This window comes from Ipomoea nil, unplaced genomic scaffold (assembly GCF_001879475.1).
Source record: "Ipomoea nil cultivar Tokyo-kokei standard unplaced genomic scaffold, Asagao_1.1 scaffold2144, whole genome shotgun sequence".
NCBI lineage: Eukaryota > Viridiplantae > Streptophyta > Magnoliopsida > Solanales > Convolvulaceae > Ipomoea > Ipomoea nil.
In genome coordinates, this window is record NW_017618572.1 from 6,256,478 (window position 1) to 6,328,566 (window position 72,089).

Sequence of the window (72,089 nt, forward strand, 5' to 3'; positions counted from 1 at the left end):
CCGAAGCTGTTGAAACAACTACAAAATGAGAAAGAATTGCAAATATCAAAAATAGGAACGGATCGCGGAACCGAGTTCGTGAATGGAGTTATACAAGCTTTTTGCAATTCACATTGAATTTCTCATCAATTATCTGCCGCAAGAACACCGCAACAAAACAGTGTTGCCGAAAGAAGAAACCGGACGCTCAAAGAAGCCGCACGAGTGATGATTAGTGCTGCCGGTCTCCCGAAACGATATTGGGCGGAAGCTATCAACACTGCTTGTTACACGCAAAATCGAAGCATGATCCATAAGCAGTACAAGAAGATGCCATATGAGCTATATAAAGGGAGAAAACCAAATATTGGTTATTTTCATATTTTTGGATGCAAATGTTTTATTCATATTAATGATAAATTGCATCTAAAAGCTTTTGATGAGCGTGCAGATGAAGGAATTTTTCTAGGATATTCAGCTACCAGCAAGGCGTTCAGAATTTTGAATAAAAGATCAATGGTGGTTGAAGAATCCATACACGTGGTATTTGATGAAAAATCACAGATCAAAAATGATGCACTGGACGAAGAAATTGCTCAAAATGGTAACAAGTGTCATATTGATTTTTGTGATACTAATGATACGTGTGAAGATGATGTTTAGCAGGGAATGGATGAGTTGGAAATTAATTCTCTAGAAAATCCCATCCCTCATCTAGAAGAAGTTGGAAATTCTTTTAATAATAATTTTGGGAGTGATGCCTCACGTGGGAATGAGGATGCAGTACGGGTTCCAATGTGTGATCAAGTTACTGGTGAAGTTGGTGGTCAATTACAAAATGAATTAAATGTGGAAATTCGAACCAACTCTCCCAGTACACAACAAATGGATCCACCCAGTACCATGCACCCATTTGAACCAGATTTAAGATGGCTCAAAAATCATCCTCCAGAATTAATTATTGGGAATATTCATGAAGGTGTGAAAACAAGATCATCTACCATGGAAGCATTGTTCAAGTGTTATCTATCTCAGATTGAACCAAAAGAAATTGACGAAGCTCTCAATGATCCGGATTGATAAATGCTATGCAAGAGGAGCTCGATCAATTTAAAAGAAATGATGTTTGGGAACTTGTTCCAAGACCGGCGAACCACAATGTTGTAGGAACCAAATGGGTCTTTCGGAACAAAGCAAACGAAGAAGGCGTGATTGTTAGGAATAAAGCAAGGCTCGTTGCAAAAGGATACTCTCAAGAAGAAGGAATTGATTTTGATGAAACTTTTGCACCGGTGGCTCGACTTGAAGCAATCAGAATTTTCCTAGCCTACGCCGCACACAAAAATTTCACTGTTTATCAAATGGACGTGAAAAGCGCATTCTTGAATGGTCTACTTGAAGAAGAAGTTTATGTCGAACAACCCCCAGGTTTTGAGGTAAAAGGCGAAGGTGATAAAGTCTACAAACTTAAAAAGGCATTGTATGGGTTGAAACAAGCACCTAGAGCTTGGTATGATACTTTGTCAATGTTCTTAATAAGTTGTGGATTCACCAAAGGCCTTGTTGACAAAACTCTATTTAGAATTCAAGATGGTGATCATATTTTATTAGTGCAAATATATGTTGATGATATTATTTTTGGAAGCACTAACAATTCTTTGCGTGAGAAATTTTCGAAGCTTATGCAGAATAAATTCGAAATGAGCATGATGGGTGAATTGAATTACTTCTTGGGCTTACAAGTCAAACAACTGAAAGAAGGAGTATTCATCAATCAAGCAAAGTACACCCGTGACTTGATAAAGAAGTTTGGCCTTGATGGAAAATCATCGATCAAAATTCCAATGAGCACATCAATAAGGCTAGACAAAGATGAAGATGGAAAGGATGTCGATCAAACAAAATATAGAGGAATGATTGGTTCACTTCTATATCTTACTGCAAGCAGGCCGGACATTTCTTATGCTGTGGGAGTGTGTGCAAGATTCCAAGCAAATCCAAAAGAAAGCCACCTCACCGCAACAAAGAAGATCATACGATATCTGAAAGGCACAATCAATGTTGGAATGTGGTATCCAAAAGGTACAGATTTTACTCTAACAGGTTTTTCAGATGCGGATTTTGCAGGTTGCAAAATAGACAGAAAAAGCACTTCCGGGACATGCCAGTTCTTGGGGGGAAGGCTTGTTTCTTGGTTCAGCAAAAAGCAAAATTCCATCGCAACTAGTACCGCCGAGGCCGAATATATTGCTGCAGGAAGTTTTTGTGCGCAAATTTTGTGGATGAAGCAACAATTGAAGGATTACGGAGTTAATTGTGATGACGTTAGTATTTATTGTGATAATACTAGTGCAATCGCTATCACTCACAATCTGGTGCTTCACTCAAGAACCAAACATATCGACATTCGACATCATTTTATAAGGGATCACGTTGAAAAGAAAAATCTGAAGATCGAATATATCCCTACGGAAAATCAAGTTGCTGATATTCTCACAAAGCCTTTATGCGAAACGAGATTTTCTACCTTAAGGCACGAGTTGGGAATGATCGAAATGAGCTAAGTATCACTGGACTTAATCTCTCTATTTAAATTGATACTTGTGCTCAAAATAAATTGTTTTATATGAATAAATTGTTTTACGTATTTGCATGTATGTTTTTACTCGAAATTTTTATAAGATAAAATTGCAATATGTGTTAGGAATTTATTTGTGTATTTGCATGTGTTATTTAACGTGAAATCATATGCCATGCAAATTAATTTGATAAAATGTGCAAATAGTGATTTTTTTTTTTGAATGTGTGCAAATAGTGATTTATTTGACAATTTGTTTAAAATTACATGTTTTAATGTGTTAATCAGTTTTTGAGTATGTGTTCATGTTTCTGTAAATTAACTAACTTGTTTGCATGAACAATTTGCTCTAAAAATGATTTACCATGTTTGTTTAATAATATATATGTGTTATGTGCAAAATGTGATTTAATGTGTTAATTGTATGTGTGTTTGGTATATATGCAGTATATGTGATATAATTTGCAATAAAATGTTTTAGAAATCTATAAGTTAATATTTTTGTTAGTTTCTAAAATATTTTTGGAATCTGATTAATATGCTTCTTATATAAAGTTGTTTCTAATTATAATTTAGGAATATGTGTGTTAATTTTGTTAGTTTCCAAAATATGTTTAATTTTTGATTGGAAATTACCGTGTATGAGTTTAATATAATTGGTATGTGTGATTAATTATTTGTGGAATAATTTTTGCTACTAACGAGATGTTTGAGTGTTATTATGTTTGTGGTACACGAATTTGAGAAGGAAATCAGGAGATAAAGGAGGAAAATTAGAGTTTAATTAGACATCAAACCTCCACCCATAAACTCCTACCCTTTCTAAACCTCCACCCAACCTAAACCTCCCCCCATAATCCTCTCCTAGATCAAATCTTTCCAAACTGATATTCTCTCTCTCTCAAATCGGCACCCCATACCTTCTCTCAGCTTAATAATATCAATCGTCTCCCACAGAGCAATTAAAACCTAACCCCTCATTAAACTCTCCCCTCTAAACCATTGCCCATCAAATCTCTTCCGATCCACCGCCATCTTAGCCAATGAGAAGTCTTGCCACTATCCATCACATCCGTAAACTCTAAACGACGGCAAGAAGAATTAACTCTCCATCGGCAAGTGAACCGATTACACTCCTGACCGCCCTATATATTGGGAGACAGCCGAGACATACCTGTTGTGGAAGATTTTGTTGTTTGAATTTTTGCAGGTGCAAGATGGTGTCCAGCGAGTCTCAAGAAAACGAGATAAGGAAGCAAAGTCAGAGAACCTGGGAGAAAGTTCTCAAACAACCCCGAAGGGCAACACGCACGGACGGACGAAAAATGGCAGGAGAAACACCAAGCAACCCTCTGGTGTTAATATCTGATGAAAGGGAGCAAGAAAAGGAGTCACCACAATTTCAAGCAGTTGCAGAATCACCACCACGTGAACTGGGCTTTATCTATGAAGAAGATGATGGTGCCAAGAAACCATTGGCAGAACAAGACCGAGTGGAAGGGTCTGAGCCTCCATTCATGAAGTTCTCTCCGGTTGTTCAACTTGACATATATGCTGAAATTCTGAATATGAGCAATTCAGAATATCTCCAGTATTTAAAACAACTGACTTTTGGACCGGTTCTACCTCCTCCCGGTTTCGGTTTTGATGGGCTCTATCAACCTCCACCTCCACCAGAGCCTCTCCCGAAGTTTCCACCAAGTCTGCCAGTTCTTGCACCTCTGCCACAAGAAATCCCTGCTCCTCCACCGCCTCCTCAGCAGATGCCACTCAACCCGTTCATCCGTCCTCGAGTGGACTTTACTAGGTTTTTTAATCAAACCTATTCATCTTCAAGCTCAAACGGGTCGATGTTCGAGGAAAGTGAGTCCAGTGGTGACTCAGGACCGGGATATGCTCATTCACCACCAGGAGGCTATGACTCAGAAGACTGCATGAGTACTGGCTTCTCTGCTTGTTGAAGAAATGATATCCTTTTTCTCTCTCTCTCTCTCTCTCCTTCTCTGTACGAAGGAGATAAATAAAATTATGGTTATTTCGTGCTTCTGGTTATCTCTATTTTCTCTCTGTCTCTTTCTCCTACAAAATGAAAATCCCTACGGTATATAAAAAGAACAAGTTTCGTAGCCAAAAAGATACACAAAAATATATAAATAAAATAAAAAGGAATTAAAAAAAAATTATACATTATGGCTACAAAAGGGATAAAAGAAGAAAAGATTAAGAGGAGAAGTGTCAGTACGAGAAGAAATAAGAGAACAAGTGTCAGAAGAAAGAAGAAGAGATATACCAGTTGAAGTTGCAGTAGAAGTTGCTACTGAGAGTAGACTGCAAATCACAGAGGATTTATCCAGTGTATTGCCGGTACACCATACCGAGTCTACCATGCCTACCATGGACCCTATTCTAGAAAATGAAGAACTATTTGCATACAACTACACAAGAACAGAAGTCTTAGAAGAACAAGCTGGTGATCTCAATCAAGAAGCCGAATCACCTGAAGAAGAAGGGATGCAACTTATTGATACAGTTGTTCTCACAGATCCGAATAGAAGTCCATTCGGATCCCCTCAAAACTTTGTGCAGATGAATGATCAAGATGATGGCATATTTTCATCCTTCTTTGCCAAAGTAGCCGAATCCAGTGATGTTGTTTGTCAAACAGTTGGAGAAAAGTTGGTTGAACAAAATCAAAAGATGGATCAACAACACACGGATGTACGAGTCAATCTGAAGGAATTAATGGAGCATCAAAATATTTTGAAGACCCAGATTGACAAAGCAGAAAGAATTCTGAAAGGAGAATTGACAAAAGGCTTACTTGAAGTGATTCAGCTCATGAAGAAGGAACGTGAAGCAGCTGAAAAGATTAACAACGAACGTCACTTGAGACAAATCAAAGCGATTCAAGATCAAGAAAGCCGAATCAACAAACTTGAAGCTGAACTCGCAGTTACAACAAACAAGCTTGACAACGTGCAAACCGTTTCCATTGAAACACACAATAGTGTTGAAACTGTGAAGGCAAACCAAGACCGAGATTTTAAGACCCTTGCATTTTTGGTTGATAACGCCAAAAGGGGGGAAGAAATCCTCAGTCACATGGCTTTGCAACAACAAGAATTTATTCTTGGAAGTCAACAACAGCCAGTAGTGTCTACTCAAGGTAGAGGCCGAAGCCGCGGACAATCCTCACATGGACCATCTCAGATTGGTTTTACTCAGTTCGCGAATCCTAGTCTTGGTACGAGTACATCAAAGGTTGCTGAACATCGTGGTTGGTTTGAATGCTCTAAGGGTACCGCCACTCAGACAACAATATGGACCAAGGAAAATTTACCAAGCATGATCAAGAAATGGCCTGCAGCCGATCAAGCCCAATGGATCTCGGAAAAGAATAAAGAAGAAGAAGGCAAAAGGAAAAGAACCGAGATGTGGTATGAACTAAGAGATTTCACCGGAAATATGGGCATGAATCTTGGAGAAGAAAGAAGCTTCGAAGAATGTGTCTTATGGTGGGAAAACGGAGTTCTTCCGGGCAACAATATGAAAGAAGCTTAAGGACACTATATGGCCGGACAGCTTACAAAGAAATTTCAGAATGCAAAGTTCAAAGATGATTTCTTCAAGCTCAGAAAACATGTCAAGGAAATTTTGAAGAAAGACTCTGGTGTGACGAAACCCAGAAGGTAATCTGAAAATTCTCTTAAGCTGATATTTTCTCTATTTTCGAACCTCTGTTGCGTTTTTCTCTATAAATTCGAAATATATCAATAAATATTTCACATGGTCTATTTTGAGTCTTTAATTTTTATTTGTTTAATGTAATTAGACTTTCGTGAATTAAAATACAAGAAATATGTCAAACGCACGACAAAATTAAAAATTGATGATGATCAAAATAAAAATAATTCAAGATGCGTTTAGGAGCTTGTCTAAATATTTAATTCACAAGTTTTTCTTTTGATTGTGTCTAGAAAACCTTTGTTAAACTCATCTTGGCTTTGTCAAATAAAATTGAGCAAAAAGATTATTTTTCAAAGACTTAAAGCCAATGACTGAGTATAGGTTTTGGCATTATCAAAAGGGGGGAAATTGTTAGGAATCAAGTGTAATGGTTTTGATATGCCAAATTTGTATTTGTAGATCCCCCAATTAATATTGGAAGAATGCATGAAATTGACTTGGAGATCAAGCATCTATGGAAAGAAAGGAATACATTAAAAGTGATTGGAGATTTAATCAAAAGTTGTACGGACGAAGTGGATGATGCTTGATATATTATGTGAAATGGCTCAGGTTCGAAACTCACCATCAATAATTTTACAAGGTAAAATTTGAGAAGTCAAATTAAATTAAATCTGATGGAGTTGGGCGCTAGATGGGAGCTAATGTAGAATTGAAATTGGGAGCCAATTTTTCCCGAAGCAATTGAAAGCACAAGTCTGGGAGCCAATTGCAAGTCAAAATCAATTGGGAGCCATTCAAATTGGGAGCCAATTACAAGCCAATTGAAATATACCAGGAGAAGTCTGGGAGCCAATTTCGAAGTCGAAGTCAAAGTCAAAGTCAACAATTCAAATTGGGAAGCAATTGAAAGCACAATTGCAAGTCAAAATCAATTGGAGAAATTCAAATTGGGAGCCAATTACAAGCCAATTGAAATTGGGTGTTAATTACAAAGGAGAAATTCAAATATGGAGAAATTCAAATTGGGAGCCAATTACAAGCCAATTGAAATTGGGTGTCAATTACAAAGGAGAAATTCAAATTGGGAGGAAGTTCAAACTGAGAATGAAGAAGATGAAGATGAACTTACAGTGAAAATATTCTCACAAGGAAAAATACTAGTTTAACTAGTATGGGATTAAATTAAAGAATATTTTTAAATCCCAAAGATACAAGGAATACTTCAGAGCTAATCATAGAAGTCGTTCTACACCCAGATATTCCCACTCAACGTAAAACCAGAGGAAATATCAGATGAAGTTTAAGAACCCATTTACATGGAGATGAAGCTCTAACAATGGCTAGCTTATCCTTTCTGACATCTTTGCAGAAGATAAGATAAGATCTCTGACAAAAAGATACAAGATTTCAAAAATGAGAGCGTCTCTTTCCAACGGACAGATTCTCATTACCAGCTATAAAATGATGAAGATATGAAGACTTGAAGACAACGAACTCACGAACAAGAGAGCAGAAAATTCGAATCCATCAAGGAGATCGAATAGAGCAATTAAGCTTGAAAGAGCATAGAGCAAAAATCTCATTTGGTACAGAGCATACCAAAAATCTTCAAGTGGGAAGTGAGAAAAGAAAAAGAACTCAGAGAGCTTCAAAAGAGAACTATTCTGAGAGTTCTTAAACAGAGCAAAGCAGAGCAAAAATATCAAGTGTTTTACTTGATATATTCAAAGAGAGAAAACACTCAGAGCTATCAAGAGAAATCATTCCAGAGTGTTTATCTTCATCAAAGAGACCTGCGCATCATTGAAGATCATCTACAGAGTCTCAGAAGTTGGAAGCAAGACAAGGGAGGAAAGTAGCACGGAGCTGTGAAATCCCGGATTGTCACACGGAGCTGTGAAATCCCGGATTGTCACACGGAGCTGTGAGATCCGAAGCAGCAGTGTCAGAGGCACTGGCGTGATTGGTGTGGGCTTGGTGATCAAAGCACCAGATCACGGGATACGTTTCTACCGGAGTGTGGAACACGGGGGGAAAGTAACGCGGAGTCGTGAAATCCTGGGATAGTAGCGCGGCGACGTGAAACCCGAAGCAGTAGTGTGGTGTCACTGGGCGTGATTAGTGCGGGCTTTGTGATCAAAGCACTAGATCACGGAAATTCATTGTATCTTGGAACCAAGAAGTGGTAGATATAGTGAATTGCTCTTGGAGATAAGAGCAAGTGGAGTAGGAGGACTACACCACCTCGCGAACCACTATAATTGTCTTGTGTTCTTTACTGCTTTCTTTACTTACCGCTTTTTACATATTCGCTCTACACGAGATATACTTCTCACACAATCTCACACACACTTTATGTTTATTTATTTCCGCTGTGCACCATACTCTAACAATCTAGTTAAGAGTTTTGGTTTATCTCTGGCTTAGCAATTGTTGTGCTGTGCGAAAAAGTTTGAAAGTCTATTCACCCCCCCCCCCCCCCCCCCCCTCTAGACTTTCACCTTACCTCTTTTGGGACCAAAAAACCTTAGCCAAAATGTTTCCCTCCACCCTTGAGAGAATAGGGCACTTGTTCTTTTTCATGGAAGTGATTCTTTTTCATTTTGGAGCTTTTTTTTGTTAGCAACACTCTCTATAATGTTATCTAAGTTTGGTGGTCTTGATTTATTGAAAATTTTTGTTTGTTGATTTGAAAAAAAAAAATGATGAGAAAATCGAAAAAAAATTTCATGAAAATGTTGAAAAAAGAGATGAAGAAATGAAAAAGAAGAAGTTCAATAAAAGTTGGATAGTTTGCTTTGAAAATTGTTCTCAACCTCCACTATTTAAGAGTGTTGTTTTGTGTTTAGTTGTAAGTTGCTCCTTAGTTCTTTGATGTCATATCTCTTCCAATCTCAATTGTGAATAAGTGTGAAGTTCTCTCTTTTGCTTGATTTCCTTACCCCTTATTTGTCAACCATTCACCCTTAGCCCCATTACAAGCCTAATAAAAGTCCTACTTGATCTTAGCATGCAATCTTAGAGTTGAACTAGTGGGAGTATGAAGGGCATGCCTATGGAATCTCATTCAAAAAGCCATGTTTTGCATAATCTCAACTTAGTATTTATGCACACTTGATCCTCACGTTCCATAATAATTTTGGTGCTTGGTTATTGGCTTGAGAATGGAACTTGTGTGGAATGCTAAGATGATTCTTGAAACAAATTGTGTTGTGTCGAGTTGGATTGTGGGATGTTAAGTTGTGCAAAGTGGGAGTATGATCAACTTCAGTGCTATATTGGTGATTTAGTTCTAATTTTTGCTTGAGGACAAGCAAAGATTTAAGTGTGGGGAGTTGATAAGAGTCTAAATGTTAATGTTTTCACCTTGCATATAAGCTTATTTTCCTTGCTATTTGTTATAAGTTTGCCCAAAGTACCCCCATTTGATTCATTTGTGTGTTTATGAGTAATTCTTGATGATTTAGATGAATTGAATGATTTCTGAAGCAATTCGGATGCATTTAGAGTCAATGGGAATCAATAAGAAGTTATGAAGATGGAGGAAACACCTCTTAGAGAGCCAAATTGTGGAGTGTTTAGTAGTCTTGGTCATTTGGACAAACAAAGGCAAAAGTGGAGCAAAAGAGCAAGAAATTGAAATTCCCACACAATCATCCACTTCTCGGTATTTTGGCCATATCTCTGCGTAGGAGTGTCCAAATTAAGTGTTTTTATGTAATTGGAAATCTAACTTGAAGGGCTACAACTTTGATGAAGACCACAAAGGCTAATTCAAACGTTTCGAGGGTGAAAATATGCCTAGAAGATGGACACAGTGCACAGAAACTCTGCCTTATGGCCACGGGTGTGGCCAACGGCGTGGCCAGACCCGTGGCCACTGGGCAATGAGCCTTCATTTCTGGCCACAGGTGTGGCCAAGGGCGTGGCCACACCCGTGGCTAGCCTCTGCACTTTTTGACAGCGCGTTTTTGACCCTTTTAAGCGGATTTTTCCACCCCAAAACACATCTTTCATTTTATCTTTCATTTCCTTTTCCTTCCTTAGTTAGGTTTAGCTCTAGTATAGCTTAGATTAGTGTAGATTTCTTGTTCCTTTCCATTTTCAAGCTCAAGAACACTGCAAATCTTGGATTTCAAAGCTTCAACAGAGAAGTTTTCTTATTATCTCTTCTATTTACTTTTCATCTATGTTTTCTTATTATCTCTTCTATTTATTCTTCAAAAATAACGATTACCACTACTAGATAGTTCAGGGGAAGGACCCCAAATATCGGTAAAAATTAAATCAAGTACATTGTCACTTGAATAAGGAACACTATCTAGCTTAAAACGGGACGATTTGCCCAGGTGACACGATGCACATTGTTCGGGAGTGATGTTTTTATTTATTGTGACGGGACAGCTTTGCAAGACTTTATTTAAAACTTGACTGTGCGGGTGACCATGCCGGTTATGCCAGACGGTGGGAGTGGCACGAGAACTGACGAACGCATATTGTGACCGTAACCTTGGAACCTTGTACAACCCGCCAAAAGTGGACCCTTTAAGTAGAAACGCCTTGGTTGTGGTATCCTTCACAAAAAAAGAATCGTTATGAAATTCAAAAAACACTTTGTTGTCATTAGTAAATTTATGAACTGACAACAAAGGAACAGACAAACGCGGGACATGTAACACATCATTTAAGTGGAGAATTTTAGATTTGGACGGGCTAGACGTGTGACCGACTCTTGAGATAGCCAAACCTGCCCCATTGCCGACCCGAAGCACATCCGGCCCACCATATTCCTTGGAGTTACCCATCATTGACGCATCGGGAGTTGCGTGCGCGGTGGCCTCGGTGTCGGGATACCATCCATCCGAAGCATGCGTTACGGAGGTCGATGGTGCCTCTCCGGACACGGCCACGTGAGCTTGAGCGGGTGGTTGCGTGGAATATCTTTTAAAACAATATACGGTCGTGTGACCATGGGAGCGGCAAATTTGACACCGCTGATTCCCACGGCCTCCACGACCGCCACCATGATTTACCATTGCCGCTGGAGCTCCGTCCACCGCCCCTGTTCTGATTCTGTCCACCGCCCGAACTGCTCGAACCACGCCCCTGATCGGCGTACAAAGCAGTGTGAGCCACGCCACTGTCCAGAGAAGGGTAGTCATCTACCAATATGAATTCATGTGCCTGCAAATAATCAGACAAGTGGGATAGGGAGACCGGATTCCCGGTGGCCTTAAGCGCGGTGGCGAGAGGTTTGAGCTCCGGACGAAGCCCACGGATGATGTACAGATTCTGTTCCATCAACGTCAATGGTCTGCCGGCCTCAAGCAACGCCTCCACGAGAACGCCGGCACGCCCGAGGTAATCTGCTGTGGTCGCGTTCCCCTGCCGGAGCATCTGAAACTGCGACAGTAAATTGAGGCATCTCGCCTGGCTTGAAGATCCAAGCGTGCCGGTGATGGAGGACCATATCTCAGCCGCTGTATTCCGCCCAAGCGCAAGGTGCAACGTCTCATCCGCCATAGACGAGACCAAGAGAGAGATGATGGTCTGGTCTTGTTTCACCCAGGCCTTGAAGGCCGGATTAGGAGTCTCGGACGGAACAGCACGACTAGACGCGGCGTCGTCGGATGCCGGTGTGCCGGCGATCAGCTCCGGTGGGCAGGGAAGGGTGCCGTCGACGAAGCCCAGAAGCTCCTGGCCTCGGAGGAAAGAAACAATCTGCATACACCAAAATAGATAGTTCTTTAGCGTAAGCTTCATCGTAACATAATGATGAGCCCCGGCGAGGGAACTGCCGGAGCTCCACCGTCGGAGGCTGTGCGATCGGAGGCGGACGACATAGCTGTTTGGAGTGCGGGAAGGGAGGGGGAGATATGTGGTGGAGGTTTTGAGAGATCGAAAAATCCTAGTCTGATACCAGATTAGAAAAGGAATTTCGTTAATGATCGTAACAACAGGATTACAGAGTATATCTAACTCTAACTGATCCTATTCAATAGCTAAACTAAGTCAAGCTATCTAAGCCACATAATATAAAATATATACAGGAAATAATAACAATAATAATAACTTATACTAACACAGACAAGCAGACCACTCTATTTTGGATAGTTTTCACTCCGACTTTGCCTTTTCTCACCATGCATTGGCCATTCAACAAGAGCACCAAATGGTACGTGATGGAGCTAATTGACCTAGAGTATGTCTAGATCAACTAAGTTCACATAAATTATAAGGGTAAAATTGTCAAAGGGGTGGATTGTAGTAATATTGAGTGAATTAATGTAAGAACACTACAAGGATTTTGTAAGAATAAGATATGATCCTCTAGGCTATGACATAGCAATATTTATACAAATATACAATAAAAAAGTTCATTGAACTTCCTAAAATGGTGGCGGGCAGTGAGTCCAAGTCAATGCCTACGTGGTGGACCGCATGACTATGTCAAGGCCCACCCTTTCAGGCCCGGAGACGGGCTCTAGGTAGAAATGGCTAGCGGCCTCGGGTTGCCTATCTTTGTTCAGGTTGCCTTTTTGGTCCGAGTTGTCTTTTTGTGCCACCCGAGTCATCATATTGAGCCCTAGGCTATGGGCTCTTAGACCCCTGGACCTCGGATTTCTATTCTTTGACCACTTTCAATATCTCTATAAGCCTAGTCATTGTTGTCTCGGAGCTCGTGTCCGAATTCGAATGGATGAAGCTTGACTTAGTCACGTGACCTATCGCGTGAGCCTTGCGTACTTGGTCTCGATCATGGCCCACCACGTACTATTTCAAAAATTTTGTTAGGCTTTAATTTCCCTTGTATAAATGTTCATTATTGTATATTGCATTAACACTTTAAAGCTCTTTGTTGAAGGAAGAAAATGAAGAAGCATGCAGTGGTTCGAGCAGAGACTAGCTAGGGGCCTTGTGGTCTTTCTCCTCTTCTTTACTTTCGGTGTAACCACCTTTGTAACCGCCTTTCCCGCTTCTTTCCCTTACGTATATTAGCCGCCCATCTCCCATTGTAACGCTTTAACAGTTTACAAACAGATTACCAGTTCTTCTTTCTTCCCTTCTCCATCCAAGTAAGATCGCATGTGATTGTGTTCCAACATGGTATCAGACTTCTTCACCGGAGAACATATGCAGCAGCCGTGATCGGCGATCGATCTACAGATCCGATCATCGGAGAAACAAGTCAACAAACTCACGCCGCTCCGCCTCCGATGCCTGCAACGATTCCACAGGAGAATCCGATCGTACAACGAAACAGAGCTCAGGTTCTGGATGATGTGGAGAATCCACTCTTCCTCAACCAAAACGAGAATCCCTGCGCAGTGCTGGTTAGCCCCCCCCCCCCCCCCCCTCCCCCCCCCCCCCCCCCGTTAGAAGTTCCAACTATGGATCATGGAGTGTGTCGATGCGGATCGCTCTGGAAATCAAAAACAAGTGGTGCATCGTCAATGGAGATGTCGCAGCACCAAGCAATGATCATCATCTGTACGCAGCGTGGAAAAGATGTAACCTAATGGTATGTTCCTGGATCTTTCGGTCTGTACATACCTCTATAGCTCAAAGCATCATGCATTTAGATAGAGCTAAAGATGCTTGGGAAGACTTGAGACGTAGGTTCTCACAACACGATGCTCAGAGAGTATCGATTCTGCAGAGCGATATATATAGCCTAAGACAGGGAAATCTATCCATTAATGAGTATTATACTAAATGTAAGACTCTGTGGGAACAACTGAATACTTTAAGACCTCTTCCTCAGTGTAAATGCAATCCAAAATGCAATTGCAATTTAATTGATCAAATCAGGAACGAACGAGAAGAGGACTATGTTATACGTTTCCTTCAGGGTTTGATTGATGAGTACAACAGCCTCAAATCTAGTGTGCTAGTTTTGGATCCCCTGCCAGAGGTCTATAAGGTTTTCGTTATGGCCGAAAAGCTTGAGAGGCAGATTACATTTGCTAATCTGAGCACCTGCAACATGAACATGGACGCCACACAAGCCAATGCCGTTCATCAGAATTCCTCTGAAGAAATCATAGCCGCCCTAAATACCTACAACTACAAGCGAAATGGAAACAATAACAAAGGTGCAAAGTGCACTTACTGCGGGATGAGTGGTCATACGGTTCAGAAGTGCTACAAGAAGCACGAGTATCCACCGGGATGGATTCCGGGCTTCAAATCAAAAGGAAAACAACAACAATCTGCAGCAGCTGTGACTAATGAGCCGGCAGATTCTGGTAATACCTCTGAGCAGATTCAAAAGCTTTTGACTCTTCTCCAAAACCAAGTTGGGTAGAATTCAAACACTAAGGCCATGGCAGCAGTGTCTCTTGTGCCAAACTTCAGCAAACAAGACTCCACAACTGATGGCAAGTACTCTAAAACTCTTGTCAACTCTATATCTCTATGTACTTCTACTTGGATCATAGACTCCGGAGCCACGGACCACATTGCTTGTTCCCTTGATTTCTTTCTTAATTATCATGCTGTCCAAGGAACTGAGGTGAACTTACCCACTAGAAACCGCATTGATGTCAAGCACATAGGGAGCATAGTCCTTGATGGTGGAATATGCTTGAAGGATGTCCTGCACATACCATCCTTCAAGTTCAACATATTGTCTGTAAGTAAGCTATTGCAAGATGGTGGCTGCAATCTAATCTTTGCGTCTGAACAGTGTGTGATTCAGGATATGCTTGGGAGGAAGATTGGTTTAGCTAGACAAGAAAAGGGCCTCTACATTCTGGTTCAACCTCTGCCAAATACAAGCCATGATGTTTCTTCTGTTCAATGTAGTAGTGCTGAATTGTGGCACCAAAGATTGGGACATTTTCCCATTAATAAAATCCACCTTTTGAAATATATCAAAGTTGCAAATACTAGAACCATAGCATGTGATGTTTGCCATTTAGCTAAACACAAGAGGTCCCCGTTTCCTATGAGTATAACAACCTCGAAAAACTGCTTTGATTTGCTCCACATTGACATTTGGGGGCCATTTCCAGTCTATTCTTTGAAAGGAGAAAGATATTTCTTAACCATGGTTGATGATTATTCTAGGTTCACATGGCTACATCTTTTAAAGAGCAAATCAGGGGTCAGACCGCTTATCAAGAACTTCCATGCCAAAATTCTTACACAATTTGGAGTTCCCATTAAGTCTATTCGATCTGATAATGGCTTAGAGTTCAGCATGCCTGAGTTCTTTGAAGAGAAAGGCATTATTCATCAAAAGACATGCCCCTACACTCCATAGAAAAACGTCGTAGTTGAACGCAAGCATCAAAATATACTTAATGTAGCCAGAGCTCTTCGTTTCCAGGCTTGTCTTCCACTTGAGTTTTGGAGCCACTGTGTGATGCATGCTGCATTCTTAATCAATAGGCTGCCATCTCCAGTTATTGGGCTTGCTAGTCCCTACCAAAGATTGTATAATCAGGAGCCAGATCTCACAAGTTTGAAAGTCTTTGGATGCTTATGCTATGCCTCAAACCTCGTTCCAAATACACACAAGATGTCACCAAGAGGTCGAAATTCCATCTTTATTGGAATACCAGCTCATACCAAAGGATATCTTCTTTATGATCTTCTTGATGGTTCTCTGTTTATTAAAAGAGATGTGAGCTTTTATGAGGTCCAATTTCCCTTCACTAAAGCTACTGGATCCATGGGAATCACAAGTACTGCTGGGAATGAGCCTTCCCTTCCCATCATCCCGATTACTACCTCATTGGAGTATGAAGGCCCTCGGCCTCAACAGTTTCAAAATATAAGGCTGCCTAGTGATAACATACTGCCAACACCTTCCTCACATGACAGCCAATCTGGCAGTTTTCAATTCCATCTACCTATGGAATCAAACTGTGCACAAGAGCATAATGATGATGATGCACAGATAGTGGAGGAACATAATCATGATGATCACACTCAAGAGGCCAACAGGAGTCTCTCGCTTCTCAGACGTTCCAACAGACAACGTCGTGCTCCTGGCAAATATCAAGATTTCTACTGTGATGCCATAAACAAGAGATCATCCCCCCACAGTTTATCTAAGGTGATGACCCTCGACAATCTCCCTCAATCTCACAAAGTCTTCTCTTTGGCAGTTAATTCTACAGATGAGCCAAAGTCCTACAGCCAAGCTGTCAAACATGCCCATTGGAGGGATGCCATGAGTGCTGAGATCAAAGCCCTGCAAGAGAACAAGACATGGGAAATCACTGATTTACCTTCTGGAAAAATCCCCATTGGTTGCAAATGGGTTTATAAAGTTAAGCTCAAAGCCAATGGCTCCATAGATCACTACAAAGCACGTCTAGTGGCCAAGGGCTACACTCAACAGCTCGGAATTGATTATATAGAAACATTCTCACCGGTTGCAAGGATAACAACCATTCGGACATTCCTAGCAGTGGCCACATCTCGTGCTTGGCACACTCATCAACTCGATATAAATAACGCTTTTCTGCACGGAGATTTAATAGAAGAGGTCTATATGAAACTGCCACAGGGGTTTGAGTCCGAGAAACCTAACCAAGTATGCAAGCTTCGGCGCTCTTTGTATGGCCTCAAACAAGCGAGCAGGCAATGGAACTCGAAGCTTAACGCTGCTCTGTTACAGATGAAGTTCGTGCAATCTAAATCCGATCCTTTTAGTGACGGAATTTTGCATTTTCGCGACGAAATTCATTCCGTAGCCTCCAGGCTTGTCGTATTTCACTTTGCAACGGAAATAATTCGTCGCGAGCAGTGGCGGCGGAAAATCACAACGGAATTTTCCGTCGGGAAATTAGCGACGAAATTCATTCCGTCGTGAATCTGTCGCGGTTTTGGCAACGGAAATGTTTCCTTCCTTCGCCATTGTGTGAAAAAATATCTATCGCAAAACTCATATTCTGTCTTCAATTGCCATCGTGAAATATAACAACAGAAATAATTGTCGTCGTGATTCCGTCGTTATCCTATCCGTTGCAAATTTCGTGTTCCGTCACAAAATTCTGTCGTAAGAAAACGATGAAACAAATTGTCGTCGTGATTCTATCGCTAACTTTTCCTGGCATTCACTTATGTCATGGAGATAGTGAGCTCCTTACTGACATTGGCTCGTACAGAAGGCTCGTTGGTCGTTTATTATACCTTACGGCTACAAGACCAGACATCACTTACGTCATCTAACAACTAAGCCAGTTTGTTGATTCACCAACTGTTAAACACATGCAAGCAGCGCATCATGTCTTGCGATACATTAAACGAGCTCTTGGCCAGGAAATCTTCTATCCAAAAGTCGAAGCCATGCAGCTTAATGTGTTTTCGGATTCAGACTGGGCAACGTGTTCAGAAACTTGATGTTCCATCACGGGTTTTTGCATCTTTCTTGGCAGTGCACTAATCTCTTGGAAATCCAAGAAACAAACGACGCTGTCCAGATCTTCCTCCGAAGCCGAATATAGGGCATTAGCAGCTACTGTGAGTGAAGTTCAGTGGATCACGTTTCTTCTCTCCGACTTGCAGATGAATATGAAGAAGCCTGCAGCGGTTTTTTGTGACAATAAATCCGCAATTGCCATAGCCGAGAACTCGGTATTTCATGAACGTACGAAGCATATCGAGATAGATTGTCATCTCGTACGCGAAAAGGTCACTCAAGGAATCATAAAGCTTCTGTCTGTATCCTCTTCAAATCAAACTGCTGACGGATTCACTAAACCTCTTCCAATAACGCAGTTCCAGTCATTTACATCTAAGTTGGGAACACAAGATTTGTATATGCCAACTTACGGGGGGGTGTTGGAGGAAGGAAATGAAGAAGCATGTAGTGGTTCGAGCAGAGACTAGCTAAGGGCCTTGTGGTCTTTCTCCTCTTCTTTACTTTCGGTGTAACCACCTTTGTAACCGCCTTTCCCGCTTCTTTCCCTTACGTATATTAGCTGCCCCTCTCCCATTGTAACGCTTTAACAGATTACCAGTTCTTCTTTCTTCCCTTCTCCATCCAAGTAAGATCGCATGCGATTGTGTTCCAACACTCTTCTAATGTCACCATAATATAATTCTCTCCAGTAGGCATTCTTCAGTAACGACTTTACAATTGTTTTCGACCCCATGAACTTCCACTCACTCTTGTGGAGACCAATTTCCGTGGCAGCATACCTTAGACGACTTACACTCTGGACCTAACAAACGGATCACTCTATTTTGAATACTTTTCATTGCGGACTCACCTTTTCCCACTCTATATTGTTCATTCAACAAAAGCATCAAATGATACAATTGTCATGTTATTGATACTTAAATTTTGATAAATATTAATTATTTATCAATATTAGTATACTTGAATATATTTGAAATATTTTGGATAATATTGATATTATCTAATTTGTTTAATTAGATAATATCAAAAGAGTTTGAGCTTATCAAAACTATTATATCCTACAGCTATAAATAGGAGCTCTCATTTCTATGTAATCAGACATCCTAGGAAAAATCATAGAAAGAACTCTAAAGCTTATTCAGATATCACAATAAAAATGTGATCCTGAAAGTAAAAGTTCCTCCTCCTCCATATGTTGATGCATGTTGATCTAAACCTCTATTGAAAATCAAGCCATAAACCTCTATTGAAAATCAAGCCATTTGAACCTGGAGGCCCTTCAAAAAGAACAAGCTCCTCTTCCATATGTTGATGCATGTTGATCTAAACCTCTATTGAAAATTAAGCCATTTGAACCCGGAGGCCCTTCAAGAAGAAGAAGCTATATATACAAGTCCTTCTTTGGAGATCAAGCCACTTGAAACCCGGAGGCCCTTCAATGGTGGAGTGTTCAAGACGTCAATTGAAGAATCAAAGGACCATCCAGAGACTTGTACCCACACCCCATTGATTTTGACATGTAACCAGAATTTTGAATTCAATATATTTTATTCAATTTTCTTTGTTAACACATGCCAAGCCTCTAACTTTACCACTAAAGTCACCTCAAATTAATTTCAACTTGAGTGCCCCACTATAAGCACAATTTTCTTCTTTTTCCCCATTCTGTACGTAGTATTCGGACGGGCTTTGTCAATCTGAAAGGAAGACTTTCATGAGAAAACAAAATTAGCTTAATCATGAGAAACCTTGTGTCATGATGGACCACGAATTAAAAGCGTATTTGCCTCCGCTATTGAACTTGTCAAACACGCACGCATATCACTAAATTCTTGGGTGACGTCCATACGCACTATACGTGCAGGTTGAGCACTTTCAACTAGTCAAAAAGCAAGTCATCAGTAGAAAATATCATATACATGACGCACTATATGTCTATATATACACACCCTAATTTAAATATAAATATTTAATCTTGTCAAAAATAAAATATAAATATTTAATATTTTTAGAAAGTAATATTTAATCAATTAATTTACCATTATCCTTTTTTTTGTGCAATATAAAAGCAAATCAAAATTTGACCTATAATATAAATTAGCAGTTTAAGCAATTTATATAAATTACAGTTGAAGCAATTTTGAAGTGAACAATTTGTATAGGTTAAAACATAAACCTTAATTTCAAACTGACACTCGAGTTTGTAATATAATATTCACGTGTATGGTGTAGTTATTTTTTCTAATGACGAAGGAAATTCGTAATCATTATCCGATCCAATGGTGGCCATCCATCGAGTAAACTCCTATTGCTCCGGTGTAATAATTCACAAATCTCACATGAAAAGTAAAAGAAGGGCATTGTATATTTAAAAAGTAAGATACATTTGTTAATTTTAAGTTTTGATGGCAGAATGTTGGACTCGACTCAACAAGCTGTTGCCCAACAATCCCCTCAACGACTGCCAGTATCAACGGCACATCATGCTTTTATATCAAACATCAGATCAAGCGCTTATCAATTATAACCATATATACCAAAAATTATAACTATTAGCAAAGAAACTATTTTATTTTTTTTAATACTTACATTAGTCCATGCCACGTTTTGATTACATAATAATTATGCTCGCCGCACAACAATGTGTAAAGCAATGAAGCATATTTGATACTCCGTCCTTCCCAAATTGGCTGTCACATTTAAGGAATTAAAACAAATGATATGTGTTTTCCAATTATGTCCTTAACTTTTCCCACTTTTAGAAATAAAAACAAAAAGAAAGCAAAACTAATAAAGGTAAATTGGAAAAGAGTTCTACTACATAGACTCTCTAAATTTTACTTCTTCATATGGTGGACACTAATATGCTATTTTCTTTTTCATGTGGGTCACAATACAAGTGTCTACGTCAAGATCTTGTGTGTGTGAGTAAAAGTTGAGAGTAAAAAAGAAGAGGAGTTAATACCATCCAAGGTCCTCCAAATATAGTGGTTTTGCCACGTTTAGTCCTAAACTTTCAAATTGACCATTCGTGGTCCTTCGACTTTCAAATTTAACTATTCTTGATCCAAGTTAACCACCTAGGGTCCTTCAACTATTAAATTTTAACCAACCATGATCCTTTCAAGAAGACCACGACTGGTTAAATTTTGAAACTTGAAGGACCATGAGTGGTTAAATTGGACCACAAATGGTTAAATTTGAAAGTCAAAGGACCACAGAGAGTCAATTTGAAAGTTTAGGACTAAACGTGACAAAATCACTATACTCGGAGGACCTCAGATAATATTAACTCAGAGAAGAGTATATGTAGTATTTTCTATTGGGAAAAGTAGAATAATGGTGATGTTCAGTTTTGAATAGTGGACAACATTTTGGACAAACTAAAAAGAAAAGTAAGACATGTAAAAATGTAAAATGGAACAGATGAGTAAAACATATTCTTGATTTAGCATATACGGAGTATATATATATATATATATATATACCCTGTGAGAAAAAAACACATCACTCTCGTATGTATCTAAACCCATCTTTTTGAATTATTATATTGTAGATCAGAGATGAAGGTGATGAAGAAGATGAGCCACGACAAAACGCTCTCGCTCTCATCACTCTCATCGCTCTCTGCACTTTGTACTCTCCATCTTCTTCTGTTTTGCTTAATATGTAGAGTTACCCTTTCCATTTCTTCCTCCTCCTTTGCATCATCATCATCAGCTACGACTACTCTCTACTCAAATCAAACCGACAGAAATGCCCTTTTGGATTTTAAACGCCGGATTTCTGATGATCCGCACGGAGTGTTACTTAACTCCTGGAATAACTCGGAGCACCATTGTGGGTGGCAAGGAGTGAGGTGTGGTCGTCGGCACCGACGAGTTGTGGGTTTGGAGCTGCCGGAGATGGGGTTGGTCGGAACCATTTCTCCTCATATCGGAAATCTCACATTCCTCAGGGTTGTTGAGCTTGGTGGCAATGGATTTTACGGTGGAATTCCGGGAGAAATTAGTTTTTTGTTTCGACTAAGGTTCCTTAATCTATCTTCCAATGCACTGACGGGAGAACTAGTTACTGTTAATCTCAGCAACTACTCCTCAAAGCTCGAGTATCTGTGCTTTGCACGGAATGGCCTCCAAGGGTTACTCCCTACAAACTTGGTGAATTTGAAGAAGCTACAATATCTTTTTCTGGGTGTAAACAAATTGACAGGTAGAATTCCTCCGGCTTTCGGGAATCTTTCTTCGCTTCTAATATTGAGCTTGGAATATAATCATTTGGAGGGAAGTATTCCGCATGAGATTACACAGTGTTCGGGTTTGAAAATCCTTTCACTTAGTTCCAATAATCTCACTGGTAAATTGTCTCCTTCTTTCTTCAATATCACTTCAATCAAATTTTTTGCAGTAGCGGATAACTCGCTTGAGGGGACCATTCCAAGCTACATAGGAAACACAATGCCCAACTTGGAAGAATTCGATTTTGATATAAACAAATTCCATGGAACTATCCCTATTTCATTTACCAATGCCTCTAAGCTTCAATATCTTGACTTATCCACAAACAATTTTATTGGAGAAGTTCCAAGTAACATTGGGAAGTTAAAAGATCTTCTATACTTGAATGTTGGGGAAAATCTTCTTGGTAGCAAAGGTCCCCTTGATGACTTAGTTTTTATACCCTCCATGTCAAATTGTAGTAATTTAAATGTGTTTTCCATTGCTGAGAATAGATTTGAAGGTAAATTGCCAATCACCATAGCTAACCTCTCATCCAAACTCTCTCTTTTGCTTCTAGGAGGGAATAAGTTATATGGAACGATACCAATATCAATAAAAAATCTCGCTAGCCTCACTGATTTAGGCCTAGATGGAAACCTCTTATCAGGTGTTATTCCCAGTGAGATAGGTGAATTGAAAAACCTACAAGGATTGTATTTAAGTGGAAACCGATTGTTTGGAATAATACCTCCTAGTCTCTTTAACCTCACTTCTCTATCTTCAATACATATGGACATCAACAACTTAGATGGAAATATACCTTCAAGTGTGGGAAACTTTTGGAATTTGAATGAATTGGGCTTATCTAGTAACAGACTCAATGGCGTCATTCCTCAACAAATTTTTTATCTGCCATCTTTGTCTAAGAAACTTGACCTCTCTAATAATTCATTCACTGGGCTATTATCTCCTGTCGTGGGCAAATTGAGAACACTAAATGCCATGGACATCTCTGGGAACAAATTGTATGGCAAAATTCCAGATTCAATTGGAGATTGTTTGAGCCTTGAATATCTTGATATGCATGGTAATCTCTTTGAAGGAAAAATCCCACCTTCTTTGGTTTTCCTAAAAAGCATTAGGCATTTGGATATCTCAAACAACAAGTTGACTGGAGAGATATCCAGAGAATTCCTAAATCTCCGCTTCTTGCAACATTTGAACCTTTCCTTCAATGATCTAGAAGGGGAGGTACCAACAGTTGGAGTGTTTGCAGCGGCAACCAATGTATCATTGCTTGGAAACAAAAAGCTATGCGGTGGTATACCTGAGCTAAAGCTGCCTCCATGTCTTGTGAAGAAAACAAAACACAGCAAGCATTTAAAGCTAATGATTGTTATCTTCACATGTATCTGCTCAGCTCTGGTGTTTGCATCATTCATTGCTTTTCTAACATTGTGTTGGAGGAAAGAAAAAAGGATGGAGTCAGCTAAGCCATCCAAAGTTGAACAACTTTCCAAAATCCCTTATAGAGACCTGCATCAAGCTACTGATGGTTTCTCTGAGACAAATTTGATCGGTTCGGGAAGTTTTGGCTTTGTTTACAGAGGAAGATTTGATGAGCAAGGTGGAGGAGAACAAACAATTGCGGTGAAGGTACTTGACCTTTTAAAAAATGGAGCTACAAAGAGCTTTCTTGCAGAATGTAAAGTGTTGAGGAACATACGCCACCGAAATCTCGTTCCAATTTTGACTTGCTGCTCGAGTTGTGATTTTGCAGGTAATGAATTCAAAGCTTTGGTTTATGAGTTCATGGAAAATGGAGATTTGGATATGTGGTTGCATACACATTCATCAAATGCAAGGACGACCATTCTAAATGTTCTTCAAAGGTTAAACATTGCAATTGATGTAGCTTCTGCTTTGCATTATCTCCATGATGATTGTGAACCGGCGGTGATTCATTGTGATCTAAAGCCAAGTAACATTCTGCTTGACAAAGACTTAACTGCTCATGTTGGAGACTTTGGTATATCAAGACTTTATTCATGTACAATTGGAGATCCAATTGGTAAACAAAGTAGTACCATTGCATTAAAGGGGTCAATTGGTTATGTTCCACCAGGTAAGAATATTGTCATTAAACTTTACCACTTGTTTCCTATAACTAGCTAGCTTAAGAGAAAAAGTTTTCATATATCATATCTTATGTTGAAGAAGTTGTTTCCCAAAAATTAAAATGCTCTATTATTATTATTATTTTTTTTCATTTGCTTTGTTTGAAGTTGTGATGGTAGCGGAGTTCAGAGTATGTGTGTGTATATATATATCAGTTCGTTAGTAAATTAGACTATCATAAGCTTTATCCAAACCTAACTCATTGAGTTGCAGAGATTGAGCTGTTGAAGAAGAAGATGAAGCATCTTCTTTGTTGCCTAATATTTGTTAAAAGAAAAAACTAATAACCTTTGGTTATCAAGTTCAAAGTTGACTAGATTATGTTCCATGATTTTATTCTTACACTTGATAATTTTTTCTTTGACAAATATTTGGATCTAGAATACGGGACTGGAGCAAATGCATCAACTTGTGGAGATGTATACAGTTATGGAATCCTTTTACTGGAAATGTTCACCGGAAAAAGACCCACATATAATTTTTCTAGTGACGATGGTAGTAGCCTTTCTGAATATGTTGAGACAGCATTGCCAGATGAAGTGATGAAGATTGTAGACCCAATGCTTCTAACATGCCAAGAAAGCAACAACCATGGAATAAGATGTAAGGAAGAATTGAAAAATCCTAGCAAGTTGGTGGAAATTGAAGAGAGAAAGATGGATGATTTCTTCATCTCCGTGTTCAAAATTGGACTCTGTTGTGCTTGTAGATCACCAATGGAGCGTGGAAACATGAAAGATGTCAGCAGAGAGTTACAGAAGATTAGAAAGGCCTTCTTTGTTTAAGGAATGAACTTTGTTATGCATGTATGGTAGTTTAAGGACAAATTAAATCATATACCTTGTGTATCAACTTTTATTTTATTCATATATAGGTCGATAGATGAGTAGAATGAACGAATGCAGGGCTCTGAAACAATATTAACGTAATAGTCAAATAAAAAAATCTGAAACAATTTTTTTTTTAAATAATAAATCTGAAACAATAATGACGTGCCAAGAGTAATTTGGTATGACGAATATAGCAGTGCATATGCTTAACTCTTTTTTTTTTTTTTTCATATACTTTACTGAAACACAAAGAACTAATAACGGCTCAAACTCACAACCTTCCAAATGGAAGTCTAACCCGGTACCATTAGACCACATAGTCTTGGTATATGCTTAACTTTATAAAACTTAAATATTAAAGAAATACAAAATAATACTCCCTAATAATAATAATAATGTGAGGTGACGATGCAGAGAGTCGAGTCTAATATCGAGGTAGATTGGCTCAAGTTGCTTAAACCCTTCGAAATATAGTGAGAAAACGTGTAAAGGATTTGAGGGAATACTTATTCATTAATTCAAAAATTCCATACACTCTTTATATAGCGAAAATCACCAACGACCTTGTCTGGATAAATGCAGGTCAAAGCCCTCAATTTAAGCTGCTCCAATTAATTCAAATACTGTCTGAAAACTGTGTCTGAAAATCAGAATTCTGTTAGAGAAAATTTGCCCACTCTGAAATACGTTCTGACTGAGACTGCTCTGAAGTAGATCCTGACTCAAACCAGAACCTAATACAGTCTAATAAAATTAAGCTATGTTTTGACAAATAATGTAGACAATATAAATTAAGTAAATATGTATCACTTGTACACTTACAGCTACCTTAATTAGGTAGCATTTCAAACAAAGCTAGTAGCTTCTTAACTTTTTTTTTTTTATCTTTATCCTTATTATTACTTTAAATAAATGATTTTGACATCATTTACCCCTCCCAATTAAAACCCTTTTGATATTTTCTCTTCTCCTATATTTTTATTCATCTTCTTCCGCAACTCTTCACCGCGCAGCAACTCCTTAAAGTTCCAACTCCAATCGTTCGTTCATAAGTCCATTGATCCTCCAACGAAATATACAAGATGACATGATTTTTAATGTGCTTGAGCAGTATCCAGATTACGTACTGCGCGATGAACTTCAAGATTCAAGTAGTAATATCTCTATCAACGAAAATTCAAGTGAGACCTCTATTATATTGAGATGAAGGAAATTCGCAACAATATTGCTACTTCATTATTATGAGATGCTAGATCATGATTATGTTAATAGTTTAATTTCAAAATATTAAATTTTAATATGTAAACGAACCTATTTAAATTTTATGAAGATATTTGTTTTAGTCTTTTTTACATTTATCAGCTTATCAAAAAGTTAATTTTATCAAACACTTTTAAACATAATCAGCTAACTTCACATGCAACTCTTCAGTTTTCAACTTCTAGCTTATAATTCTTCGGCTAATTTTCAACTTTCAACTAAATTTGGCAAGGATAGTCTATAATCCTATCCATCGCAAGCAATTTGGACCATTGTATTAATTGGCCCAAATTTCAACCACCTCCCAACCACCTTGACCGCTGACCCAGACCCTATCAAGTATATTCTCTTATCGATTTATGATGTAGAGTGCTCTTGAATTGTAGTGTAGTAAGTCCGTTATAGCTAGCGTGACCAATTCAACTTTGAGTTAATATTCTTATCTTAATTAATTAATTGAAAATAATGGTATTGATTTTTCAAACATATGGGACCCTAGGCAATAGCTTAGCTTGAAAATAACAAGATGAGAATTTTGACCGAATCCGAAAAGAGTGATTAAGTGGAAGAAGCGGAAAATCACGTCATACAAAACGTAGAACCTTTTTCCATTAATATTGAAGATGAAATATAAGGGGAGGAGAACCACTCTATACACAACATAGAACATCTCACCAATAATATCAAGTCCTATTTGATAGGGGCAACTCCAACTAAGTTGGTCGAATAATTGGTTTGGTAATCACAAGATTCTAAGTTTAACTCTTTATGAGAACTATCTATTGATTTTCTTGGTTTAAGTGAGTCAGCCATTGACAACCTAGACTGGATTACCTCATAGGGGCTAGACTTCACCTAAAATGCACCTCGGGTAAAGGTTGTAGGCATTCTCGTAAATCAAAGTACCACTTGATACAACCTGATGACTTGACATAGACAAAAGAAAAGAATTATTAAGGTGTGTTTGGTTTGCACATGGAATCATAATCGGAATGGAATCAAATACTTGGTAATATAATACTGGTAATGATTTTGGTGAACGTATTTTACATGTTTGGTAGTAGGGTAAAATTGGAATGATTACAATTTTGATGTTCGGTTGCGTATGACCTATAATGGGAATAAATGTTTTAAAAATACAAAAAACAAAAAAAAAACAAAAAAAAAAAAAACAAAAACAAAAACAAAACCAAAACAAAACAATACAAAAATCTAATAGTACTAACCCAAACTTAAAAATTATATTACCAATAAGATGGAATGATACCTATTTTAATTAGGGAATCAGATTTTTAATTGAAGGGGTAATAAAATCTCATAGTTGTATTTAAAAAAGTTATCAACCAAACACTAACTATTATTTTGATTCTCATTCCTATGGTGTAAACCCGTGAACCAAATACACCCTTAGATTATCATATAATTATCATGTTGATCGATCCAAATTCAAAAAATAAAATTATACACAAATTCACATATTTTGTCCAATTTAAAATTTCTTAATTTGATTAGAAGTAGAACAACAACTTAGAAAATTCTAAGGTGAATCTTAAAAAATAATAAATAAATAATTCTAAGGTGGTGAACAGTTCACAAGCAATCCTTATATACCATTGATCCAAGGTTCACAATGCATTGTGGATCTTGGTGCATGTGTATGTGTTTTATTTTGTGAGTTGTTGTATCTTGTATTATGAAATTATGTATTTTAAGCGAATGAATTTTGTACCTGAAACAAATTAGTAGTTATGTCTTATGTTATGAATTTTTGTATCTTGTGTTGTGAAATTCTGTGCATATGAACTCAAATTTTATACTTAAATCAGATTTGAAAAATAAGTAAATATACAAAATGTGTATGTGTCTTGTGTTATGATCGAAATTTTGTACCTTACAAACATGGTTGAAAAAATCGCTAGGTGTTCCTCGGGCGCTCGAGGGCGCCTAGAGCCTAGACGCCCGTGTATTTTTTAAAAGTTTGTTTAAAATTTTCAAATTTTTTAAGACATAATAATTGTAAACTATTTAATACTTTAACGGTTAATACTAAAATATAAAATATTTACCTAAAAAACATCTAGAGTTTCAACACTTCTTAGGAAGCCTAGGCGGTTAGCGCCTAAGTGGCCTAGACAACCAATTGCGTAGACCACCGATTATGGTGATACATTAAGTGACCGGTCAGCGCATAACGCCTAGGCGTCAATTAGTCGATACCTAAGTGAGATTTTTGCAACACGGCTTACAAGTATGAATTCGGTACTCCCCTTAGATCCTATTTTTCCCATTATTATATTTGACAATCAATCCCAAACCTATTTGAATCAACATACTTCCAAAAATTCATTGTATTAATTGGCCCAAATTTCAATCACCTCCCGCCCACCTTGACCGCTGACCCAGACCCTATCAAGTCACAAATTATTGTGTGGACCATAGTCTATATAGCTATATAAACCATGAGTACAATATACAGTTTTAATATATTGAAAATGTTGGGAAATAATAATTTTGGTACCTCAAATCCTTGAAGAATTAGTCTTCCATTCTCCATGCAGCATCAACCACGTAGCATCTGCATGCCGCACCATCCATCACCCACGTACACATGTTCCCATTTTTACATGCACAATTATCTCTTTTGAAGTGTATAAATAGTTTCGATGTTTTGCTTTGTAAACACACCTCTTACATCATTTGAATTCATTCTTCTTTGTTTTTGTTCTCACGTACAAATATATATATATATATATATATATATATATATATATATATATATATATATATATATATTTCATTTGTTATTCTCTTTTGAGAATTTATATATATTTTTTATATTTTTCCATTTTATATTAGATTCATTTCTCATTTATATAATTTTCTTCATTTACATATTTTCCCTATTATTTAACTTCTATAATTCTCAATTTTTGATTCTTCGCTTCCGCATTATTCCGCTATATTCCTAATAAGTGGTATCAGAGCGATTTAATTGAGAGTTATTTTCGAAGATGTCGACTGTTACTAAGTTCGATATCGAGAAGTTTAACGGGAAAATTAGTTTTTCTATCTGGAAGGTTCAGATGGAAGCCGTTCTAACCCAGAACGGTTTGAAGAAAGCGCTAGCTGGGAAGAAGAAGAAACCAGCTACAATGACAAATGAAACCTGGGAAGATTTGGATGACAAGGCACGTTCAACCATTCTTTTGTGCCTGTCTAAAGAGGTTCTACGTGAGGTAGTAAGTGAGACGACTGCGTCAGATTTATGGTCCAAGCTGGATATGCTTTACATGTCCAAAACTCTAGCGAACACGCTACGCCTGAAGGAGCGTCTGTACACAATCCCGTATGACGGAAGGTACTTCTATTAAATCTCACTTGGATGAATTCAATTCTATTTTATTGGACTTGGAAAATATTGATGTCATAATTGACTATGAGGATCGTGCTGTTTTATTGCTTGTGTCTCTCCCTAAATCATACAAGCATTTCAAAGAAATTATGCTGTATGGTAATAGTAGTGATACCCTTACTTTCGACAATGTTAAGTCAAACCTATTGTCCAAAGAAAAGTTTGACTTTGAAATTAAGTCTGAGGACAAAGGTGAAGGCTTGACTGTAAGGGGTCGTCCACTTGAATCAGGGAGTAGCAATAAAAATTCTAGATCCAAGTCCAAAGGACGTAAGTCCAAAAAATCCTGCAAGTACTGCAAGAAGCATGGTCATGATGTGACTGAATGCTTCAAGTTGAAAAACAAGCAAGAGAGAGAAAATAAGTCCGCTGAAGCTAGTGTTGTTGAAAGTGATTCAGAAGGCGATGTTATGTTATATGTTAGCTCCGGTTGCAAACGGAGCGAAACCGAGTGGATTCTGGACTCTGGTTGTTCATTCCACATGTGTCCTCACAAAGACTGGTTCGTCTCTCTAGAACCGGTTGATGGTGGAGTTGTCTTGATGGGTAATGATACCCAATGCAAGGTTAGTGGAATTGGAAGTGTGCAGATTAAAACTCATGATAACATTATTAGGACTCTTACCAATGTTCGGTATATTCCTGATTTGAAACGCAATCTGATATCCTTGGGCACCTTGGAATCTCTGGGGTGCAAGTACATAGCTGAAGGTGGAGTTCTGAAAGTCATAAAAGGCTCTCTTATTCTCATGAAAGCTTCTTGTTCCGGAAGCTTGTACGTCTTGCATGGCAGTACTGTAACAGGTTCAGTAGCAATATCCTCATCGATGTCTGATGCGGATCTCACTCAATTATGGCATATGCGTCTGGGGCATATGAGTGAGAAAGGCATGCATCTCCTGAGCAAGAAAGGCCTCCTTGGTGGTTCAAGTACGGGTAAATTAAAATTTTGTGAGCATTGTGTTTTTGGGAAACAAAAGAGAGTTAGTTTTTCTGCTGCTACACACCGTACCAAAGATGTATTGGAATACATACATTCCGATTTATGGGGACCGACTAAATTCCAGTCTATGGGAGGCTATTGATATTTTATGTCTATTATTGATGACTTTTCTCGTAAATTCTGGGTCTATTTCCTGAAATATAAAAATCAGCCATTTTCTATTTTCAAGAAGTGGAAAATACTTGTTGAGACTCAAACAGGTAAAAAAATCAAGAAGCTCAGGACAGACAATGGCTTGGAGTTCTGTGAGTCAGATTTCAATGACTTATGTGCGGCAAATGGAATCGCCAGGCACAAGACCTTGCCTGGTAAACCCCAGCAGAATGGTGTTGCCGAACGTTTGAACAGGACTCTATTGGAAAGAGCTCGTTGTATGCTCTCTAATGCTGGGTTATGGAAACGGCGTGATTTTTGGGCCGAGGCCGTTTCTACTGCTTGCTATTTGGTAAATAGATCTCCACATTCATCCCTTGATTTCAAAATTCCGGAGGAAGTTTGGTCAGGTAATCCTGTTGACTACTCTATCTTAAGAGTATTTGGATGTCCTGCTTATGCTCATTTCAGTACGGGTAAATTAAACCCGAGAGCTGTCAAATGCATTTTCCTTGGTTATGCCTCTGATTCAAAAGGGTATCGTCTATGGTCTCCTGATTCTCAGAAAATCATTCTGAGTCGAGATATCACTTTTGACGAAAATGCACTACTTTCTTCTGGAAAAGTTCCCAGTACAGATGAGACGCAAAGTACTGGTGAGAAGGTGGAGTTTGAGTTCAGGCCTATTGACAGTATTACTACCACTGATGGTAATACTAAAGATGATGCATCTACTAGCATCGCACCTCTCGTCGAGCCACAGCGAGAGTTCTCTATTGCCCAAGATCGTCCTAGGAGGACAATTAAAAAACCTGCTAAGTATGCTAGTGATGATGAAAACAACTTGGTTGCTTATGCTCTTTCAGGCACACAGGAGGTTGATAGTGATCCATTCTGAGGCTTTTCCTGTTGCTAAGTTCAAGCTTGAGTTTAGTCGGACTGTTCCAGTTATTAATACCCACAGTGGATTTGATCCAAGGTGGAGATTGTTGGGAAATAATAATTTTGGTGCCTCAAATCCTTTGAAGAATTAGTCTTCCATTCTCTATGCAGCATCAACCACGTAGCATCTGCATGCCGCACCATCCATCACCCACGTACACATGTTCCCATATTTACATGCACAATTATCTCTTTTGAAATGTATAAATAGTTTTGATGTTTTGCTTTGTAAACACACCTCTTACATCATTTGAATTCATTCTTCTTTGTTTTTGTTCTCACATACAAATATATATATATATATATATATATATATATATATATATATATATATATTTCATTTGTTATTCTCTTTTGAGAATTTATATATATATTTTATATTTTCCCATTTTATATTAGATTCATTTGTCATTTATATAATTTTCTTCATTTACATATTTTCCCTATTATTTAACTTCTATAATTCTCAATTTTTGATTCTTCGCTTCCGCATTATTCCGCTATATTCCTAACAAAAAGTTTATTATTTGTGTACTGAATGTATATTTAATTCAATAATATATAAAAAATCATGTACTTTCAAATAATGTACTTTATGTATACTAATAATATACTTTTTATTTATGATTCACACAAATACTAAAATATAAGTGTAGTGTAGTAAGTCCGTCATAGCTAGCGTGACCAATTCAACTTTGAGCTAATATTTTGTTGGAAATTTATATAGTAATGGAAATTAATGGTTCAGATGGACTACCATGAAAGTTTAAATAATATTTAGAGTTGTAGAGTTATAAATATTATTTTAGTTTGATAGAAAGTTAATATGATGCTATTGATTTTTCAAACATATGGGCTCTAGGCAATAAAAGTACGCATATCAACTTTGATCTAATATTCTTATCCGTCATAGCTAGCGTCACCAATTAACAGTACGCATATCAGATTGATCTTGATTTAGCATGTCTATATAGGCAAATTATATTGTGCATCGCAGTCCAAAAAAGGGCGGCACGTTGTTACAATTAATGGAGTGCACATTTTTGGTGTGTTAATTACCAATTGAAAGTACAATGTATCTAAACTGACACTCTCACGTATTATTTTTATATAATCAAATGAAATTGCAATTGAATTGAAATGATGCTGTAGTTGTGTTGAATGAAAACTGCAGTGTATACAAAATGAAACTGAATAATAATTTCACATATTTGAGTGTATATTGCCCAGCGAAACTGTAGTTATATCAAAATGATACTGTAGTTGTGTTGAAATGAAACTGCAGTGTATATTAAATGAAACTTAATAAAATATCACATATTTGAGTGTATATTGTGCAATGAACCTGTAATTATATCGAAATGATAATGTAGTTGTGTTTTAATGAAACTATAGGGTATATAAAATAAAACTAAATATCATTTTCACATATTTGAGTGTTATAATATCGAATGAAACTGTAGTTGTGTTGAAATGAAACTGCAGTATATACAAAATGAAACTGAATAACAGAGTTAATTTTTTGCAGAACGGTGCGAAAAGGGTGCCGTTTCTTTTCAATACACAAGACGACGTTGTTTAGAAACTCGGTGCATAATCCATTATGCACCGTGGTCCACGATATACTTGTTGGTCTATATAAACAATATAATATACAGCCTGTGAGAAAAACACACATCACTCTCTTCTTTCCCTAATTAAATATTCCATATTTTTGAATTATGGAGGTGATGAAGAAGATGATGAGCCATGAGAAAACCACCCTCTCATTATTTTATTTCTCATCAGCTGCTCTTTGTACTCTCCATCTTCTTGTGTTTTGCTTAATATGTAGTGTTACCCTTATTCCCACTTCCTCCTTTGCATCATCATCATCATCAGCTGCTTTCTACTCATCAAATGAAATCGATAGACTTGCTCTTTTAGAGTTTAAACACCGGATTATTTCTGATGATCCCAATGGATTAGTTCTTAACTCCTGGAATGACTCTGTGCATCATTGTGGTTGGCAAGGAGTGAGCTGTGGTCGTCGACACCCACCAATTGTAGCGTTGAGGTTTCTTGAGAAGGGGTTGGTGGGAACCATATCTCCTCATATTGGAAATCTCACTTTCCTCAGGCTTCTTCATCTCCAAAGGAATATGTTGCACGGTGAAATCCCAGGAGAGATTGGTGGTTTTTTTCGATTAAGATCTCTCTACCTGTCTAGGAATGCATTGACGGGAGAAGTGGCTAAGCTTAATCTCAGCAGCTGCGTACACCTTAGGGAACTATATTTTAATCGAAATGGCCTCCAGGGAACCTCCCTACTGCATTCGAATTCCTAGCTAATTTGAAGAAGATACAAGTACTATCTCTGGGTAGAAACTGATCGACAGGTGGAATTCCTCCCACTTTTGGGAATTTGTCATCACTTCGAAAATTGGGCTTGGAGATTAATCATTTGGAGGGACATATTCCGCATGAGATTACGCAGTGTAGGGGTTTAGGTTTAAATATCATTTCACTTGGCGTCAACAATTTCACTGGTACACTATCTCCTTCTTTCTTCAATATGACTTCTATACAAATTTTTTCAGTAACCCAAAACTCACTTGAAGTGACCATTCCAAGCTACATAGGAGATACCATGCCAAACTTGGAAGGCTTTTATTTTGGCATTAACCAATTCCATGGAACCATCCCAATTTCATTTCCCAACGCCTCTAAGCTTCAAATTCTTGAGGTTTCAGCTAACTATCTTGTAGGTAAAGTTCCAAATAATACTGGAAGGTTAAACATCTTCGAGTTTTGAACCTTGAGTACAATCTTCTTTGTAGCAATGATCCCCTCAATGACTTGGCTTTTATAACATATCTGTCCAATTGTAGTAATTTAAATAGATTTTCCATTTATAAAAATAGATTTGAAGGTAAATTGCCAAACACCATAACTAACCTCTCATCCAAACTCCAGTTCCTATTTCTAGGAGATAATAAGATTTGGTACCATACCAAGCGGAATAAAAAATCTAGTTAGCGTGATGGCTTTTGGGGCAGGAGTCAATCTATTATAAGGTGTTATTCCTAGTGAGATAGGTGAATTGCATAAATTACAAGTTTTGACTCTGGATCAAAACCAATTATCTGGAAAAATGCCACTCAGTCTTTTTAGGGTTACTTCTCTAACTACAATTGATTTGGATAACAACAATTTTTATGGCAATATACCCTCAAATGTGGAAAACTTCAGAAATTTAAATGAATGGTACATGTACAATAACAAACTAGATGAAACCATTCCTCAACAAGTTTTTAATTTGCCATCTTTGTCTAAGTACCTTGACCTTTCCAGCAATTCATTCACTGGCCCGTTATCTCCCGCCGTGGGCAAATTGAAAACACTAAATGTCTTAGACATCTCTGGAAACAAATTGTTGGGCAAAATTCAAGATACAATTGGAAATTGTTTGAGCCTTGAATATCTTGATATGCATGATAATCACTTTGAAGGTAAAGTCACACCTTCTTTGGTTTCCTTAAAAAGCATTACGTATTTGGATATCTCAAACAACAAGTTGACTGGAGAGATACCAAGAGACCTCCAAAAGCTCCCTCACTTGCAATATTTGAACCTTTCTTTCAATGATCTAGAAGGGGAGGTACCAACAGTTGGAGTGTTTGCAGTGGCAACCAATGTATCATTGCTTGGAAACAAAAAGCTATGCGGTGGTATACTTGAGCTAAAGCTGCCTCCATGTCCTGTGAAGAAAACAAAACACAGAAAGCATTTAAAGCTTAAGATTGTTATCTTCACATGTATTTGCTCGGCTCTGGTGTTTGCATCATTCATTGCTTTTCTAACAATGTGTTGGAGGAAACGAAAAGGATGGAGTCAGCTAAGGCATCCAAAGTTGAAAAGCTTTCCAAAATCCCTTATAGAGACCTACATCAAGCTACTGATGGTTTCTCTGAGACAAATTTGATCGGTTCGGGAAGTTTTGGCTCTGTTTACAAAGGATGATTTGAGCAAGGTGGTGGAGAAGAAACAATTGCGGTGAAGGTACTTGACCTTCGAAAAAATGGAGCTTCAAAGAGCTTTCTTACAGAATGTAAAGTGTTGAGGAACATACGCCACCAAAATCTTGTTCCAATTTTGACTTGCTGCTCGAGTTGTGATTTTGCAGGTAATGAATTCAAAGTTTTGGTTTATGAGTTCATGTTAAATGGGGATTTGGATATGCGGTTGCATACACATTCATCTAATGCAAGGACAACCGTTTTAAGTGTTCTTCAAAGGTTAAATATTGCAATTGATGTAGCTTCTGCATTACATTATCTCCATGATGATTGTGAGCCGACAGTTATTCATTGTGATCTAAAGCCAAGTAACATTCTGCTCGACAAAGACTTACTTGCTCATGTTGGAGATTTTGGTATTTCAAGACGTTATTCACGCACAATTGGAGATCCAATTGGTGAACAAACTAGTACCATTGGATTAAAAGGATCAATTGGTTATGTTCCACCAGGTAAGAATATTATATTGTCATCATAAAACTTTACCACTTGTTTACATAACTAGCTAGCTTAAGAGAAAAAGTCATATTCATATATCATATCTTATGTTGAAGAAGTTCTTTTCCTAAAATTAAAATGCACTATTAATTTATTTTGTTTTCATTTGCTTTGTTTTTGTTTTCTCAAATAATTTGGTTTTAGAGTACAGGTCAGGAGCAAAGGCATCAACTTTTGGAGATGTGTATAGTTTTGGAATCCTTTTGTTAGAAATGTTCACAGCTAAGAGACCCACCGATAAGTGAATGTAACAGTCTTTGTGAGTATGTGGAGATGGCGTTGCCACCAGAAGTGATTGAGATAGTAGACTCATCGCTTTCAGCATGCCTAGAAAGCAATCACGGAATAACACCGGATGTAGAGTTGGGGAATTATGGCAATTTGGTGAAATTGAAGAGAGCAAGGGGCATAACTTCTTCCTCTCCATCTTCAAAATTGGGCTCACTTGGCTTCAAGATCACCAATGGATCGCATGCATATGAATGAAGTGTGCACGGAATTACACAAGATTAAGAAGGCCTTCTTTGCATACAATTAAGCAAACATGTCTTGCTAGCTAGCAATTTAGAAAAGCTTGTTTTTTAATTTGCCTAACATATGTTGCTCTAAATTTCTTTTGATGTAAGCTTTTTCTTGTATTATTCTTTTGTTGTATGATGGGAACAAACTGCAAACATTTACTATACATGTTCTTATATTATGTGTTGTAATTTGGTTTAAAGTTTGTATAAACAGTTATCATTTTAATTGTTTCTAAAACTGGTTAACTACTGTCAGTCCATGAAGTGAGCACGGACAAATTTCTCTCATTATTTCGTTTCATTTTATACACACTATAATTTCATTACAATAATGACATATTGAAATCATACATGATAACTTGCTAAGATATATGGTTAGAAGCGCACCATCAGTTGTTGTGCTCTGCGGTTACTGCAGTTGGACAATGTCATTAATGGAGGGATATGATAGCTCCTAACCGGAGAACCATATTGCAGTACCCATTACTGTTCACACATAAATTCAGGAGAGCAACGCAACAGCTGCATCCTCCTTAGCTCTTCAAGATCCCAACTCCAGAATCTCAACCAGAAAAGGGATCCCTCCTTCCTACCTCAAAAGTTTCTCTTCTTCCATAAACCATCCCAAAAGCAGAAATGATTCCTCTTCCTGAAATGCACCAGAAGAGATTGACCCATTCCAGATGATAATGCAGGGGTGATTAAGATTTGATTTTGGCCTAGCTGGGAGTCTTCATCAGCAGATCGATGATACATTATTCACCAATGGAAGCATAGAAAAATGTCTATCTGAGTTTTTCAATCCATCTTCGGAACTCTTAAGAGACATCCTCTCGGTATCAAGCCCCAACTCATTACCAATGATTCTGGGCAAAGATTCCTCTGATGACAGACTGGGTGGAGATGGAGTTTGAACTTGATGAGGGGAACCTAAAAGAGGCTGATGAGTGTGAAGAAACCTCAATTCTATGACCAGCAGTTGCATGCAAACAATTTAAATTTGAATTTTCGTTGGATGCAGAAGTAGTATGATGATGGTGTAAATGGGAGTCTTCATCATGTGACGCCATAGTATGGTTAGAAAATTGACTAGCTAACTTCTTACTTATATCTCTTGACTCTTGAGAGTGCCAAACGGTCTAAGTCTGAAGAGATATCCTCCCAAGATCCACACCCTGCCCATCACCTGAAATTCCAAGCAGAAGAGCTTGTGAAGAACAATGATGAATCCTGTATTTGAATTGTACAATATGAGACGAAACTTCTCCAAGGGGAACCTAAAGGGGGAGTTGAACCAGTTCATTAAGACGTAGTTTGATTATGGTCGAAAACCAGTTAACAACACAATCCAAAATAAGAGCAGATATCATATGTAGTGATAGATAGTTAGCATCAAACCTTTTCTATTGCGATACTCTCTTAAGTGGTTAAGAAGTCTGTGTGCCTGCAAGTAGACAAAAACAAGTTATCAAAATAAGAACATATCAAAACCATAAATGATAGATGGTTAGCATCAGACCAATTGTCGTGCTCTGGGGTTACTGCAGTAGGACAATGCTGTTAATGGACAGACAGCTCCAAGCCGGAGAACCATATTGCAGCACAGCATGTTGTCAGTGCATAATCGCAGGAGCGCAACAGCTGCATCCTCTTTAGCTCTTGAAGATCCCAACTCAAGAATCTCAACCAGAATAGGGATCCCTCCTTCTCGACAAATTTCTGATCTTCCCTCAAAAATGGAAGAAAGATTAGACAAAATACAAACTGCTTCATCAACCATCCCAACATTAGGGTGCATAAACTCTATGAGGTACTTCACTGCACCTGCCTGCACAATACGATACTTGTGTTCATCAAGTATAGATAAGTAATACAAAGCTGTAGCGGCATCTTTCTTGCCCCTGGGAGTTCCATTGGCCAGTAATTCAACAACAGCTTTTATTGCCCTACAAATCTTAACCTTAAATCCCTCAATATCTGATAAGTTGAAAAGAGTGGCAACAGAGGTTTCTTGAGCCTCTGGGCTCCCAGTTGAAAGGACATGAATCAGTGGTTCAATTGCATCAGCATCAACTATCATACACTTGTTGTTATCATTAGCTGACAAGTGCAGAAGTGCTATAACAGCACTTTCCTGTAATTTTGTGTCTACAGAATGCAGAAGGCTAATCAACAAGCTGATGGCACCATGGTTTGCAATCAAAATCTGGTTGTCCATATTCAAATTGGCAAGCAATTGGAGTTCAGCTGCTGCATTTCTGAGCACATCAGTAGAAGTGACCTGCAAGTCCTCAACAAGCTTCTTAACATGATTCTCGACTTCCACACGATATGCCCTTGCTTCAGTGGCAGAGGAAGAAACCATTCTTGGAACAAGGCTTTCACATGCTCTTCGGAAAATTGAGTGAAGATGAGATTGTAGCCCCACTGGGGATAGGAAATAATAAACCTGATTTCCATCACCAATAGCTGCACGTAAAATGCTTGAATTCCCTGAGCTTATACTTCCCTTTCCTGAGCCTGTCAGCCACTCTGCATAACTCTTACGAGAATTCGTCTCCATGTCAGAACTCAGCATATAACGTGGAATACCGTACAAAGATTCATCAGAAGAGAAACGGGGACGAGATGGAGATGATTCTCTTTGGATTGCACTAGAATGGAATGAACTTTGCCTAAGGCCAATCGAGATTGTTGAAAGAGGTGATACAGAGATATAGCCCTGAGTATGAACTGAGCTCATACTTTTGTACCTATCTTGAGAACTCTCAGGAGACATCATCTCATCATCAAACCACAGCTCATTACCAGCTATTATGGGCAAAAATTCCCCAGAACACAAACGGGGACAAGACAGAGATGATCCCTCTCCTTGATATGCACTAGAAGAGATTGAATTATTCCTAGAAACACATAGAGTGCAAGATAAATCAGGTGATACAGAGGTGGTTTGATTATGGCCTTGCTGGGAGTCTCCATCAGCAGATGACACCGAGTTTGGCAATCCATCTTCAGAACTCTTAAGTGAAATCCTCTCAATATCAAACCTCAACTCATTACCAGCATTTCTGGGCAAAGACTCCTCTGATAACAAACTGCTTTGAGATGGAGAAAATGTGCCTCTTTGAATTGAGCTTGAAGGGCTTGAATTTTTCATAGGGGAACCTAAACAGTAATTTAAATCAGGTGTTCAAGATTCCGCATTCACAATAACAGAAGAGGGTTGGTTCAGCACTTCAGCTCAGAGATTTCATGGGCTATGGCATCTTTATGTTCTTTGATTCACACAATTTGCAATCACTGCCTTTAAAGAGTTTAACTTAGGAATAAATTAATATTGCAAATATTTGAAAATTTCTTGTTTTCTGATTTCTGTTTTCTTTATTTGTACTTCAAATTTTATATTTTGTTTTTAAGAAAGCAGCAACTTGTAATTTAGTGCATCATTAAGAAGAAAGTATTTAATGTTCTATTTAAAAGTATTGTTATAATTGAATATAGTCATCATTTATATATCTTTTTATTATAATAGTAATAACCATGTTGAGAAAAATTTATAAAAGGAAAAGCAGTGACTTATATTTAGTACATGATATATGATGCACAAGATCTAAGATAAGAGGTTTGAATAGAAACTAATAAAGCAAGAAAAATAATGACATAATCTAAACAATCATCATTTTGCTCCTTCACTTATGCTTTGGATTTTTGTTGTTGGAAGTTATTGTTCAAATGTATAGGCACAAATATAAGAGGTCTCTTCTCAGGTATTTGGGGAGGTTATGCAATTGCAAATATGTATGATTCACATTCTTCAATTGCAAATAGCCACGAGTTTTACATACCGATTGAGAGGTGATTTTCTCCTCGACTCCGGAAAAATGACCGATGATGCAATAACTTCTTCACCGCAAAGAATAGGCCGCCGCGGCCACCGTTACCGTTGCCGCTATCATCGCCACTAGACATGTTGTGCTTGAGCTTCGAATCCGAAGAAAACCTACCAACAGATTTTGAAGTAGAAGCCACGAAGAATTGTTCCCAATATATAAACTGGAAAGCGTCCCCTCCATTAACTGTTTTCTGGTAAATTTCTTCATACTTTCCGGAGCTTCGTAGTATGAACTCAGTGAATGTGAACTCGTATTTGGAATTTATGAATTATAAGCTTTTCGACGAAGGCGCCCAAAAGACCAAAACTGTGACATTATATTGCCCCAATATAGATGACTTCAGTGAATGTCGCGTTTCTCTGATTTTAATTTACGAGCAGTTCGCAGTGAATATTTAAAAATATGTTTTAAGGGCATCTTCAATAGTTAGAGTTTTAGTGTAATTTTTAATGAATTTTTGTAATGTGATTATGAAAGAAAAAATGGAAAAATGAAGTAAAAAAAAAAACTAAATGTCAGCTAAATTCAATGTGAGACCCGCACTTGCTGCTTTCCTACGCACATGTGCAGCCATGCACAGCCATTGTAGGAGAAAGAAATCTCCAAAACTCACCATTTTCATTTGTCAAAACTTTAGCAAAGAAAATCTTACTATTTCAAAAGCCATAAATGAATCCCCTATTGGGGGTGTTCTAAGTATGTTTTGCGACTTAATCAGTAAAAAATTATGATGTTTGTATAAGTAGTTTAATTAATTTTTAGGTAGTAGATTATAAGTAAGAGATGACAACTGCACTGCAGGAGTTATATTTAATGACAATTTTTTTTGTAGACCATAAATAAATGTACGTTTTTAATATACTAAAGATATACTCTGTATTATTTATGTGCTGGATATATATTATTTGTCTTTTTAAAAAAAAAAAAACATATTATTCGATAATATACAAAATAATTTACTTTCAGATTTCAGTATTCAAATAATATACTTTCAATTGTTATATTATGGACCATGGTTCATCTAGCATTGTGAATTTTATTTAAAAAATGCTGAAGTGGCATCCCACACCATGAACCATAAGCGATTCTTCATGGCGTACCTTAATCTTTCATATATGCTATTTCGATCCACAAACCGTTAAAATTTTGTCACCTAGACTTTTTAGCAGGTTACCTTCAAGTAATAAGTTATAACTTGCTGATGTGGAGGTGTTTAGTTGTTGACTTATTTAAATATATAAGTAATAAAAGTATGATTTGGCAGCCCTTTCATCATTTAACTTAAATAATCAAACCCCCCATTGCTGACGCTCGTGGCAGAGAAACAAGCCCCACGTCCGGCGCCGGCTGAGTAGCCCTTTGAATGTCGTATCTCTTCCGCACCTTCTTTGTGGTCAGCTCCGACGACGACGACCCGCCGTTGTTTCCTCCGTTGCTGCCGCTCGACTCCACTTGCCGCTCGTCTTCTCCGGCAGTTTGTGTTGTTTTTTTTATCAAGATTTTCTGTGCTTCTGGGTAGAATTTCTGACTGTCTGATATCAAATGCGACAGAGACGCTGTATTTGTAAGAAGTACTACATAAGCAGAATATTCGATTTGAAATACAATCATCTTTATAAGCTTTTCAATTTTTTTTTTTTGAATGCTACTAGCTCTATTAGATTGTAGTATCTGTTCATATACTTTCTCAACCTACTGAAACACAAAGAGCTAATAACGCCTCCACTGAGGCTTGAACTTACAACCTTCCAAATGGAAGTCCAACCCGGGTACCATTGGACCACATAGTCCTGGTTTATAAGCTTTTCAATTACTTAATGTAATAGTCAACAAAATAATAAAGAAATTGAATTCATTCTAACCTGCAAAACGACATTAACACTTATGATGGTAGTTCAATTCAACAGAACAAAATCCAGATTTCATTTCAGGAAACTTACTCTTGAGGTGTTGAAAAAGATGCTGGTTGATGAACCTAGAAGTCTCACGACCTCCGTGCCCACAATCTTGAGTGCTCAAACAGCCGGATTCAAGCTGGCTCTGATCTTCAAGCAGATTATTTGCTTGAACTACAGCGATTGAAATGTTGGCATGTATCCTTATACCACAAGAGCCCGTCTTGACAACCAGCAGCATCAGAACTGGAGCCGACCTATCGATCTGCCTTTGGCCCGAAGCAGGCCCTCAAGAAGTTCATCAACCCAGATAACATCCCTCATCTCACCCAAACCACCCTCCAAAATCGTCCCATCTAAAGATGCAGCGTTTTCATTATTATCAGTTTGGTTTTCTATCGTGCTTAATGTTGGAAATTACATTCAAGATGGTGGTTTAAAGTGTGTAGAAGGAAGACACTCTTGTCCCACATTGGAAGGATAAGGGACTAATTCCCACCTTTTTAATACCAACCCATTTGGAAGGCTTAAACTATTGTAGAGAGAGAAGGAAAGGGAACTCCACATGCGCGCGTCGCCGCCGGTGGGTATTTTCAATATACTATAAACTATAAATACCCTGCTTCTCCTGACCTTCGGTGTTAACTGGTCGAAAGCAACCGGTAAGACTACAACCGTCTCTGGGAAATTTTTGCTTTTAAGGTAGTGTCTTGCACACGTCACCAATCCCTTCAGGATTCATCCATTCTCAGCCTATAAAAAACAGTAGCCCCAGGTCAGCAACCGGTAAGACTACAACCGTCTCCGGGAAATTTTTGCTTTTAAGGTAGTGTCTTGCACACGTCACCAATCCCTTCAGGATTCATCCATTCTCAGCCTATAAAAAACAGTAGCCCCAGGTCCACGACATATTCTATCCGAATTTTCCCCAACAGTTAAAAGCAAAAAATCTTTAATTTTATTTTCGGATATCATGTCGAGCTTCGTACCTAAGCCTGCATCTGACCTTGCCAAGCTTCAACCTCTTGACGGCCTAAACTATCGTCGTTGGGCAGTCAAGATGCTCATACACATCGAATCTGCTGAACTGGAATACGTTCTCACGTATGTTCCTGAACCTGCTCAAGCGAAAGCTGCTGACTCCACTAATCCTCAAACAGAGGACGGCTCCACTTCAACCCCTGCGCCTGTAACACCTGAACCTGTCACAACTGACAAGTCTCAAGACATCCGGGCAAAGTTCGAGCGGGACAACAAAACGGTTCGCGGTCTTCTGCTGCATCACATGTCTGACAACCTGTTAGACATCTATGCTAATACAAATCTGCAAAGGAGATCTTGGACTTGCTCAAAAAGAAGTATGGCACTGATGATGCTGGTCGGAGGAAGTACACGGTTGGGAGGTGGCTCAACTATCGTATGGTGGATACGAAACCAGTGATCGAGCAAGTGCACGAATATGAGAATCTGGTGTCCGACCTTGAAGCTGAACTCATTTCGGCAAGTGAAATGCTACAAACCTATGCCTTACTTGAGAAGTTGCCAGAATCTTGGGGAGAGTTTCAAAACAAAGTAAAACATGAGTCCAAGGATTACTCCTGGGAAGAGATGGTCAATCACATCAACATAGAAAACGCCTATCGACAAAGGTCTGTTTCTAATTCTGGTACGTTAAAAGCTAACATGGTTGAATCCAGTGATGTTAAAGGTGATAGGTCCAGAACTGGGAGTGGTGGACACAATAAAGGCTGGAAAAGAGGAGTCAAAGCCAACAATAACAACAAGTTCAAAAACAACCAGAAGAAAGGGAAAGGAGGACCTTGTTACGTCTGTGGGAAGAACGGTCATCGCGCGGCGCAGTGCTATCGCCGATGGGGCGCAAACGACCAAAAGAATGTCCAACAAGAGAACAAGCATCAAGCAAACGTGGTGGATGAGACTGAAGTCATAGCAGCGGTTGTGACGCTGGAAGCAAATGTGGTGACTGGCACGGAAGAATGGATCATAGACACTGGAGCAACTCGGCACTTCTGTGCCAGTAGGATCATGTTCAAGGAGTTTTGTGCCTTCACTCAAGGACAAGGAGATCAAGTCTATATGGGAAACGACAGTACTGCTAAGGTAAGAGGAGTAGGAACAGTAGAGATAAAACTCAATTCCACAAAGTATCTATTTCTGTCTAATGTGTTGTATGTCCCCACTATGCGGAGGAACTTGGTCTCAGGGCCCTTGTTGGTTAGGGCCGGGATCAAACTTGTGTTTGAATCCGAGAGAATGATCATGACCCGTAGAGGGGAGTACCTAGGGAAGGCTTATTTACGTGGGGGGCTGTTTGTTTTGCCCCTCATTGCATTCACTTCTGCAAACTATGAAACTTTCATGAATAATCTTGCCACACGTAATGGCGGTTCTGTGTATATTGCTGTTTCTTTTGATGTATGGCATGCTAGATTAGGACACGTTGGTCTCAAATGCATGAGTAGATTAAAAACTATGAATATGCTCTCAAACGTGCAAGATGATTCGCTTTCTCAATGTGAAGTATGTGCTGAAGCTAAACTAGCTAAAAAACCTTTCATTACTGCAAAGCATCATATAACTTGTGCTCTAGAGTTAATACACTCAGACATAGCTGATTTTAAAAATACTGAGACAAAAGGGGGAAAGCGATATTATATATCCTTTATAGATGATTTCACTCGTTTTTCAAAGATATATCTGCTTAGAACTAAAGATGAGGCAGAACAAAAATTTGTAAGCTTTAAAACTGAAGTAGAAAATTAGTTAGAGAAAAAGATAAAAAGACTTAGGTCTGACAGAGGTGGAGAGTATGAGTCTATATCCCTCAAAACCTTTTGTGAAAAACATGGAATCATCCATGAGGTGACAGCACCCTATACACCACAACAAAATGGTGTGGCTGAAAGGAAAAATAGAACCCTAAAGGAAATGATAAATGCTTTTCTAATAAGCGCAGGCGCTCCTAACTCTATGTGGGGGGAAGCTGCATTAACAGCTAACCACGTCCTCAACAGGATACCTCACAAAGGTTATGAAAAAACTCCATATGAGCTATGGAAAGGTTACGCACCAAATCTAAAATACTTCAAAGTGTGGGGGTGCCTGGCCAAGGTAGGTCTTCCTTACTTCAAGAAACCTAATCTTGGCCCTAAAACCTCAGATGCAATATTTGTGGGGTATGCAGAAAATAGCGCTGCATATAGATTTATGTACCTAGACGGCCACTCTATGTGCGAGGCACGAGAGGCCGAGTTCTTCGAACACATATTCCCACTAAAACGTAGATCAAATACCTATGAAAAAGTCTCGTCCTCACTACCTTCAACTTCTGAAACAGAACTTGAGTCAGAAGAACCTAGAAGGAGTAAGAGAAAAAGGACCGAGACAAGTTTTGGGCCTGATTTCATTACGTATATTTCTGAACTAAATGACATTAATGAAATTTCTGATCAGTTTGTGTGTCTGTTAATCCTAGAGGAGGAACCAAAATCCTTTGAGGCAGCTATACGCTCAGTCGATGCGGTCTTCTGGAAAGAAGCAATACAAAGTGAGCTAGATTCAATCAAATCTAATCACACTTGGGAGGTTGTAGACCTACCGAAGGGAGCCAAACCTATTGGTTGTAAGTGGATCTTCAAAAAGAAGATGAGACCCGACGGGTCGATTGAAAGGTTCAAAACAAGACTTGTGGCTAAGGGATATAAACAGAAGTTTGGTGAAGACTACTTCTGCACCTATTCTCCTGTAACGAAAATAGCCACAATACGCATATTGTTTGCTCTAGCGTCTTCTCACAAGTGGCTGGTCCATCAAATGGATGTAAAAACAGCTTTCCTAAATGGAGACCTGGAAGAAGAAATTTACATGTCTCAACCTCCTGGATGCACCGACCCCGGGCAAGAAGGGAAGGTATGTAGACTAGTAAAATCCCTATATGGGTTAAAGCAAGCTCCCAAACAGTGGTACGAGAAGTTCCACAAAACACTGTTAGATCTGGGATACACGGTAAACCGATCAGATGCTTGTTTGTACTCAAAAGAGATTGAGTCTAGCATTGTCTTGATTTGCATTTATGTAGATGATATGCTAATCTTTAACTCAAATATAAGTGCAATAAAAGAGACAAAGAGGTCTCTGTGTGACTGTTGGTCCCAAAAGAGGTAAGGTGAAAGTCTAGAGGGGGGGGGGGGGGGGGGTGAATAGACTTTCAAACTTTTTCGCACAGCACAACAATTGCTAAGCCAGAGATAAACCAAAACTCTTAACTAGATTGTTAGAGTATGGTGCACAGCGGAATTAAATAAACATAAAGTGTGTGTGAGATTGTGTGAGCAGTATATCTCGTGTAGAGCGAATATGTAAAGAGCGGTAAGTAAATAAAGCAGTAAAGAACACAAGACAATTATAGTGGTTCGCGAGGTGGTGTAATCCTCCTACTCCACTTGCTCTTATCTCCAAGAGTAATTCACTATATCTACCACTCCTTGGTTCCAAGATACAATGAATTTCCGTGATCTAGTGCTTTGATCACAAAGCCCGCACTAATCACGCCCAGTGACACCACACTGCTGCTTCGGGTTTCACGTCGCCGCGCTACTATCCCAGGATTTCACGACTCCGCGTTACTTTCTGTTAGGAATAAAGTGTAATGGTTTTGATATGCCAAATTTGTATTTGTAGATTTCCCAATTTTATTTATAGGTCTAGTAGAGTCTTAGACTGTGATCGGGAAATTATTTAATTTGAAAAGAGAAAAACAGAGGAAGATGCATGAAAATAGTAGAAGAAGATATTAAGAATTTGTCTGGAGAAAATGACAAATTGAAGAAGAAGATGAATGATACAATATTCACGTCAATGCTACTCAAAGAAGATATCCCAGAAGAATTTTCGTGAAGAAAATTAATGCAAGAAATTGACTTGGAGATCAAGCATCTATGGAAAGAAAGGAGTACATCAAAAGTGATTGGAGATTTAATCAAAAGTTGTACGGACGAAATGGATGATGCTTGATATATTATTCGAAATGGCTCAAGTTTGAAACTCACCATCAACAATTTTACAAGGTAAAATTTGAGAAATCAAATTAAATTAATCTGATGGAGTTGGGCGCTAGTTTAAGCTTTGGGTGGCAATTGAGATGCAATTGCACTTGGGAGCCGATTTCATAGCAATTGAAATTGGGAGCTAATTCGAAGCAATTGAAATTGGGAGCGAGTTTCAGAGAAATTGAAATTGGGAGCCAGTTTCACATGGAAATCAATTCAAGATGAAATTGGGAGCGAGTTTCAGAGAAATTGAAATAAAAGAAATTGGGAGCCAGTTTCAGAGAAATTGAAATAAAAGAAATTGGGAGCCAGTTTCAGAGAAATTGAAATAAAAGAAATTGGGAGCCAGTTTCAGAGAAATTGAAATTGGGAGCCAGTTTCACATGGGAATCAAAAGATGAAATTGGGAGCCAGTTTCACATGGGAATCAAAAGATGAAATTGGGAGCCAGCTTCAGAGAAATTGAAATTGGGAGCAAGTTTCACATGGGAATCAATTCAAGATGAAAAGAAATTGAAATTGGGAATCAAATTGGGAGCAAGTTTCACATGGGAATCAATTCAAGATGAAATTGGGAGCCAGTTTCAGAGAAATTGAAATTGGGAGCAAGTTTCACATGGGAATCAATTCAAGATGAAAAGAAATTGAAATTGGGAGCAAGTTTCACATGGGAATCAATTCAAGATGGTAGAATTGAAATTGGGAAAGAAATTGAAATTGGGAGCAAGTTTCACATGGGAATCAATTCAAGATGGTAGAATTGAAATTGGGAGCCAATTGAGGTTGTAGTATGGGATGCAATTTCAAAGTTGGGGACCTGAAATTGGGAGCCAATTGAGGTTGTAGTATGGGATGCAATTTCAAAGTTGGGGACCGATTCAAAGAAGATATGGAGATCAAATTTAATTGAGATGAAATTCAATACCAGGAAAAGTCTGGGAGCCTCAAAGTCAAGAATTCAAATTGGGAAGCAATTGAAAGCACCAAGAGAAGTTTGGGAGCCAATTGCAAGTCAAAGTCAATGGGAAGCAATTGAAAGCACCAAGAGAAGTTTGGGAGCCAATTGCAAGTCAAAGTCAATTGGGAGCCAATTCAAATTGGGTGCCAATTACAAGCCAATTGAAATTGGGTGTCAATTACAAAGGAGAAATTCAAATTGGGTGGAAGTTCAAAGCCAGTTTGAAGTCTGAGAATACCCAGACGTGAGAATGAAGAAGATGAAGATGAACTTACAGTGAAAATATTCTCACAAGGAAAAATACTAGTTTTAACTAGTATGGGATTAAATTAATGAATATTTTTAAATCCCAAAGATACAAGGACTACTTCAGAGCTAATCAGAGAAGCCGTTCTACACCCAGATATTCCCACTCAACGTAAAACCAGAGGAAATATCAGATGAAGTTTGAGAACCCATTTACATGGAGATGAAGCTCTAACAACGGCTAGCTTATCCTTTCTGACATCTTTGCAGAAGATAAGATAAGATCTCTGACAAAAAGATACAAGATTTCAAAAATGAGAGCGTCTCTTTCCAACGGACAGATTCTCATTACCAGCTATAAAATGATGAAGATATGAAGACTTGAAGAACAGAGAAGTAAAGAGCAATAGAGCAGTTGAGAAAACTCACGAACAAGAGAGCAGAAAATTCGAATCCATAAAAGGGATCGAATAGAGCAATTAAGCTTAAAAGAGCATAGAGCAAAAATCTCATTGTTCCCATTTGATTACTTGAGGTTGAGATTGCTTTGCTGTTTCTCGGTCTGGAACTCTGAGGTGTTTTTGAACTTGTAGAACTCCCACCTTCTTGTCCTCTTTTCTGACTTGACCTTTTTCCAAAATTAGGACTGAATTTTCTGAAGAGAGCTCTGTAAATTCCAATATTTTTGTGTTTTCGCATTGGAATTGTCTTCTTCCTTAGCAGTTCTCCAATGATGAGACCATATCCAACATTTTGATAGAATTGGTCTACTACAGCGGGTTTCTTCATTGGTTTTGCAGCATGAACAAAAATAACCATCTTCCTGTAGATAAATTTTGCCCATTTGAATTTTATCCCTTTCATGATTCCGTCCATTAGGCACACTGTTGAGGCAGTCAAATCTTCAGTACTACCCAGTTTGTGTTCAAGAATCTTGTAAATCATGTCCACCAACATCTCATATTCAAACTTCAAAACATTCTTATGAACGGATACATCAGAGAAAATTGGAGCCGTAGGACCACGAATCTCGTTCCAAAAATTTTGAACAACATAGCTGTGAGATTATGGCATTATCTGAGATTCAGGAAAGTTGAAGCACTTGTGTATGTCATCTTCAGTGATCGAAACTTCTGATCCTCCAACTTTAGATTTGATCGAGTCCTTTTCAACGAATGCATGTAGATAAAATTCGGCTACATCTTCTTCAAAGGTTCCAAAGTAGTTGTAGGTGAAGAAATCAAACAGTCCACAGTCTTTTAAAGCTTGAAGAATTTTCTCGGCCGTGTCCTTGTTGGTAGAACCTAGTCTGAAAAACTCATGATTGAGTACCATCCCATTTGTCACTTGTTGCGAGAGGGCAGAAATAGGATCAATTTGCTTTCTTCCAGATTGGGCCATGATGATCAGATCGATTGATCGAGGAGAGATAATTTGAGAGAGAGTTTTCTGATATTCTGAAGGTCTTGAAAAAGTTTTTGAGATATAAGAGAGGGGTTTATATGAGGAGGATGACTCGAAGGGGTTTTTCGAATTTAAGAGAGAGAGATGAGACTTCTCAATTGTACCCTTTGGTTGAGGTGTGTCGATTGGGTGAGTTTAGGGTAGATGAGTCATCTGATAGAGAGTGTTACGAGGAATGAGAAAATGTCATCATGAGCAGACAAGAGCATTTAATGCTCACACCTCTTTAGAAATACCCAATGCACGTAAGGTGTAGAGGGTGGAGATTTGAAGAGACACTTAGGAAGGATTTGGGTTCTGATCTCCTTGAGATTTGTTTGTGGGGATCGATTAAGAGTGTAGATTTCTGACAGGCGAGATGGGGGTGTCGATTGAGAGAGGGGGTAAATCTTGTTTGGAAAGATTTGATTTAGGAGAGGATTATGGGGGGAGGTTTAGGTTGGGTGGAGGTTTAGAAAGGGTAGGAGTTTATGGGTGGAGGTTTGATGCCCAATTAAACTCTAATTTTCCTCCTTTATCTCCTAATTTCCTTCTCAAATTCGTGTACCACAATCATAATATCACTCAAACATCTCGTTAGTAGCAAAAATTACTCCACAAATAATTAATCACACATACCAATTATATTAACCTTATACACGGTAATTTCCAATCAAAAATTAAACACATTTTGGAAACTAACAAAATTAACACATATTCCTAAATTATAATTAGAAACAACTTTATATAAAAAGCACATTAATCAGATTCAAAAAAAAAAATTAGAAACTAACAAAAATACTAACTTCTAGATTTCTAAAACATTTTATTGTAAATTATATCACATATACTGCATATATACGGAACACATATACAATTAACACATTAAATCACATTTTGCACATAACACGTATATATTATCAAACAAACATGGTAAATCACTTTTTAGAGCAAATTGTTCATGCAAACAAGTTAGTTAATTTACAGAAACATGAACACATACTCAAAAACTGATTAACACGTTAAAACATGCAATTTTAAACAAATTATCAAATAAATCACGATTTGCACATTTCATCAAATTAATTTGCATGGCATATGATTTCACGTTAAATAACACATGCAAATACACAATTAAATTCCTAACACATATTGCAATTTTATCACATAAAAATTTCGAATAAAAACATACATGCAAGTACGTAAAACAATTTATTCACATAAACAATTTATTTTGAGCACAAGTATCAATTTAAATAGAGAGATTAAGTTCAGTGATACTTAGCTCATTTCGATCATTCCCAACTCGTGCCTTAAGGTAGAAAATCTCATTTCGCATAAAGGCTTCGTGAGAATATCAGCAACTTGGTTTTTCGTAGGGATATATTCGATCTTCAGATTTTTCTTTTCAACGTGATCCCTTATAAAATGATGTCGAATGTCGATATGTTTGGTTCTTGAGTGAAGCATCGGATTGTGAGTGATTGCGATTGCACTAGTATTATCACAATAAATACTAACGTCATCACAATTAACTCCGTAATCCTTCAATTGTTGCTTCATCCATAAAATTTGCGCACAACAACTTCCTGCAGCAATATATTCGGCCTCGGCGGTACTAGTTGCGATGGAATTTTGCTTTTTGCTGAACCAAGAAACAAGCCTTCTCCCCAAGAATTGGCATGTCCCGGAAGTGCTTTTTCTGTCTATTTTGCAACCTGCAAAATCCGCATCTGAAAAACCTGTTAGAGTAAAATCTGTACCTTTTGGATACCACAATCCAACATTGATTGTGCCTTTCAGATATCGTATGATCTTCTTTGTTGCGGTGAGGTGGCTTTCTTTTGGATTTGCTTGGAATCTTGCACACACTCCCACATCATAAGAAATGTCCGGCCTGCTTGTAGTAAGATATAGAAGTGAACCAATCATTCCTCTATATTTTGTTTGGTCGACATCTTTTCCATCTTCATCTTTGTCTAGCCTTATTGATGTGCTCATTGGAATTTTGATCGATGATTTTCCATCAAGGCCAAACTTCTTTATCAAGTCGCGGGTTTACTTTGCTTGATTGATGAATACTCCTTCTTTCAGTTGTTTGACTTGTAAGCCCAAGAAGTAATTCAATTCACCCATCATGCTCATTTCGAATTTATTCTGCATAAGCTTCGAAAATTTCTCACATAGAGAATTGTTAGTGCTTCCAAAAATAATATCATCAACATATATTTGCACTAATAAAATATGATCACCATCTTGAATTCAAAATAGAGTTTTGTCAACAAGGCCTTTGGTGAATCCACAGCTTATCAAGAACATTGACAAAGTATCATACCAAGCTCGAGGTGCTTGTTTCAACCCATACAATGCCTTTTTAAGTTTGTAGACTTTATCACCTTCGCCTTTTACCTCAAAACCTGGGGGTTGTTTGACATAAACTTCTTCTTCGAGTAGACCATTCAAGAATGCGCTTTTCACGTCCATTTGATAAACGATGAAATCTTTGTGTGCGGCGTAGGCTAGGAAAATTCTGATTGCTTCAAGTCGAGCCACTGGTGCAAAAGTTTAATCAAAATCAATTCCTTCTTCTTGAGAGTATCCTTTTGCAACGAGCCTTGCTTTATTCCTAACAATCACGCCTTCTTCGTTTGCTTTGTTCCGGAAGACCCATTTGGTTCCTACAACATTGTGGTTTGCCGGTCTTGGAACAAGTTCCCAAACATCATTTCTTTTGAATTGATCGAGCTCCTCTTGCATAGCATTTATCTAATCCGGATCATTGAGAGCTTCGTCAATTTCTTTTGGTTCAATCTGAGATAGATAACACGTGAACAATGCTTCCATGGTAGATGATCTTGTTTTCACGCCTTCATGGATATTCCCAATAATTAATTCTGGAGGGTGATTTTTGAGCCATCTTAAATCTGGTTCAAATGGGTGCATGGTACTGGGTGGATCCATTTGTTGTGTACTGGGAGAGTTGGTTCGAATTTCCACATTTAATTCATTTTGTAATTGACCACCAATTTCACCAGTAACTTGATCACTAATTGGAACCCGTACTGCATCCTCATTATCACGTGAGGCATCACTCCCAAAATTATTATTAAAAGAATTTTCAACTTCTTCTAGATGAGGGATGGGATTTTCTAGAGAATTAATTTCCAACTCATCCATTCCCTGCAAAACATCATCTTCACACGTATCATTAGTATCACAAAAATCAATATGACACTTGTTACCATTTTGTGCAATTTCTTCGTCCAGTGCATCATTCTTGATCTGTGATTTTTCATCAAATACCACGTGTATAGATTCTTCAACCACCATTGATCTTTTATTCAAAATTCTGAACGCCTTGCGGGTAGTCGAATATTCTAGAAAAATTCCTTCATCTGCACGCTCATCAAAAGCTTTTAGATGCAATTTATCATTAATATGAATAAAACATTTGCATCCAAAAATATGAAAATAACCAATATTTGGTTTTCTCCATTTATAAAGCTCATATGGCGTGTTCTTGTACTGCTTATGGATCATGCTTCGATTTTGCGTGTAACAAGCAGTGTTGATAGCTTCCGCCCAATATCGTTTCGGGAGACCGGCAGCACTAATCATCACTCGTGCGGCTTCTTTGAGCGTCCGGTTTCTTCTTTCGGCAACACCGTTTTGTTGCGGTGTTCTTGCGGCAAATAATTGATGAGAAATTCCATGTGAATTACAAAAAGCTTGTATAACTCCATTCACGAACTCGGTTCCGCCATCCGTTCGTATTTTTGATATTTGCAATTCTTTCTCATTTTGTAGTTGCTTCAACAGCTTCGGTAGAAGTTGCTCAACTTCATTTTTCTTCTTGAGAAACATGGTCCAAGTGTACCTGGAAAAATAATCAACAACAACGAGAGTATATTTCTTACCACTTACACTTATTGGATCAACCGGTCCAAATAAGTCCATATGTAGTAAGCTTAGCGGTATTGACGTTGACTCGTGTGTCTTTGATTTGAATGATGATTTGATTTGCTTTCCGCGTCGGCATGCATCACACACTTGGTCCTTCTTGAAGATAATATCTGGCAAGCCTACTAGATTCTTCTTTGCAAGCTGATTGATGGTCTTGAAGTTTAAGTGGTTGAGCTTTCTGTGCCATTCCCAATTAGCTTCATTTGAATTTCTGGCCATTAAGCACACTGAATCTTTGCTTGTGCTCCAATCAACAACATACATATTCTTTCGTCTTTTTCCAGAAAGAACAATCTCATTTGTGAGCTCATTTTTGATTAGGCAATTATCTTTAGAAAATTCTACAAGATAGCCTTTATCACAAAATTGACTAGTGCTCAACAAATTAAATTTTAATCCTTCAACGAAACAAACATCTTCAATCTTCAAACCATTTTTCTTGATCGTGCCAACTCCTTTTGTAATTCCATAATTTTGATTTCCTCCGAATATAACTTTTGGTCCATCAATTTCTTTGAAATTCACTAGATATGATTTATTTCTAGTCATGTGGCGTGAGCAACCACTATCGATGTACCAAACATCCTGCAAAAAAGATTAATTAACTTTAGGTACCCATACTTGCTTGGGTCCTTTACAGTTAGTAATTTTTGGTAACCAAACCCACCTTGATCTTATTGAATTAAGATGAGGCGATTTGTAACCATTAGAGACACGATAATCATAATTCACATTAGAAAATATTTTTGGTGCCGAGTTTTGAAAATTATTTTTATATCTTGGCACCTGGGAAGAGAATGGTTGCTTTGGTCTATAAAAAATATTACATCTATTGCACAACCAATCTTTTTGAGTGGGATAAAATCTCCCAACTTTATTTCTAGAAAAGCTTCCCTCTTTTCTATGAAATCTTTTTGCACTTGACTCTTTGGCATATCTTTGCTTGTAGAATTTTTGTTGCTTTGCCGTAGTATAAACTTGTTTCGGCCTTTCAACATTCAACTTTGCGTTTGATTGATAGCCAAGTCCTTGTCTCATTGTGCTATTCTGACTTTTAACAAATTTTACCACTTGAACTTTATTATTTAAAGTAGTAGTAGAATTAGTAAGATTTTGAGGGGTTTGAGAACATGTGGAGTCATAACCAATTCCGGTTCTATCTCCTGATGGCTTTTGCATTCTCACCATTTTATCTATTATTTTAGACGAATTAGTGAACGTAGCAATAGTAGCTCTAAGATTATGTTCTCTAACCTCTCTAGCTTTACACTCTTCTTGAAGATGAATATTTTCATTCTTCAATTTACTCACTTCAAGTAAAGCATCTTGCAATTTTTTATTCATTTCTTCTTTTTCAAGAATTAGAATATTATTGCGCTCCTTGAGTTTAGGATGAGTGAGCATAATCTCTTGACATTCTCGCATTAGATTGTCAATAGATTCACGAAAAAAAGAAGAATTAACAGAATTGAAAGAATTAGATGTTACCTCTTCTTCCTCTGCGTCAAGAGCCATAAGACAATCTTCACTTGTACTCAACTCAATTGACTTGCATATTAGCGCCGTATCATCATCCGAACATGAACTTTCATCGCTTGATGATGATTCCTCCGAATCACCATTTTCGTTCGGTTCGTTGCTAACGAGAGCTTTTCTTTTGTCGCGCTTGAACCTTTTGCTTTCGGATTTGTTCGGCGTAGATTCAACATTTTTGCCTTGATACTTGCTAACGATCGGATACGGATAATTTATTTTAAAATGTCCGGGTTTGCGGCAATTGTAGCACAAATCCTTATTTTCTTCGACTTTTTCTTCTTGTGTTATGCGAGAGATAAAGTTTCCACGAGCAGAATTTTTGGTGTCTCCTTTTCGCATAAACCTTCTAAATTTTTTGACAAAAAGAGCAAATTGTTCGTCAGTCATAAAATCAATATTATTTTCTACTGACCTGGAGGTTGACGGTTGTTCGGCCATTTGAGCAGTATTTCGAGCTTCATGAACATCATCATCTTTGGCCTTCATTTCGAACTTATATGCTTTTAGATCATTAAATAATTTGTCTGTTGACAACATTCTTAGATCTCGGTGATCGCGCATAGCCATAACCTTCATATCCCATGCAGATGGTAAGCCTTGTAGGATTTTGAGATTAATTTCTTTTTGGCTAATATTTTTGCCAAGATCACTAATCTCTCCAAGAACTTTGATCATTCGAGCTTCCATGTCTGCAACACTTTCATTTGAGAGCATTTTGAAATCTTCAAACTTCTTCATGGCGATTGTGAGCTTATTATCTTTTTCTTGTTCATCTCCTTTGCCAATCTTGATGAGAGTTTCCCATATTTCTTTGGCAGTGGCACACTTTCGGATCTTCGGAAATATTGTATCATCAACGACTTTGAATAGAATATCCTTGGCAATATTGTCATGATTATTCCGTGTTCTATCGTCCGATGTCCATTCCGGTTTTGGCTTTTGTACGTACTGTGGAGCATCCGTGGATATAACAAACGCCGTATTGACTTTTAATATTTCGATAGGACCAGTGGAAATAACTTCCCACATTTCATCGTGTAAAGCCGATAAGTGTACCTGCATACGAACTTTCCAATCATCAAAGTTATCAAGTGAGAATAATAGATTTTGAGCTAAATCTTTCTTCATCATCATCATGAGAGATATGAAAGATGAAACCATTTCACACACTTTGTAGAATGGATCTGTCTAGTAGTCAGAAACGGTTGACCCAGTTAGGCACGTGCTTAGATATCAAATTGGCCTAAATAGACAGCCTGCTCTGATACCAATTGCTGGTCCCAAAAGAGGTAAGGTGAAAGTCTAGAGGGGGGGGGGGGGGGTGGTGAATAAGACTTTCAAACTTTTTCGCACAGCACAACAATTGCTAAGCCAGAGATAAACCAAAACTCTTAACTAGATTGTTAGAGTATGGTGCACAACGGAAATAAATAAACATAAAGTGTGTGAGATTGTGTGAGCAGTATATCTCGTGTAGAGCGAATATGTAAAGAGCGGTAAGTAAAGAAAGCAGTAAAGAACACAAGACAATTATAGTGGTTCGCGAGGTGGTGTAATCCTCCTACTCCACTTGCTCTTATCTCCAAGAGCAATTCACTATATCTACCACTCCTTGGTTCCAAGATATAATGAATTTCCGTGATCTAGTGCTTTGATCACAAAGCCCGCACTAATCACGCCCAGTGACACCACACTGCTGCATCGGGTTTCACGTCGCCGCGCTACTATCCCAGGATTTCACGACTCCGCGTTACTTTTCCCCCGTCTTCCACACTCCGGTAGAAATGTATCCCGTGATCTAGTGCTTTGATCACAAAGCCCGCACTAATCACGCCCAGTGCCTCCGACACTGCTGCTTCGGATCTCACAGCTCCGTGTGACAATCCAGGATTTCACAGCTCCGTGCTACTTTCCTCCCTTCTCTTGTTTTGCTCCAAAACAAGTGTTGTCTTGCTTCCAACTTCTGAGACTCTGTAGATGATCTTCAATAATGCGCAGGTCTCTTTGATGAAGATAAACACTCTGGAATGATTTCTCTTGATAGTTCTGAGTGTTTTCTCTCTTTGAATATATCAAGTAAAGCACTTGATATTTTTGCTCTGCTTTGCTCTGTTTAAGAACACTCTGAATATTTCTCTTTTGAAGCTCTCTGAGTTCTTTTTCTTTTCTCACTTCTCACTTGAAGATTTTTTTGGTATGCTCTGTACCAAATGAGATTTTTGCTCTATGCTCTTTTATGGTTAATTGCTCTATTCGATCCCTTTTATGGATTTGAATTTTCTGCTCTCTTGTTCGTGAGTTTTCTCAACTGCTCTATTGCTCTTCACGCTCTTGTGTTCTTCAAGTCTTCATATCTTCATTATTTTATAGCTGGTAATGAGAATCTGTCCGATGGAAAGAGACGCTCTCATTTTTGAAATCTTGTATCTTTTTGTCAGAGATCTTATCTTATCTTCTGCAAAGATGTCAGAAAGGATAAGCTAGCCGTTGTTAGAGCTTCATCTCCATGTAAATGGGTTCTCAAACTTCATATGATATTTCCTCTGGTTTTACGTTGTGTGGGAATATCTGGGTGTAGAACGGCTTCTCTGATTAGCTTTGAAGTGGTCCTTGTATCTTTGGGATTTAAAAATATTCATTATTTTAATCCCATACTAGTTAAAACTAGTATTTTTCCTTGTGAGAATATTTTCACTGTAAGTTCATCTTCATCTTCTTCATTCTCACGTCTGGGTGTTCTCAGACTTCAAACTGGCTTTGAACTTCCACCCAATTTGAATTTCTCCTTTGTAATTGACACCCAATTTCAATTGGCTTGTAATTGGCACCCAATTTGAATTTCTCCATTGTAATTGGCTCCCAATTGACTTTGACTTGCAATTGGCTCCCAAACTTCTCTTGGTGCTTTCAATTGCTTCCCAATTTGATTTCTTGACTTTGACTTCGAAATTGGCTCCCAGACTTCTCCTGGTATTGAATTTCATATCAATTCAATTTGATCGCCATGTCTTCTTTGAATCGGTCCCCAACTTAGAAATTGCATTCCATACTACAACCTCAATTGGCTCCCAATTTCAATTCTACATTGGCTCCCATCTTGAATTGATTCCCATGTGAAACTTGCTCCCAATTTCAAATTTCAAAACTTGCTCCCAATTTCAATTTCTCTGAAACTGGCTCCCAATTTCAATTGATTCGAATTAGCTCCCAATTTCCATTGCTATGAAATTGGCTACCAAGTGCAATTGCATCTCAATTGCCACCCAAGTGAAATTGCTTCCCAATTTCCACAACTCCATCAGATTAATTTAATTTGATTTCTCAAATTTTACCTTGTAAAATTATTGATGGTGAGTTTTGAACTTGAGCCATTTCGGATAATATATCAAGCATCATCCATTTCATCCGTACAGCTTTTGATTAAATCTCCAATCACTTTTGATGTACTCCTTTCTTTCCATAGATGCTTGATCTCCAAGTCAATTTCATGCATTAATTTTCTTCACGAAAATTCTTCTGGGATATCTTCTTTGAGTAGCATTGACGTGAATATTGTATCATTCATCTTCTTCTTCAATTTGTCATTTTCTCCAGACAAATTCTTGATTTTCGGCTTGATATCTTCTTCTACTATTTTCATGCATCTTCCTCTGTTTTTCTCTTTTCAAATTAAATAATTTCCCGATCACGGTCTAAGACTCTACTAGACCTATAAATAAAATTGGGAAATCAACAAATACAAATTTGTCATATCAAAACCATTACACTTTATTCCTAACAATTGACAAAGTATCATACCAAGCTCGAGGTGCTTGTTTCAACCCATACAATGCCTTTTTAAGTTTGTAGACTTTATCACCTTCGCCTTTTACCTCAAAACCTGGGGGTTGTTCGACATAAACTTCTTCTTCGAGTAGACCATTCAAGAATGCGCTTTTCACGTCCATTTGATAAACTGTGAAATCTTTGTGTGCGGCGTAGGCTAGGAAAATTCTGATTGCTTCAAGTCGGGCCACCGGTGCAAATGTTTCATCAAAATCAATTCCTTCTTCTTGAGAGTATCCTTTTGCAACGAGCCTTGCTTTATTCCTAACAATCACGCCTTCTTCGTTTGCTTTGTTCCGGAAGACCCATTTGGTTCCTATAACATTGTGGTTCGCCGGTCTTGGAACAAGTTCCCAAACATCATTTCTTTTGAATTGATCGAGCTCCTCTTGCATAGAATTTATCCAATCCGGATCATTGAGAGCTTCGTCAATTTCTTTTGGTTCAATCTGAGATAGATAACACGTGAACAATGGTTCCATGGTAGATGATCTTGTTTTCACACCTTCATGAATATTCCCAATAAGTAATTTTGGAGGGTGATTTTTGAGCCATCTTAAATCTGGTTCAAATGGGTGCATGGTACTGGGTGGATCCATTTGTTGTGTATTGGGAGAGTTGGTTCGAATTTCCACATTTAATTCTTCTTGAAATTGATTACCAACTTCACATGCAACTTGATCACACATTGGAACCCGTACTGCATCCTCATTCCCACGTGAGGCATCACTCCCAAAATCATTATTTAAGGAATTTCCAACTTCTTCTAGATGAGGGATGGGATTTTCTAGAGAACTAATTTCCAACTCATCCATTCCCTGCAAAACATCATCTTCACACGTATCATTAGTATCACAAAAATCAATATGACACTTGTTACCATTTTGCGCAATTTCTTCGTCCAGAAAGCCATTATTGATCTGTGATTTTTCATCAAATACCACGTGTATGGATTCTTCAACCACCATTGATCTTTTATTCAAAACTCTGAACGCCTTGCTGGTAGTCGAATATCCTAGAAAAATTCTTTCATCTGCACGCTCATCAAAAACTTTTAGATGCAATTTATCATTAATATGAATAAAACATTTGCATCCAAAAATATGAAAATAACCAATATTTGGTTTTCTCCCTTTATATAGCTTGTATAGCGTGTTCTTGTACTGCTTATGGATCATGCTTCGATTTTGCGTGTAACAAGCAGTGTTGATAGCTTCCGCCCAATATCGTTTCGGGAGACCGGCAGCACTAATCATCACTCGTGCGGCTTCTTTGAGCGTCCGATTTCTTCTTTCGGCAACACCGTTTTGTTGCGGTGTTCTTGCGGCAGATAATTGATGAGAAATTCCATGTGAATTACAAAAAGCTTGTATAACTCCATTCACGAACTCGGTTCCGCGATCCGTTCGTATTTTTGATATTTGCCATTCTTTCTCATTTTGTAGTTGCTTCAACAGCTTCGGTAGAACTTGCTCAACTTCATTTTTCTTCTTAAGAAACACGGTCCAAGTGTACCTGGAAAAATCATCAACAACAACGAGAGTATATTTCTTACCACTTACACTTATTGGATCAACCGGTCCAAATAAGTCCATATGTAGTAAGCTTAGCGGTCTTGACGTTGACTAGTGTGTCTTTGATTTGAATGATGATTTGATTTGCTTTCCACGTTGGCATGCATCACACACTTGGTCCTTCTTGAAAATAATATCTGGCATGCCTTCTACTAGATTCTTCTTTGCAAGCTGATTGATGGTCTTGAAGTTTAAGTGGTTGAGCTTTCTGTGCCATTCCCAATTAGTTTCATTTGAATTTCTGGCCATTAAGCACACTGAATCTTTGCTTGTGCTCCAATCAACAACATACATATTCTTTCGTCTTTTTCCAGAAAGAACAATCTCATTTGTGAGCTCATTTTTGATTAGGCAATTATCTTTAGAAAATTCTACAAGATAGCCTTTATCACAAAATTGACTAGTGCTCAACAAATTAAATTTTAATCCTTCAACGAAAGAAACATCTTCAATCTTCAAACCATTTTTCTTGATCGTGCCAACTCCTTTTGTAATTCCATAATTTTGATTTCCTCCGAATATAACTTTTGGTCCATCGATTTCTTTGAAATTCTCTAGATATGATTTATTTCTAGTCATGTGGCGTGAGCAACCACTATCGATGTACCAAACATCCTGCAAAAAAGATTAAATAAATTTAGGTACCCATACTTGCTTGGGTCCTTTACTGTTAGTGATTTTTGGTAACCAAACCCACCTTGATCTTATTGAATTAAGATGAGGCGATTTGTAACCATTTGAGACACGATAATCATAACTCACATTAGAAAATATTTTTGGCGCCGGGTTTTGAAAATTATTTTTATATATTGGCACCTGGGAAGAGAATGGTTGCTTTGGTCTATAAAAAATATTACATCTATTGCACAACCAATCTTTTTGAGTCTGATAAAATCTCCCAACTTTATTTCTAGAAAAGCTTCCATCTTTTCTATGAAATCTTTTTGCACTTGACTCTTTGACATATCTTTGCTTGATGAATTTTTGTTGTTTTGCCGTATCATAGAATTGTTTTGGCCTTTCAACATTCAACTTTGCATTTGTTTGATAGCCAAGTCCTTGTCTCATTGTGCTATTCTGACTTTTAACAAATTTTACCACTTGAACTTTATTATTTAAAGTAGTAGTAGAATTAGTCAGATTTTGAGGGGTTTGAGAACATGTGGAGTCATAACCAATTTCGGTTCTATCTCCTGATGGCTTTTGCATGCTCACCATTTTATCTATAATTTTAGACGAATTAGTGAACGTAGCAATAGTAGCTCTAAGATTATGTTCTCTAACCTCTCTTGCTTTACACTCTTCTTGAAGATGAATATTTTCATTCTTCAATTTACTCACTTCAAGTAAAGCATCTTGCAATTTTTTATTCATTTCTTCTTTTTCAAGAATTAGAATATTATTGCGCTCCTTGAGTTGAGGATGAGTGAGCATAATCTCTTGACATTCTCGTATTAGATTGTCAATAGATTCACGAGAAAAAGAAGAATTAACAGAATTGAAAGAATTAGATGTTACCTCTTCTTCCTCTGCTTCAAGAGCCATAAGACAATCTTCACTTGTACTCAACTCAATTGACTTGCATATTAGCGTCGTATCATCATCCGAGCATGAACTATCATCGCTTGATGATGATTCCTCCGAATCACCATTTTCGTTCGGTTCGTTGCTAACGAGAGCTTTTCTTTTGTCGCGCTTGAACCTTTTGCATTTGGATTTGTTCGGCTTGAACTCAACATTTTTGCCTTGATACTTGCTAACGATCGGATATGGACAATTTATTTTAAAATGTCCGGGTTTGCAACAATTGTAGCACAAATCCTTATTTTCTTCGACTTTTTCTTCTTGTGTTATGCGAGAGATGAATTTTCCACGAGCAGAATTTTTGTTGTCTCCTTTTCGCATAAGCCTTCTTAACTTTTTGACAAAAAGAGCAAATTGTTCGTCAGTCATAAAATCAACATTATTATCTACTGACCTGGAGGTTGACGGTTGTTCGGCCATTAGAGCAGCATTTCGAGCTTCATGAACATCATCATCTCTGGCCTTCATTTCGAACTCATATGCTTTTAGATCACTAAATAATTTGTCTGTAGACAACATTCTTAGATCTCGGTGATCGCGCATAGTCGTAACCTTCATATCCCATGCAGATGGTAAGCCTCGTAGGATTTTGAGATTAATTTCTTTTTGGCTAATATTTTTGCCAAGATCACTAATCTCTCCAAGAACTTTGATCATTCGAGCTTCCATGTCTGCAACACTTTCATTTGAGAGCATTTTGAAATCTTCAAACTTCTTCATGGCGATTGTGAGCTTATTGTCTTTTTCTTGTTCATCTCCTTCGCCAATCTTGATGAGAGTTTCCCATATTTCTTTGGCAGTGGCACACTTTCGGATCTTCGGAAATATTGTATCATCAACGGCTTTGAATAGAATATCCTTGGCAATAGAGTCAAGATTATTCCGTGTTCTATCGTTCGATGTCTATTCTGGTTTTGGCTTTTGTACGTACTGTGGAGCATCCGTGGATATAACAAACGCCGTATTGACTTTTAATATTTCGATAGGACCAGTGGAAATAACTTCCCACATTTCATCGTGTAAAGCCGATAAGTGTACCTGCATACGAACTTTCCAATCATCAAAGTTATCAAGTGAGAATAATAGATTTTGAGCTAAATCTTTCTTCATCATCATCACGAGAGATATGAAAGATGAAACCATTTCACACACTTTGTAGAATGGATCTGTCTAGTAGTCAGAAACGGTTGACCCAGTTAGGCACGTGCTTAGATAGCAAATTGGCCTAAATAGACAGCCTGCTCTGATACCAATTGTTGGTCCCAAAAGAGGTAAGGTGAAAGTCTAGAGGGGGGGGGGGGGGGGGGTGAATAAGACTTTCAAACTTTTTCGCACAGCACAACAACTGCTAAGCCAGAGATAAACCAAAACTCTTAACTAGATTGTTAGAGTATGGTGCACAGCGGAAATAAATAAACATAAAGTGTGTGTGAGATTGTGTGAGCAGTATATCTCGTGTAGAGCGAATATGTAAAGAGCGGTAAGTAAAGAAAGCAGTAAAGAACACAAGACACTATATCCAAGAGCAATTCACTATATCTACCACTCCTTGGTTCCAAGATACAATGAATTTCCGTGATCTAGTGCTTTGATCACAAAGCCCGCACTAATCACGCCCAGTGACACCACACTGCTGCATCGGGTTTCACGTCGCCGCGCTACTATCCCAGGATTTCACGACTCCGCGTTACTTTCCCCCCGTCTTCCACACTCCGGTAGAAATGTATCCCGTGATCTAGTGCTTTGATCACAAAGCCCGCACTAATCACGCCCAGTGCCTCCGACACTGCTGCTTCGGATCTCACAGCTCCGTGTGACAATCCAGGATTTCACAGCTCCGTGCTACTTTCCTCCCTTCTCTTGTTTTGCTCCAAAACAAGTGTTGTCTTGCTTCCAACTTCTGAGACTCTGTAGATGATCTTCAATGATGCGCAGGTTTCTTTGATGAAGATAAACACTCTGGAATGATTTCTCTTGATAGCTCTGAGTGTTTTCTCTCCTTGAATATATCAAGTAAAGCACTTGATATTTTTGCTCTGCTTTGCTCTGTTTAAGAACTCTCAGAATATTTTTTTTGAAGCTCTCTGAGTTCTTTTTCTTTTCTCACTTCTCACTTGAAGATTTTTGGTATGCTCTGTACCAAATGAGATTTTTGCTCTATGCTCTTTCAAGCTTAATTGCTCTATTCGATCTCCTTGATGATTTCAAATTTTCTGCTCTCTTGTTCGTGAGTTCCCCCAACTGCTCTATTGCTCTTTACTTCTCTGTTCTTCAAGTCTTCATATCTTCATCATTTTATAGCTGGTAATGAGAATCTGTCCGTTGGAAAGAGACGCTCTCATTTTTGAATTCTTGTATCTTTTTGTCAGAGATCTTATCTTATCTTCTGCAAAGATGTCAGAAAGGATAAGCTAGCCGTTGTTAGAGCTTCATCTCCATGTAAATGGGTTCTCAAACTTCATCTGATATTTCCTCTGGTTTTACATTGAGTGGGAATATCTGGGTGTAGAACGGCTTCTCTTATTAGCTCTGGAGTGGTCTTTGGATCTTTGGGATTTAAAAAATATTCATTAATTTAATCCCATACTAGTTAAACTAGTAATTTTCCTTGTGAGAATATTTTCACTGTATGTTCATCTTCATCTTCTTCATTCTCACGTCTGGGTGTTCTCAGACTTCAAATTGGTTGTGAACTTCCACCCAATTTGAATTTCTCCTTTGTAATTGACACCCAATTTCAATACTTCAAATTGGTTGTGAACTTCCATCCAATTTGAATTTCTCCTTTGTAATTGACACCCAATTTCAATTGGCTTGTAATCGGCACGCAATTTGAATTTCTCCATTATAATTGGCTCCCAATTGACTTTGACTTGCAATTGGCTCTCAAACTACTCCTGGTGCTTTGAATTGTTGACTTTGACTTCGAAATTGGCTCCCAGACTTCTCCTGGTATTGAATTTCATCTCAATTCAATTTGATCTCTATGTCTTCTTTGAATCGGTCCCCAACTTTGAAATTGCATCCCATCGGTCCCCAACTTTAAAATTGCATCCCATACTACAACCTCAATTGGCTCCCATGTGAAACTTGCTCCCATTGATTTCAATTTTGTCTTCTTTGAATCGGTCCCCAACTTTGAAATTGCATCCCATCGGTCCCCAACTTTAAAATTGCATCCCATACTACAACCTCAATTGGCTCCCATGTGAAACTTGCTCCCATTGATTTCAATTTTCTCTGAAACTGGCTCCCAATTTCAATTGCTATGAAATCGGCTCGGCTCCCAATTCCTTTGAATTAGCTCCCAAGTGCAATTGCATCTCAATTGCCACCCAATTTCCACTTGTAATTGGTGCCCAAAGCTTCAACTAGCGCCCAACTCCATTAGATTAATTTAATTTGACTTCTCAAATTTTACCTTGTAAAATTGTTGATGGTGAGTTTCAAACCTGAGCCATTTCACATAATATATCAAATATCATCCACTTCGTCCGTACAGCTTTTAATTAAATCTCCAATCACATTTAATGTACTCCTTTCTTTCCATAGATGCTTGATCTCCAAGTCAATTTCATGCATTCTTCCAATATTAATTTTCTTCACGAAAATTCTTCTGGGATATCTTCTTTGAGTAGCATTGACGTGATTTCATATCATTCATCTTCTTCTTCAATTTGTCATTTTCTCCAGACAAATTCTTGATTTTAGGCTTTATATCTTCTTCTTCTATTTTCATGCATCTTCCTCTATTTTTCTCTTTTCCAATTTAAATAATTTCCTGATCATGGTCTAAGACTCTACTAGACCTATAAACAAAATTGAGGGATCTACAAATACAAATTTGGCATATCAAAACCATTACACTTTATTCCTAACAGTGACAAGTTTGATATGAAAGATATGGGCGAAGCTGATGTGATACTTGTAGTGAAAGTCATCAAAGAGAAAGATGGCTACAAGTTATCACAGGGTCACTATATAGAGAAACTGCTAAAGAAGTTTAACAGTTTTGAAGTGAACCCATATGACCCAAGTGCAAAACTCTCGAAAAACACAGAGGTAAGTGTGTCTCAAGAGGAATATGCGAAAATAATCGGGAGTCTCATGTTCTTAATGAACTATACCAGACTTGATATTGCACTTGCGGTAAATCGACTAAGTCGATACACTCATAATCCCAGCGATACCCATTGGAATGCACTAAAGAGGGTGTTACGCTATCTAAAGGGAACGATGAACTGGGGATTGCACTTTTCTGGCTTCCCAGCGTCCCTAGAGGGGTATTGCGATGCGAATTGGGTGAATGATAGTGATGAGGTGAGCTCCACCAGCGGGTATGCTTTTACCATGGGAGGAGCAGCAGTATCGTGGAAATCCACGAAACAGGCGTGCATAGCCAGATCAATGATGGAAGCTGAATTTATAGCTCTTGATCTAGCAGGGCAAGAGGCTGAGTGGCTTAGAAACCTACTGGCAGACGTGCCATTGTGGGGGTCTTCTACGCCGTCAGTGCCCATACATTGTGACTCGCAAGCTGCGATATGTGTAGCAAAAAATAGTGCCTATAATGGTAAGAGGAGACACATAAGAGTCAGACATGAGTAGTGAGACAACTAATTCTAAGTGGCGTACTTTCACTAGAATATGTGAAATCCGAAAAGAACATTGCAGATCCTCTCACGAAGGGGCTAAACAAAAGAGCCATCCTCGAAACATCGAGGGAGATGGGCTTAATAGCGATACAGTGAGCAAAATTCGAGGTTATATAAACCTGGAAGCTAAACACACCTATTCAGATATAGGTCTCAGGTCAAAGAGTTGACCTTACGAGAAAGACCAAGTTATATATTCTTACAAGGTGATTGCTGGTGTGTGAACTGAGTTCAAAACTAACTCTTCTTTCGATAGTTCAAGATCTAATTCACTATCAAAGGAGAAAGTTACTCAAGTCACTACGTGTCAGTTCAAGGTACAACCACTGACATTAAGATCAGTACTCATGCCAGAAATTCCGTCTTCTTCTTGCCACCTTGAATGTGTGGGGGATTGTTGGAAATTACATCCAAGATGGTGGTTTAAAGTGTGTAGAAGGAAGACACTCTTGTCCCACATTGGAAGGATAAGGGACTAATTCCCACCTTTTTAATACCAACCCATTTGGAAGGCTTAAACTATTGTAGAGAGAGAAGGAAACGGAACTCCACACGCGCGCGCCGCCGCCGCCCGCCCGGTGCGGTGCGGTGCGGTCAGCGTTTTACTCGGGCTTTATTTTAATTCCGAGTTTTTTCCCTTTTAGAGGTAGATTTCATGTAGAAATCTACCATCCACACATTAAGTTGTGGTGGAACAAGTCTTCCTATTCTTGTGGGCATTTTCACCACAATTCTTCCTAAAATCGTGGAGCATGAATGGCTGAGAGGGGAGGGGCGGGTATTTTCAATACTATAAATACCCTGCTTCTCCTCAGTTCTATTCACTCATCAAATCCTCTTCTTCTCTTCTGCAATCTTGAGCTTCGGTGTTAACTGGTCAAAAGCAACCGGTAAGACTACAACCGTCTCGGGGAAATTTTTGCTTTTAAGGTAGTGTCTTGCACACGTCACCGATCCCTTCAGGATTCATCCATTCTCAGCCTATAAAAAATAGTAGCCCCAGGTCTACGACATATTCTATCCGAATTTTCCCCAACACTTAAGTGTGCCACTTGCAGGGTTGGCTACATGCAGAAGAAGATAGAGAGAGAGAGAGAGCCTTCCACGGCGTCTAAACGGCGGAGTAGCCCTCCACGGCGTGGCAGCGGTGAAGCCGAAGCAGTGGCGCGTGCCTGGGCGTGAGGTCAACGAAGCTGGCCAGCTCTATGATTGATAATCTGTGTGTGGGAGAAGAAGATAATGTGTGGGTGTTCATGTTGAGCGAAGAGTGGCGTAAGTTCCAAAACAGGTCAACTTAATCAACCAGTCTTCCTAAACCAAAGGAATTTAGTTATTAATACTTCAATTTAGGGAGAATATAATAAAAATAAGCTCCACATCAATAATTACCGGTGCCATGTCAGCCACGAAACCGGGAAACCTGCTAAATGGTCTAGGTGACAAAATTTTAACGGTTTGTGGATTGAAATAGCATATAGGAAAGATTAAGGTGCGGCATGAAGAATCGCTTATGGTTCATGGTGCGGGATGACACTTCAGTCAAAAATAATTAAAGATTAAGGAATAGAGAAATTGATGCGATACTTTTATAGTGGTTCGAGAATTACTTACTCCAATCTTCTCCTCAACACGAGGTGGCTTTACTAGTATGAAGAAAACATCTGCAAGGTAGTCTTTGCTATCACAAGCCCTCATTATGCATAAAAAGAACTCGCGCGTTAGAGAAACTTCAAAAAGCCCTTCTCTGCTCTCACGTGGATCCATTATGTGTTTATGTGTAACCATTGTTTGTGAGGGCAACATCCGAGAGGTAGTTTCTTCTAGCATGAATTATGATCACGACATGACACTATGGCTTGAGAAAATCATCCGCAAGGTGATCAAGGTCATCACAAGGTGCCACCGTGGCTAGCAAGGCCTCATGATGTAGCGTAATTTGGGAAATATAAATAGAAGTTAGATTTTAGAGTTTTTTCTCAAAATAGTCCATCGATTATTACTCATTCTCAATTTTGCATTTCGACTTTTAATTACACTAAATGTGGTCCCTCGACTTTCAAAAACTCACACAATTTAGTCCTCCGTTAAGATTTTTGTCTACTCAGTGTTAAAATGGAGGGCATTTTCGTCCGTTTACCTATTATACGTCTAATATACATTGAGAAATAATCGATGGACCATTTTGGGAATAGTCGAGGGACCATTTTGGGAAAAACTCTTTTATTTATTTCATTTCTGTTTATTTTTATTTTTTTAGACTCTATCAAATTAGAATTTATATATATATTATTTCTTACAAATATAATAGATAAAAACTCACAGTCCAACCTCAAAATTTTAAACATTCCCTACAAAATTTTTCTCTGTCTAAACATATAAAGTTTTCCACTATCCTTATCAAGTTTTACAATAAGTTTCGTAACTTTCATAAATGCTCATATACTTTTTATTTTTATGTTTTTATGTGTGTGTGTAATCATACTAAAAGTTCAATACACAATCAATCATTATGTATCACATTAATATTATTTTTATCGTTGAAAATAACATTTATTTTTTTATATACCTTGGTAAAAAAGTTTCACTTCTAAATTTAAATTTATTAATATTCATATACAAAATACAAACAAACTTCAAAATGACAAGAACTTGTAATTTTGGTAAAGAATGAGGCTTTAGGTTTAGGATTGTCTGTTTTGTGCTAATTATTGTTGCATTTGGTCTTGCAGACAAAGTTAAACCAACTTTTTAAAAATGTTTTCTAACATCATTGATCGAGAAGTGAAGTGTACTCCTCAGTTCAAAGAAGTGCCATAAGCACCTCTCTGACCAAGAAGTGTGCCATCGGTCGTATGACCAAAAAGTAAATTTACCTTCCGGTTACATACGAGAGTTTACTTTCGGCTCAACCAAGAAGTTTAATGGAAAAACTTACCTTTCAGTCCAACATTTTCCCTACATTTTGCACTCTTTGGGTGTTTAAACTCGAAAAGATGATAATGATATTTTCAATGATAAATATATATATATATATATATATATATATATATATATATATATATATATATATATATAATTTAGTTCATGTGCGGTTGAGTGTCTCCCATGCGGTTGTGTGGTTAAAAATGAGTCATTGATCTTGCTTAAATAAACGTCCAGGATTACCAAAATTAAAAAAAAAATGCGGTGGCAATTGGGTAATTTTCGTATCTAGGTCAAATTTATGGTGTGTGGTTTTTGTGCTTAAGGTCCATGAGTTTTGTGATTAAGGTGCGTGGGTTGTGTACTTAATGTGAGTAGTTGAAACTTAAGGTGCGTGAGTTTTGTGCTTAAGGTGCATGGGTTTTGTGCGTGAGGTTTCTACTTAATTAAGGTGCGTAGGTTTTGTGCTTAATGTGAGTAGTTGTTGAAAGTTAAGGTGCTTGGGTTTCCTTCTTAAGGTGCGTTGTTTTCCTTCTTAAGGTGCATGATTTATATGCTTAAGGTGCGTCAGTTGTATGAAACTTAAGGTGAACCATTTTAAAACTTTAGGTGCGTGGTTTGTATTCTTAAGGTGCTTTGTTGTGTGCTTAAGGTGCGTGGTTTGTGTTCTTAAGGTGCGTGATTTGTGTTATGTCTGTGTACTTATGGTGCGCCATTTTAATGCTTAATGTGCGTCCTTCGCACAACCATACGCGAAGCCTTCCCCGCACCTGAACCCTTCCATATATATATATATATATATATATATATATATATATATATATATATATATATATATATATATATATATATATATATATATATATATATAAACATAAAAAGTATATGAGTATTTATGAAAGTTACGAAACTTATTGTAAAACTTGATAAGGATAGAGGAAAACTTTGTATGCTTAGAAAGAGGGGAAAAGTTTGTAGAGAAAGTTTAAAATTTTGAGGTTGGACTGTGAGATTTTATTTATTATATTTGTAGGAAAAGAAATCTATAGAAATTAAAATTTGATAGAGTCTAAAAAATGAAAATAAACAAAAATGAAATAAATAAAAACGTTTTCCCCAAAATGGTCCCTCGACTATTTAGTGTATATTAGACGTATAATAGGTAAACGGACGAAAACTCCCTCCATTTTAACCATGAGTAGACAAAAAAAAACTAACGGAGGACTAAATTGGGTGAGTTTTTGAAGGTCGAGGGACCACATTTGATGCAGTTGAAAGTCGAAATGTAAAATTGAGAATGAGCAATAGTTGAAGGACCATTTTGAAAAAAAAACTCTTAGATTTATTTGGAAACTTTTAACTTTTGAACTTTTAGATTGTATACTCTTTTTTTTTCTTGAAAGATAACCAACTTTTAGATTGTACACTTTTGGTACTTGTTTTTTTTTTTACCTTTAGACATTAGTTAGTTATTCTCTAGAATTCAACTTCCAATTCCGTACAACCCTAGATTTAATTTTCCAATTACAATTCAAGTTTTAATTATATTAAATTTGCTTTTCATTATTGAAACAAGAATTGAACATTGGATTCACATTTTCATCATCAAATAGATAAGTCAATTCTACTTTTATTTCTTTGCAATTTTCTTATTTGTTTTTAGCACTTTGATATTATATTTTGTGCTTGTTATGGATTGCTTCTTTGATCTTGAATTCCTTGCTATTTTCCTTATGATCATGAGTGAGTAATCTCCTTTAAGAGGGAGATAGGGATAATGTTGATTAACATGATCGACTTCCGATTAGGAAGTGAATACCTAATATAGACTCACGGGGTTAATTGACCTTACTTCACCTTTAAAGAAAATGAGAGTTTGTGATG

The 72,089-nt window shown here is 37.9% G+C and overlaps 3 protein-coding genes and 1 long non-coding RNA gene across 4 annotated transcripts; 2 read left to right on the top strand and 2 right to left on the bottom strand.

Moving 5' to 3' along the window:
* The first annotated feature begins 13,658 nt into the window (after positions 1–13,658).
* LOC109148687 lies at positions 13,659–14,555 on the top strand. Its single transcript, XM_019296423.1, has one exon. It carries the CDS (start codon positions 13,659–13,661, stop codon positions 14,553–14,555), a length of 897 nt encoding a protein of 298 aa, XP_019151968.1.
* Positions 14,556–21,190: 6,635 nt separating this feature from the next.
* Positions 21,191–24,920, top strand: LOC109148688 (probable LRR receptor-like serine/threonine-protein kinase At3g47570). The gene is made up of 2 exons (XM_019296425.1): positions 21,191–23,972; positions 24,407–24,920. The coding sequence occupies exons 1-2, from the start codon at positions 21,191–21,193 to the stop codon at positions 24,808–24,810; spliced, it is 3,186 nt and encodes a 1,061-aa protein (XP_019151970.1). The 3' UTR covers positions 24,811–24,920.
* Positions 24,921–36,944: 12,024 nt separating this feature from the next.
* LOC109148857 (U-box domain-containing protein 4-like) lies at positions 36,945–40,774 on the bottom strand. The gene is made up of 3 exons (XM_019296612.1): positions 40,488–40,774; positions 38,277–39,807; positions 36,945–37,152 (listed from the first exon to the last, which is right to left on the bottom strand). The coding sequence occupies exons 1-3, from the start codon at positions 40,609–40,611 to the stop codon at positions 37,074–37,076; spliced, it is 1,734 nt and encodes a 577-aa protein (XP_019152157.1). The 5' UTR covers positions 40,612–40,774; the 3' UTR covers positions 36,945–37,073.
* On the bottom strand, positions 37,582–38,267 carry LOC109148859. Its single transcript, XR_002048896.1, has 3 exons — positions 38,162–38,267; positions 38,041–38,086; positions 37,582–37,828 (listed from the first exon to the last, which is right to left on the bottom strand). It is a non-coding gene; the product is annotated as an uncharacterized LOC109148859 (long non-coding RNA).
* Positions 40,775–72,089: the final 31,315 nt, after the last annotated feature.

What these genes read in the sequence shown, in the direction of transcription:
- LOC109148687 (XM_019296423.1), top strand. Translation starts at nt 13,659, where the DNA reads ATGCGGATCGCTCTGGAAATCAAAAACAAGTGGTGCATCGTCAATGGA.
- LOC109148857 (XM_019296612.1), bottom strand. Translation starts at nt 40,611, where the DNA reads ATGTCTAGTGGCGATGATAGCGGCAACGGTAACGGTGGCCGCGGCGGC. An exon ending in AGAAAATCACCTCTCAATCG is followed by an intron (nt 39,808 to 40,487) that starts GTATGTAAAACT and finishes ATTACTGTTTAG; the next exon opens with GTTCCCCTATGAAAAATTCA. An exon ending in AAAGAGGATGCAGCTGTTGC is followed by an intron (nt 37,153 to 38,276) that starts GCTCCTGCGATT and finishes CTGTTGCGTTGC; the next exon opens with TCTCCTGAATTTATGTGTGA.
- LOC109148688 (XM_019296425.1), top strand. Translation starts at nt 21,191, where the DNA reads ATGAAGGTGATGAAGAAGATGAGCCACGACAAAACGCTCTCGCTCTCA. An exon ending in AATTGGTTATGTTCCACCAG is followed by an intron (nt 23,973 to 24,406) that starts GTAAGAATATTG and finishes ATTTGGATCTAG; the next exon opens with AATACGGGACTGGAGCAAAT.